The sequence below is a fragment of the Mustela lutreola genome, chromosome 9 (assembly GCF_030435805.1).
Source record: "Mustela lutreola isolate mMusLut2 chromosome 9, mMusLut2.pri, whole genome shotgun sequence".
NCBI lineage: Eukaryota > Metazoa > Chordata > Mammalia > Carnivora > Mustelidae > Mustela > Mustela lutreola.
Genome location: NC_081298.1, coordinates 32,770,206 through 32,842,294, shown reverse-complemented (window position 1 = coordinate 32,842,294; position 72,089 = coordinate 32,770,206).

The window sequence follows — 72,089 nt, the reverse complement described above, 5'->3', positions numbered from 1 at the left end:
GTTAGTGTATAGGAAAGCAACTGATTTCTGTGCATTGATTTTGTATCCTGCCACATTACTGAATTGCTGCATGAGTTTTAAAAATTTGGGAATGGAGTCTTTTGGGTTTTCCTTATAAAGTGTCAAGTCACCTGTGAAGAGAGAGAGTTTGCCTTCTTCTTTGACAACCTGAATACTATATATTTCTTTTTGTTGTCTGATTGCTGTTAAAAATAGAGCTACCCTATGACCCAGCAATTGCAATACTGGGTATTTACCCCAAAGATACAGATGTAGTGAAAAGAAGAGTCACATGCACCCCAATGTTCAGAGCAGCAATGTCCACAATAGCCAAACTGTGGAAGGAGCAGAGATGCCCTTCAACAGATGAATGGATAAGGATTATGTGGTCTATATATATAATGGAATATTTCTCAGCCATCAGAAAGAATGAATACCCACCATTTGCATTGGCATGGATGGAAATGAAGGAGATTATGCTAAGTGAATTATAAGTCAAGCAGAGAAAGACAATTTCACTTATTTGTGGAATATAAGGAATAGCATGGAGGACATTAGGAGAAGGAATGGGAAAATGAAGGGGGACAAAGCAGAGGGGGAGATGAACCACAAGAGATATGGGCTCTGGGAAACCGACTGAGGGTCTTAGGCGGTAGGAGGGGTAGAGGGATGGGTTAACCCAGTGATGGGTATTAAGGAGGGCACGTATCGCATGGAGCACTGGGTGTTATACACAAACAATGAATCATGGAACATTACATCAAAAACTAATGATGTACTATATGGTGACTAACATAACAACAACAACAACAAAAATAAATAAACCTTAAAAAGAAAAAAAAGAAAGAAAACCACTTACTTTTTTATATATTGTGCTCTGAAAGCCCCATACTTATTCTTATGGACTATAGGCTAAAGCACTGCCACCCCACCAAACCCAACTTTCTCAATAAGAAAGATTTCAGCAGAATGCTTTCTCATTGGCAATTAGGTTTCTGTTACCTAGGAATATGTTTGTCAGTTATGAGATAGTAATTTTAAAAAGGAATATTTTAAAAATTTAGGATAAACCTGGATAGTACAATGTCTATACTGATCCTCTGGTTTTCTCTTTAGCAATGTGAATTCTTTTAGCAACTGACTGGCAGAGCACATTCTCTAGAAAACCAAGGTCTTCAGTCTCGCTGTGCTATTGGCCTTGACATTTTAGCTAATATGCTCCACAGCTTATTTTATACTTGAAAAGTTCACCTGATTTTCACCCCAATCTTTCCGATATTTCCTTTATCCCAGTCTCACTGCCTACATTTCCAAAATTTGAGATTTAGAAAAAAAAAACAATAGGTAAAGTTAGGGGATAACCAACTAGATAAATAAAATAAAGGAGCTTATACCTATTTTAGGTGACCAAAAAAAAAAAAAAAAAAAAAAGATGAACACATTTTTTAGAAAGTTAAAAAGTCACTCTTACTCTTCTAGAAAGAGAGACTCCCTTCTCCTATTTTTCACTTCTCCACACAGTTAGAAGGAACTTCTCTTTCCAGGATGCACAAAAGGTAAACTCTTTTCCTTAACCTCTTTTATCAGGATTCTGCTATGAGTTACCAACTCTTCTGTTCAGTACTTCAATGGCTTCCCCTATTTTATAATGTCAGTGTTGCAAAAGCTGAATGCTTAAAAAAAGCAAAAACTTGAATTGGGATTATTACAAACACAAACTACCATCTTCTTTTGAATCCATAGGAAATAATCTGGCATTAATTAAAATAAGCTGGAAATTACTCTTGATATAAATTTATTTTTGCCCTATTTTTCAAATACCTGTATCCAAATCTCTCTATATCTATATATGTATATAACCTATACCTGTATATGTACATATATGTGTGCATACCTATAATATATACATATACGTACACAAAAACAAAACTTATTTTTATGAGGATTTTAGGACAAAATATATGTATGTACGTATGTATTTTTGTTTTTTTTAGAAAAAAGGGAATTTATTTATTAAAGAAAAATCATCTGTGAATTATTTTATTAAGTTAGAATGTTTGACATTAACTCTGGATTTAGACATGCTTCTTTCAAATAATAACTGGACTCTATGCCCAAGGATCAATTAATGCAATATTTGAAGAACTCAAAGCAATTCTCTGGCGAGAGGCAATCACTTCCCAGTTCCACAATTACTTGTTTGTAAATACTGTTAGTTGCTAGAAATATGGTCTTACCCACTGCCACATCATATACGAAGTATGAATACACACGTATATGCATATATAATTCCATTCTAAAATCCTCACAAAACTAAGTTTTTTTCTTTCCAGAAGTTTTCTTTGGATTTGCACATAATTTTCCAATCCAGAATTATGTAAATAAATTATATCATACAAGGCAATATGTTCAAGGAGTTACTACATTAAGTAAGCAAACGTCATTAAAAAAAAAAAAAAAAAAAACCTCTGCAAAAACAAAGTCCCTCATTCAGGTTCCTTTGAAATGTGTTTATTCTTGGGAATTCGTTCACTTTTCAAACCTTCCTACCTTTAAACTGCTTCCAAGCTCAAAGAGCCCTGGAAGGAGCTCATATGCCTGAAGCTATACCACCCTGAGTGGATCTGCTTCAATTTTACTATCCTCAGGTGGGACAAAGGCGAAGGGGGCAGGGTTCACTGTGAGTTGGAAGGAGACCTGCAGCACACCTGCAGTACAGAGGAGTTGGGGAGTGGTGCCAATGACTCAGGTCTGGATCAGGCTTTTAAACTCAAGATCTGAAGGCTGTCGCTCATTTAAAAATAATAACAATAATAATAATAATAAAACAACACAAAAAAGCCTTTGGTATAGTGTCATTCAGGGAAGGAATGTTAATCTTCTTGTCTGGCCTGAATTGATTCTTGGAACATTATAATCAGCCTGCCTAGATTTCACCTTTAAGTTGGCCTGAATGGGATACCTCTGCACTTCCTGTCCCTGCACTTCCTGTCCCGGGTCCCTCCCCAAACCATTAGACCCATTAGCAGCTGTGTTCCATCCCAGAAATAAATGGTTCATCCAATACTGTCCCTTGTCCTCTTGCAAATGAAAGTGTGAGCCATGGTTGGTTTAGTGGGTCACATTCATAACCATCTTGTATTAGTACTTTTCCCTATGTAGGTAGACATATGTGGAGAGGGTAAACCATTTCCCTCAGAATCGTAACATTGTTTAGCTCTTCATGGGAATGTGATCCTTCTGATTTTAATGCATTTTCTGTACATTTACATGACATCATACACTTTGTAAGACAAAACCTACACTCATTCTTTGAAGAGAAGAATTATAAAGCCCACTTTCCATTGAAACCAATAGCATTCTGGTGACAGCAGGCATTATCTCATTTAGAAACATGGCACCAGGAGTCTCTCAATCTCTTTTCAGACCATGACCAATGACCTCTTGTCTTGTTCAGGAAAAATAAAAGCAACCTTCAGGATTCTCTCTACCTCCTAATTTTCCTATAGGAAAGTGATCAAATACCTTGCCTTATATCTCTTAGGAAATATGTCTACAATAAAGAGGGGTTATGGTTATATTAAATACGCATCTTTAGTCAGACTTCTTCAATGTCTGAGAAATGCCAATTAATTTTTTTTTTTAAAGATTTTATTTATTTATTTGACAGAGAGAAATCACAAGTAGATGGAGAAGCAGGCAGAGAGAGAGAGAGAGAGGGAAGCAGGCTCCCTGCTGAGCAGAGAGCCCGATGCGGGACTCGATCCCAGGACCCTGAGATCATGACCTGAGCCGAAGGCAGCGGCTTAACCCACTGAGCCACCCAGGTGCCCCAATTAATTTTTTTAATTAGCATAAAATGTATTATTTGTTTCAGGGATACAGGTCTGTGAATCATCAGTCTTACACAATTCACAGCATACACCACAGCACATATCCTCTCCAATGTCCATCACATAGCCAACTCCTCCCCCCACCCCCCCTCCCCTCCAGCAACCTTCAGTTTGTTTCTTGAGATTAAGAGTCTCTTATGGTTTCTCTCCCTCTCCGGTTTCATCCTGTTTCATTTTCCCTCCCTTATCCCTATGATCCTCTGTCTTGTTTCTCAAATTCCTCATATCAGTGAGATCATATGATAATTGTCTTTCTCTGATCGACTTATTTCTTTTAGCATGATATCCTCTAGTTCCATCCACATTGCTGCAAATGGCAAGATTTTGGGGGTTTTGATGGCTGCATAGTATTCTATTGTATATAATTTTTTTGCTTTAAAATCAATTAAATCTTTCTCTGACTCTTCATCTGGTCCAACGTGTAGAAAATATATCTCAGTCATTAGAGGAGAGCCCTTCCTCTCACCTAGTGTTGCCCAAGAACCCAGGAGGCTTGTGTGCTATCTAGAAAATGGAAGCCAGGATATGTCCCTGTCAGTCCATCATAATCACTAATGAAATCCCTCTTGCTGGGTTTGCCAGATTAAGCAGAACACCTAGCTAATTTTGAATTTCAGATAAATAATGAATAATTTTTAGCATAAATATGTCACAAATATAGTGCTGGCATACTAACACTAAAAAGCAAGTCAATGTTTGCTTGAAATTTAAATTTTATTCAGTGTCCTATACTTTCATGTATTAAACCTTACAAACCTACTTCTTATCTGAGCCTGCAAATCCTACTGATAAACATTGGTTCCAAACTCTGCAAGCTGTTCTGCCCCAAACTCAGGTTTTGCAAATTCTAAGAGACACAACCCAAGCTTGCATTCTATACTCTTGGATACAACACGATAAATTTTTCATTGGTCTTAACTTCTTTACTGGTCATCTCCTATTCATGCTTGTCTGGGAGTCTTCAACTCTTCTATAAAACAGGAGCTTAGAACCCAGGTAGTCCAAAGATAAGTTCTACTTCTAATTTTGTCATACCACCCACCCAGGAAACAAAGAAGTGCTTGACAAGTATAAGAGAGGAAAGGAAAAGTAAAAGAGATTGTATAATACAATTATCTCAATATAGCTTTATGACAAATAGCAATTTAAGGAGATCTAATAAATATGGACATCTTTCCTTTTTGTTTTTTTCTTTGTATTTACAAAGCACATATCATAATTCTATAATAATTACAGCACTTTTGAACAAAGCACTGTGGAGTCTCTATATATTCTAGCTTTATAGGATGGCTCTAAGCACCTACAGGTAGGTTGAAGCTGATGGGAAAACTGGAATTGCCTTGTACTGAGTCAATGTCTTTCCCTCTGTGTAGCCTAGTTTTCTCTCAATTAACCCAAAGGAGTAGAATCAAAGTCCATCTGACTTAAATAATTAAACCAGAACCGTGCAACAAAATCATGGGTGGTGGTCTATCTTAGTTGTGAAGAACTTTTTGATTAGGACTTGGGAAAGCTGGGTGGGACAAGTTGGTGAACTTCCAATCATGTAATCTAGTCATCTAAACCCGAGTAAATCCACCAAGCTTACAGAGATGTAATGGGGTAGTTTAATATAATGGTATCAGGCTAATTTAACAAGTGCTTTAATTATTTACCACTTCCTGATAGGCGGGAAAACTGTTTTCCTACAGAAGAACCATGAATGACCTTCACAAGTGTAAGAAAAAATACTCTGGAATTTCAAAACTTCAGAAGACCCTTATCTGTCCACCTTAGAGAGGAGTGATTCATTCATGGCTTGCTGAGTGCATTTCAATTCTTGAAGGAGAAAGCAGGAAGAAAGCACACAGTCTTCCTGTTTATTGTCCTAGTTTCTGCCAAATACTTAACCTAAGAAATCTTCTTCATGTAAGGCTTGATATGCAGCTGTTTCTAAATCAGGAAACTAGTCTACTTTCTTCTGATGAGTAGGAAAAATACAAGATCACAAGGAAGGACTAGGAATGGGGGAGATATTCTAGGATCTTCAAATTGCTTAGTTAGAAAGCTCAGGTTAAGCAAATGCTGGCCCCTCCCAATCCCTACTTATTTTTTAAATTATGTTTTAAACAATAACTATTTACTCTGCATTCCATCAGAGAAACAAAATATCCCAGGGCCTGTAGAAATACATACAAGGCTCATATAGGTATTTTAAGATGTTGGAATCTGAGGAAACTATGTATTTTTTAATTAGAACGGGTTCAGATGCTTTGACAAGTCTTGAAAGAATAACATATGAGGCATTCCAGGTTTACCCTGCAGTCAAGCTCAGTATTTCCAGCCTTTGAAGTTGCTGATTTATACACATCTGTGATGGGCTCAGCTGGACCCACCACTAACAGACAACTTCAGAGTCACAGGCCCCAGGTCCACTGCATTTAAAAGGTCTGATAGAACAGTATTCTTCATCCCCATATGCATATTAGAATCACAGAGGGAGCTTTCCAAAAATTCCAGTGCCTAGGCTGCATCCCAAATCAATTAAAAATCACAATCTCTAGGGGTGGCACCCAGACACCATTGTTTTTTAAATTTCCCAGATGTGAGGTTAAGAATAAGAATAAATGAATTTTAAAGCGTTGATGAATTAGGATTCACAGTAGGTAGATTTCAAAATGCATTCTGAATGCTTAGCTAGGATGAGGCTTGCAGGGGTTTAAGGGAGTAACTCAAATGAGAGAAGAAAACTCCCACAACCTCAGGGACCCAGCACCAAATAAAGTTCCCAGGTGAGGCTGCCTTTTAAGCTTCTAAGGGAGTTTAAAGCCTTTTATACAAGATGGAGGGGGTATAGGGAAAGAGTGCCTGAAACCCTAAATTTTAATCCCCATTCTCTCACTGACCAGACTAAACAATCCCTTAGAATTCAGTTTTCTCACTTGATTAATAAGAGGGGGAGTTTTCAATCAGTAACTCTCAACCATGATTGCACATTAGTCATTTAGGATTTTTGTTAAGTCCACATGCCCAGGCTAACCCCTGGACCAATTAAATAAGAGAATCTATAGCAGGAACTCCAGCACTGGTATGTTGAATATTCCTTGTGTAGGACTGCCAAACAAAATGGATAATGGTAAGATAATTGTGAATTTCAGATGAAAAGAAATAATTTTAGAATAAGTATGTCCCAAATATTTTATTTATCCCAAATACTTATAGTAAAATATTATTTGTTGCTTACCTGAAATTCAAATTTTAACTGGATATCCTGTATTTTTGTATGCTAAATCTGGTAACCCTATGTTGGGCTGGCAGGAAGGGCTACTAAAGATGGCGAAAGTTCCCACCACAAGACCTGAGCTCGGACAGGACAACAAAGGCCCAAGCAGGAATCTGAGACCCCCGCCCCGGGCTCCCGTGGACCAATGGGATCCCAATGAGCAGGCGGGATATCCAAATAAGGGAAACTTCCAAAAGACCCCTGAGCTTCCTCCGAGACTCCTTAAAAGCCCCCTCCTCCCTGCCTTGGGTGCGACTTCCGCCACTCTGCTTTCCAGAGTGGCGGAACCTCGCCCGAGGGTGCCCACCTCCTCCCGGCGCAACTTTCCTGGCTCCCCTTCTCCTGAGCCCTGAAACTTCGACGGAGAGCGTTTTTAATAAATCTTGCCTTGCACCCACTTTGCCTGGTGTTGTGTTTATCTCGCCAGAAAATACCTTACACCCTACACATGTGATTATAATATGTAGCCAGAACTGCTGGTCTCTCTCCCACTCATAGTATGGGCTCGGCATCAGGAGCACCAGCTTCGCCTAAGAACTTGTCAGAAATATACATACTTGGACCCCACCCCACACTTACTGAATCAGAAACCCTATTTTAACAAAATCCTCAAAAATTCATGTGTTCATTGAAAAGCAATGCTGAGATGATCTACCACAAAATTTTCAAGAGTCTTCCAACCATCCCAGCCAAGTTCAGAAAATCTAGAAGTTGCTGCACAAATCAAAATGTGTCCCCAAGTTGTTAGAAACTGCAGGGACAGTTTGGTTACACTCCCAGCAAGAAAACTAATTGCTAGTTCACCCCAACCCTAAGCTAAAATTCCCCTACTCTTGCTGAGAGCTATGGGTTTGAGTTCATACTACACCTTTGCTCACTACTTGACCTGTCCATGCCTGTTTTCCTCTTTACATAGTCAGAGCTTGGATTTTGACCCAGATACTGCTCTTTTCAGAGCACAGATCTGAGTTGACTTCATCAGCCTGCCAGCAACCCCAAAATGGTGACTCACAGCTGACCTGTCCATGCAAACATACTCCTGCCTGCAGGGCAGGGTCTCCTTACCTTAGCTAGTTTACTGGGCCTTCACTGACACTAAGGACCTCTTGTCTTTCAAATAGGTATACACAGATTCTCTCTCTCTCTCTCTCTCTCTGTCTCTCTGCCTGACTATGGTTGTTGGTGCTATTAAAATAAATTATTTTTTTAACTCTTCCAAATTTAAAACTATAGCATTTCAGAATCTCCATAAGATGCCTTAAGCCTAAACATTATTAGACTCTAACCTATAACTTATCAAACAACATTAGCTACCCACTCTGATCTCAAGGTAAATCCAATTATAAAAATAAACACCAAGTATTCTGCAGTGTTCATACTATGCATCACAAGTGCATTTGTCTGAAACACGTGACTCTAACGTCAATTTTGGTTTTCTCAAATATAGCCACCTCTTGTTCCAATTACCAGGGTTTTGATTAAAGCCTAAGTATACATTATCCCCCAACTAATATGAAATCAAATTTTTATGCTTCCAAATCATTTACATTAAACTCATAAAGGCACTATTTTCCAAGAGATGATTGTTGTACAAAAGAGTACCTTCCTTTATCCTACAAGTTTGTTAGATTAAGGGTAATTAAGACTCCAATCTAAAAAGCAGCTGTTTAACTTGAAAATCAGTACCCTATAAATTCAAAAGCATTCTAAATAAATAAAGATGTTATTCAGGACTCAAAATATTTCTTTAATTAAAACCTTTTCCCCCCCCCCTTGGATTCAGAATCTTGTATCTAGAAATGTCCTTAAAGGTATTTCCTTCTGTAGTTAGAGAAAGGGTATGTGTGTAAGATGACTGAGGGTCTCAGTTCGACTCTAGATCCTCTGGTTCTAAGCACTTCCTCTATGAAGACTCCATCAAAGCATTTAATGGCTAAATGCAATTTTTACTTCACTTGTATTTCCAAATCAGAATAATATGCATACTATTCTTGCTACAGCAACTAAATGCTATAGTATATTTATTAGTACAAAATATGCTAAAGTGACTTCACAATTAAAAGATAAATTACAAGTGCTATTTTACAGCTAGCAATTTTCTCCTTATGATTGGGACCAAGTAGATGACCTAACTTACATTATTTTTCCCTTTCAATTTAGTATAGTTGACAGTGAACTCAGTTCTTCCCTTCAGATCATGCCTTTGGCTGTGGAGTTCCTGACGGATGTCAGCTGGCTCCAACTTGCCCTCCTTGCTTGCTGAGGTGACAAGACCTCTTTGCCCCATGGGGACTAGAGCCATTCAAGCCAACACCCACACAAGGTGGGACTGATTCTCCCTGGACATAAATCTGCCAGATTGTCATCAGCTAGATCATCCCCCAACAAGGGCAGAGCAGTATAAGCAAGCTGAATCATAGATTACTTCACAGCTTATAGCTAATAAAATAACAGACTCAAAGGTTAATGCGATTATTTTCTTGAGCTCAAGACCATACACTGAGACAATTGGTTAAAGAGTGAAAAAAGAAAGTATAGAAAGAAACTTTATATATTCAATAACTGTGTCAAGGTACTCCAAGGTATTTGCTAAGAAAATAGGGATTAGGTTAATATATATGAATATATATTATATATGAATAATATATGAATAATAATATATGAATATATGAAAAATATTCAAAACCAATTTTAAAAAGTAAATTGCACATTTGGAAAACTCATAGCAATATTTATTTCTATGTAGATATTTATTATAAAAATGTGAAGATAATATAAAATGGCCAACTACAGTTCTTCTTGATAGTTTCTTAAAGTGAAAATAGAGACATTCTGAAGTATCATCTGAATTCTTCACCTATATTTCTTGTACTTTCATCTCCTTCCTTCGCTTGATTTTTTTTCTCCCCAGAGATCAATGAGGCCAGTTTACATAGAAACAAGGGTGTCTTGAATGGATATCATAATGTATTAATATTCTGACCATATAAGGAATATTGTAGGGTAGGAAACTCAATTATTTCTCCATGAGAAACCAGACACCAAAGGAAATGAAAACAGAAAATACAGCTGTCATGCCTAGTTACCTTTGACATTAAAAAAGATGGTTTCAGGGGTGCCTGGGTGGCTCAGTCGGTTAAAGCCTCTGCCTTCGGCTCAGGTCATGGTCCAGGGTCCTGGGATTGAGCCCCGCATCGAGCTCTCTGCTCAGCAGGAAGCCTGCTTCCCTCTCTCTCTGCCTGCCTCTCTGCCTGCCTCTGTCTGTGAAATAAATAAATAAAATCTAAAAAAAAAAAAAAGATGATTTCAGAAGTGTATGATCCCAAACTTTTCTCCTATAAAATATAATTGCATTTAACATCCTCTGTACAATCTTGTCCCTAAAGTTGTGTGTGCTTCATTCCAGCAAACTTTAATTAGAAGTCATTCCTTGAAATGCTGAGGACTATTCTAGTTACTATTACTCTTTCTAACTAACAGATTAACTCAAAACTTTGTGACTGAAAACATGCTCATAATTGTGTGGGTCAGGTATTTAGGAAAGCATCTGCTACATAGTTCTAGCTTAAGTCTCACATACAATTACAGTAGATACCACCTGGAGCTGTAGTTTTTATCTTCAAACTTGACTGGGTTAAATGTTCAAGAAGGTTCTCTCCCCTGTCTTGGTTATGATGTTGACTAAGATTCAGCTGAGGCCATTAACTACATATCCATACTACATATGGGCTCGCCAGCATAGCTGTCTTAGGATAGTCAGGGTTCTTATGTGGTTTCCAAAAGCAAGTGTCCCAGTTGTAACACCTTTTATGATGTAGCACTAGAAGTCACACTTCTGCCATATTCTAATTGGTGTTACTTCTGCCATATTCTATTGGATAGCAGGAAGTAAAAATAATGTAAGTTAGGTCATCTACTTGGTTCCAATCATAAGGAGAAAATTGCTAGCTGTAAAATAGCACTTGTAATTTATCTTTTAATTGTGAAGTCACTTTAGCATATTTTATACTAATAAATAAATTATAGCAGTTAGTTGCTGTAGCAAGAATAGTATGCATATTATTATGGAATCAAGGGGAAGAAAATTAGACTTCATCTCTTGATGGGGAAATGGCAAGGTTCTAGAAGAACATGTGGCAGCTGAGATATTATTGTAGCCATCTTTGGAAAATACTATCTGCTACAGATGCTCATGGCAGCAACTAAAATAGAATGGCTTTGAATGGAGATGGATAGACAGACAGACTGACAGAAGATAGATGGATAAAGATACATGAAGATAGATATAGATAGTATTCAGTTATTTGCATAACTATTGAAGATCTGTTTTTAGTGATTCCTCTGGGTTGATCCTTCACTCAAAACATATTCCCCTTCTGATATCCATCCAACAAGAAGAAGAGTTGGCATAAGCAATCAGGTAGAGATTGCTCTACTTACAGGGTCCATTATAACTATTAGCATCCCAGAAAAACTTTAGGAAAGGAAAGAAAGGACAGATTGAGAGCATAGAAGGAAGGAGTGAGGGAGAGGGAAAGAGAAGGAAGGGAAAGGAAGGGAGGGTAAGAAAACACCTAGAGCCTTCTTTCTGCCATTATCTGGTCTCCCTGAAGTGTCCTTCAGTCCTGTCAGGATTATTAGAGCACTAGGACACAACAGCTTAACAGAACAGGCCCTCATGTCTCTCTTTTTAATGACGCGTAGACATACTATTTGTAAGTATAATCACATGTCATATCTCTCCTATTTATTCCTTTTTTCCATTACTATGTTATCAAGTCTGCTATTTCCTGACTCCTTCACCTAGGTTTACCTGCTGAGACTCAACTCAAAATGAAGATCCATAAATAAAGAGAGGGATCAATTCATTTATTTTTATCCATTGCCTCCAATAATCAAATCTTGATCTCTTTCCAATTTTTAAGTCATGAAGCCCCACTTTATGCTGGATTTCTAAAAGGACTGTTAGGAATTAACATATTTCTCTGTAGTTTTTAAAAATTTTTTACTTAAATTCGATTTAATTAACATATACTGTATTCCTGGTTTCAGAGGATGAATTTAGTGATTCATCAGTTGCATAGAACACCCAGTGCTCATTAGTTCAATGTCCTCCTTCATATCCATCACCCAGGTAACCCATCCCCCCCCCCCACCTCCCTCCAGCAGCCTTCAGTTTGTTTTCTATAATTAAGAGTCTCTTATGATTTGCCTCCCTCTCTGTTCTTTGAAATAGAAGAATAAGTACCCAACTCTTGATTCTGGTCTGAGTCATACTGTACCCATGCTCAGAGAAGAGTCGGCTTGAGATTCTCTCTCTCCCTCTGCTCCTAATTCTCTGTTTCTCTCTTGCTAGCTCTATCTAAAATAGATAAATAAATCTTATTTTTTTAAAAAAGAATTAATTCTATCTTAGAAGTCTGAAATAATTTACTAGTCATGTTCTCCTGGCCTGGGCTTTGTTGAAGAATACTTTGCTATATTTCTTATTTTCTAATATATCCATTTACTCAAACTTATTTTTGAACCACAGACCAACTATTTCTATTAAAGTTTAACATTGGGGAAATTGGAGGGGGAGACAAACCATGAGAAACTGTGGATCTGAGAAATAAACAGAGTTTTGGAGGGGTTGGGGTGGGGGGTTAGGTGAGCCTGGTGGTGGGTATTAAGGAGGGCACATATTGCATGGAACACTGGGTGTGGTCCATAAACAATGAATGCTGGAACACTGAAAAGAAATAAAATAAAATAAAATAAAATGGGGGAAAAAATTTAACATTATCCTAAGTAATGATGAGCATATGATACCCTAAGTATGATGAGATTAGAGATAATCAGTGGCTTTTTTTTAAAAAAGATTTTATTTATTCATTTGAAAGAGATAAAGAGATAGCAACAGAAAGCATGAGAAAGGAGGCGATGGATGCACAAATGTGACCTGGGGCTCAATCCCAGGATCCTGGGATCCTGACCTGAGCCAAATGCAAACATGTAACTGACTGAGCCACCCAGTTGCCCCAATTAGTAGCTTTTTAATGCCAAGACTCAACTTTTTTTGGATTTTCTAATACTCCCCACAGGAGCATTTTAAAACATACATATTTATCTGGCATGCATTTTTTTTTTTTTTAATGGGAAGGAAACTGTAAAGTTTAACTAACAAGTTCATTGCAAAAATAGACTTTGCCTTTGGATTGTCCTTGTTTCTAGTGTACATATCAGGAAAATGAGGTAGGCCGAGCTGAGATATGTCTGTTAGCCATGGCTTTGGCAGCCTGGAACCTAAGGACATAGAGTCCTTCTTGATAGGACTGTTGAGCAGACCAACTTTGCTGCAAATGTTTAGACAGAAATGGGCTTTAGAGAAGCCACATCTGAAGACCCACAAGTCTGAGTGTTATATAAGGTACTTGTTTGGTTTTTGGCTTTGATTAATGTCTAAAAGAGAGAAACCCAATTGACTCCTGTTGTTTTAATGTTAATTAATTGCTTGTGGTGTCTGTTCATCAAGTGGGAGTGTGGAAACCTGTTAGTTCACTTACCACAAGGGCTGGGCTTAGCAGATGGGAAAAATATTATTTTGGCATGTTTTTAATGGCAGCACAATTTATTTTTATCTCACTCTCTTTGGTGTGCATGAAAGGAGACTGCCACCTGTGCTTTGTGGAAGAGTGTCAATCATTTGGACAGATTAATTTACAGCATAGTACAGAACCACAAAAGATTGCTAGGCCAGAACTCACCTTTTTGGTGAAGCATTGACACGAACTACAATTTTACTCTATTTTCCAAGGCCTGGAAGACTGCATTTTGGTAATTTTATGCCAAATAGAATATCAGCTTACTTTCTCTTAATCATGGAAAGTAGAAATAAAGATACAGATTTGATTCCATACATCTATATATCTGTATGCTGTATAAATCTGACTCACCTCAGTTATGACATTTCTAATTGCCTTTTCAAATGCTGGAAGCACAAGAGACATCTTGAATGATGTAAAAGCACATTCATATTTTCAGCAATACTTTGACTATAAGAACATCATTTTAAAAAATTGGAAATCAGATCAATATTAGCATTATGATTTATATGCTACTTGCTGCTGGAGACTTGGCATAGAATGCCAATTATGAAAATAGTATGGTGCTAGATTTCTTCCTGAATTATTCCACACACATTATACTTTGCAGAGAGAGGTCTGACTTAAATGTAAATTACCAGGGCTTTTTGTTTGCTCTTTCAAAGGGCTGTTTGTTGTATTACCAGTGCTTTTCTGTTCTCTCATAGTTGAAATAATTAAGATCATTTGCAGTGCCTGGTTTGCTCATTTTGCCTAGTTACTTTGCTGCTATGGTCCGTTATGTCTACAGGGGAGCACCATTATTTAGTCCGGACATCTGGAATCCATCATGTGTAGTGAAAGACAAGATGTATCTTCAATTTTAAGCCAAATTCATGATAAAACTGATGGATGCAACCAATGTGTATAGGTGAGGAAGATTAATAATTGAGAACTGTGATTTCTTGTGATTAGAAGATCACAAGGGAACTTTTGTTTTATTTCATTTTTTACTTTATTCTATTTTACTGTATTTTATTTTATTTATGGCATAAAATCAGAATCTGACTGAGGGCAAAAGTATCCTATTTTGGCCAGAGTCAAAACATTTGAAACGAAGAAAGAACCCACATTTCTTAAATCTATCTGGTCACAAACTTCTCTTTGTTGTAACTCCTTGATTGAGTTCAGCAGGGATGATTTCCTAAAGAGTCCCTGACACTCTGGGGATGAGCTGCAGAGAATACCTGCCAGGGATAAAGGGCAAACCTCCCTCATGCCCACTTCTCTCCTATCTCTTCAAGAAAATGAAGTTTTGTTGGAGTCCAGGGCTCACTCTGGTTTAATCAAAAATGTATATGAAATCCAAAATACACAAACTTCCTTTTAAACAATGCAAATCACCCCCGTATTTATATGCTTTCTCTCTGGTCCTTAATCTTTTTTTCCTTTTTTAATTTTAAGAACATCTGTCCCTACTGCAGCTTCACTCTCATCAGGAAATCCAATTACAAAGACCAAAAGAAAAAAAAAAAAAAAAAAGGATAGCAGGTGAAACAAAACACAGCAGCTCCACCTCTTAATACTGGGGACTCAAATAACTCCCAGATGAACAGCTGGATCCCTCTACAGCTAAAAAGCTAGCTCACCTGGTAGAGAAAGAGGCAGTTTGTGGATCAAAGTAGTAGAGATAACAGAAAGTGAGTGATGAGGATATGAAATACATCAGGGAGCATAAAAATGCAGTTTGGTCAAGAGTTATTTCTAGTTATGAACTGATGGAAGAGACACGGTGTGGGGTGGGGTGGGGGTAGTCAAATTAAAAAAAAAATCCTTTTGGCAAGTTTAAACATTGCCTCTATCCTTTTTCTCTTAATCTGCTACCCAGATATGCACTTAAAATAGGAATGTGGGCCTACTGGGGCATGAAATAGTTGAGAACTATTCAACAATGAGGAGAATGAGAGAAATCTCTTTAGAAGGACCTTTTGGAATTTCAGCCAACTGAACCTGAGTAACCACAGATAATTTAACATGACCCCTAAGCCATTAGGAGTATTTTTATTATGAAGACTTGATTCTGTATTAAGGATGTCCTCCTTCTTAGAAACTGGTAACTGTGGAAGTAGTTTATGAGATACAAGATTTCTTCAGGTTTACAAGAGATTGGGATGGATAAGCATCAGGTGAGGAATGTGAAGCCCATGGGATCTCCTTCTCTCACTTCTCAAAGTCACAGCTGATCTGTGGAAACCACATTTCTTCTTGCTTCCTCATTTCCCTCAGAGACAAATGAAAATCAGGAAAAGTGCTACGATAATTATAAAAATATGAAATACTGAGACAGATGCATGTCTTTTTTTCTGTACCATATCTCATTATTCAATGAACTGAAAATGGTCTCTGAACACTAGGAAATATAAGATTCCTTTAGTTCTGTCTCACTGATTCCCAAAGTTATTCTAAATCATTCCAGAAGAGGACCACTATTTTTTTTTAAGATTTCACTTATTTATTTGACAGACAGAGATCACAAGTAGGCAGAGAGGCAGGCAGAGGGAAGAGGAAGCAGGCTCCCCACTGAGCAGAGAGCCCGAGGCGTGATTCGATCCCAGGACCCTGGGATCGTGACCTGAGCCGAAGGCAGAGGCTTTAACCCACTGAGCCACCCAGGCACCCCAATTGTTTAATACATGATAACCCCATCCCCACCCCCTTTGCTTCTTCCTACCATACACTACTTGTTAAATATCGGCTTTCACAAAAACAATTTCTGGCTCAGGTTCATTCATCCTGAGATGTTAACTGGCCATGACTTTAATTTACAAGTGTGGTAACTTTGCTGCTATTCTCAGGAGCTCTGGCCATGAGCTCTGCCTCATTTGATGGATCTGGTTGCCAATATCTTGACCAAACTCCTGATTTTAAATTTTAATTCTGTGCACTTAGGACAAAACGGAATTGCCAAATAATTGTCTCATATGATTTACTCTATAAGTCATGCAACTCTTTGTCTTGGTTTGTCAAATACAATTAGACACTGGGAAATAGAAGATGAAAGCTCAGAATATGATGGTGTAAGTCTGGAAATCACAGACCGGGAATCAAGGAAGAGAAGAGAAAAGCACATGCTCAGGTGTCCAGGAATTTCCAAGTATAAGGCAGAGTTTTAGGAATGTGAAACATTCAGTTTTTTTTCTTTGCTTAATCTGAGTATGTTTTTTACATACTGCTTTTTCTGGTAATTTCATTAAGCTTGTGTAATTATAGTTTGCTTCAACCCTCGGCTGCATCAGTACCCATTATTATCTATTTGGTTCATTGTAGCAGCATAAATATAACTAAATTACTAGGGTTAAACCATAATAGGAGCTATTGTGGTGATAATTAGAAGAAAATGGAGTCTTTTTTGGTAAAACTTGCAGAAATGCAGCATGGGGAGTGTGCTTATAGGGTACACTTAAAGTCAGGTTGTGGGTTTAAGGTGGAAAGATGATAGAAGAAGGCACACCATTAATCACAATTCTAGAAGACACTCTGTACCAACCCTTTTCTTTTCTCTCTGCAAGGAGATCTGAGGTTGATGATAAGATAGAAACCAGCACAAGGCTTAGAGTTAAGGTACAAACTTCCATGTTGTCCCTAATTGTCATTGAACAACTAAAATGTGTTGGAAGCTATTTAAAAGAAATAAAAGAAACTAGTAGAAAGTATAGTTCCCCACTCAACATTTCCATGTGGGTACTGAGATCATTATATATTAATTCAGTAGAGGAATCACTTGATTCTGTGTCTTTGTCCAATGAACAGAGTCTCTCACAGAACATCTTTAGAATGTACTTTATCTTAGAGAGGAGTTACCCTTACCATCTTCACCCATACCCATGGACTTGGAAAGCAGAAGCAGAGGCCCACTTGAAGCACTTTCAGTTTTTAGCCTTTTTAAGTGTGGTTACTCTAGACTCATTCAAATTGAGGTGTGTGGAAACACTCAGCACAAGGCCTCAAAATCAATAAATACCTACTAATTAATATTTTTCAAGAGAAGCAAAAATTACAAGGATTCTAAATCAATGAAACATCTCACTAAACACCCAACTGAGACTCCTACAGTATGCCCATGTAGCCTTAGTGTTGACCTAGGATCCCTCAGTTTTGTCCCATTCTGTGTTCTCCTGGGAATATGCCACACAGGTAGACATACAGAATGTTCAGGGATACACTTCACCTTTTCCAACTCATGTCTTTTGTTCTTCATTCACGGCTTTGTGGAATTTAAACAAATCGATCATTTTTTACACTCATGTAATGGAAACATCCTATTTGGAAAGCTCTTCAGAGTCGATGGTTATTTCTTCAATAACTAGCCCAGAGCCTGACATAGAGTAGACACCCAAAAATAATTGTTCAAGGGAATGATTATTACTAGGTAAAGCCTAGCGGGTAGAAAAGACCAAATCACATATGAATATTACACTAAGAAATAGAAAAACAATTGGCTTCCAACTGCCATAATGACACAGAAAACTGGGTCCTTATCTGCTGTTTCCTTTGACTCTCTAAAACACAATAGTAACAAGGTTTCTCATATAGCATAAAACAGAAAGGTTTGGGTTGTTTATTAAATATATTATTCATGACTGTCACTTGTCTATCTTTTGATACTGTTGTTTATCTTCAGGGATTTCATAATTATTCAGTTATACCTTATTTGAGCTCTTCCTTTTTTTAAATTTTAAGATTTATTTATTTATTTTAGAGAGGGACTGGGTGCACATGCAAGAGCAAGGAGAGGGGCAGTGGGAGAGGGAGAAAGAGAAACTTCAAGCAGTTTCCCTGCTGAATGTGGAGCCTAATAATGGACTCCATCCCAGGACCCTAAGAACCACCCGGACTGAGCTCAAATCAAGAGTTGACCCTTAACCAACTGAGCAACCCAGGAATCCCAAGCCTTTCTTTTTTTCATAAGCAAATTTAAATTTAAGTCATTTGTATAGCTTTTTAAATAAAATCAGTCCAACTTTAGATTTTCAGATGTAGATAGCTTATATTTAAGTAACTGGATTTTAAAAACAGATTGAAAATATGTGCCAAAATAACTATTATGGCAGATTGAATCACTTTTTAGCAAACATTTATTCTTTCCCCCCATGTTCACATTTTGACTTTCAACCTGGCTGTATAACTTGCTTTAGTCAATGGGATGTTAGCATATGTTCCTTAAGCAGAAGTTTGAAATGTGTTTTTGAATTTGGGCTTGCTCTTTAGCTCTACCATTTTCTGTGATAAGAAGAATGTATTTCAGTAGCCACTGACTTGGACAAAGAGGATGACAAATACCTGGAACAGACCTGTACTCAGCCTGCAGTTCTGAACCAAGTCTAGTCAAACACAGTCTACATTGGCAGATTCCATGCTGGTCTAAAAGATGGGGATTGAATATCAGTGTTTATTAGTGCAAGCTACTGAGTTTTTATGTTTTGTTATGCAGCATTATTGAGAAAACAGTACACTGATACAACTAGTCAAAAACTAATGCCTATTTTACTTTTAGGCACTTATTCCACATGTAGGGACTATAACAGATGAGATTTTATTTAAGCTTTACCACAATCCCATAAATAAGATACTACTCATATCCTATTTTTATACATTTGGAAACTAAGACACTTAGAAATCTGAGACCTTCAAAACAAAACTTGACTCCAATCTGTATGTTTCCAAAGCCGATATTTTATGTTGCTTCATTCATCTAAATGTAGCTGATCATGCTTTCCAAACTCCCTGGTACCTAGTAAGTACTCAATAATTACCAATTCATTTAATTTCGCTTTTCCTTCTTCCGATTCATTTACCAAGTTAAATGAAAATATTTTATCAAAAAGGGTAACTAAGACCTCATATGGAATAGGAAGAGGTATCAGGCACAGTCTCTTCTGACAGGGTGCTCATAATAGGGTAGTAGAGGCAAAATAATGCAGACATAGAAGTTACCATTTTTAACTAATAGACTGACATAGTGATAGAAATAGTGTCTTAAGCCACATGTATTTAAAAACTGAGTTTTTCAGTTAATAACCACCTCAAAGGGTGAGACAAATGAATTATGCTGTATTGATCAAAGTAAGCTTAATCTATTAAGGTTATCCCACCTCTCCTTAAACTGGAGATTAGGAGTTGACTGTAAACATTTTATAGTTAATATACTTACACTGTAACAATGCTATAGGAATAAAGACTCCATCACCTCTCTAAATGCATATTTCAAGTTGAATTATTATTTTGCAGAGAATTATTCATCCTGAAAAGATATTGGCATTTGCTAGTCCTCTGTCAAGAATACCCACCCCTCCCTTGTATGGTCGGTAAATGCTTAATTTTCTTTAATGCTTAAGTACCACCTCATCCCTGAAGCCCTTCTTGAAATTCCCAGATAAGTGGTCTTTCTCCCCTCTAAGCTTTTGTAACTATGGTAGAAATGGCTTTTTTATGTTGCTGTGTTCACATAGTGTCACTGTCCTCCTCCTCCATGTATTTCTTGAAGGCCGATATCTTGGCCTCTCTTGTTAGCAAACCCAGTGGTGGGCATGCAGTAGGTATAGCCAAAATCTTACATGGATGAATGAGCCCAGTTAAATCTTAAGTTTATCTTTAGAGATAGGTGCACCTGAATGATTGAACTGGATGAGCATTCAACTTTTGGTTTTGGTTCTGGTCAGGATCTCAGGGTCATGGGATCTACTCAGCATAGGGTCTGCTTGGGACTGAGAAGACTCTCTCTCTGCTCCTGCCCACAACCTGTCCCCACTCTCATTTTCTCTCAAAAATAAATAAATAAATCTTAAGGGGGGGGTGGAGAAAGAGAAATGGAAGTATTGTCATTTATAAAGAGGGCTGAGAGAACTAACTCTTGATGTCAAAAGGACATGCCTGTTTTACTACTGAATTAGGATGAGTGGCAAGTTAACTGAGAATAAAAAAGAAATAAGTTTAATGAAAAAGAAAAGGAACAAGAATAGTGATAGAGTATCTCTCTTATTTAGTTGGCTATTTCTACTTTTCCTTGAATCGAAGTATTCTACCAGCTAGAATTTTTGTCACAAATATTTTTGTAAAACATTTATCACATACATATCACAAATATTTATCACAAATATTTTAATAAAACATTAAAACAATATTTTATCACATAGCCTTTTTATATGCTTCATTAGGCTATATGAGTAATTACAGAAACGGTAGCATTACATAATCAAGTATAGAAAATGAAATGCATTCACTTAAAAAAAATCATCGCAAAATTTTCCCTCACTCGATTTCATTCAAAGCTGGTATTCTTCCCCTTGCCCAACTGCCCTTTTTTGGGAGAGAAGCTGAAGATAAGAAGGTTGTTACAAGCTTGGACCCTGACAAAAACAGATATAATTCTGACACTAACTTCAACTTTACTATTAACTTTCAACTCTGGGGCGCCTGGGTGGTTCAATGGGTTAAGCCTCTGCCTTCGGCTCAGGTCATGATCTCAGGGTCCTAGGATGGAGCCCCGCAAGGGGCTCAGTGGGGAGCCTGCTTCCTCCTCTCTCTGCCTGCCTCTCTGCCTACTTGTGATCTCTGTCTGTCAAATAAATAAATAAAATCTTCAAAAAAAGAATTCAACTCTGGACCAAACTTTCTTTGTTCTTCCTCTGTTGTACCAGATATGTAAAAATATGTAATGACAAAAACATTCTGAATTCAAACTTAAACATTTATTGACTTTTCATAGTACACAGAATGCTAATTCTATATGCACCCTAATCTAAATTAAATTTGAAATAAGAGTCAGACAAAGACATGCATTGGCCCCCAAAGTCTAGTGAACCTGCTGCAGTACTGGAGTGCAGTTTTGAAAAGGTGAGAGAATTAGAAATTCAGTTCTTGGTTGTTATATGTCAGTGTCTTCATTTTAAAACAAATGTGGCTATTAAGAGTTATCTTAATTGGGACTAACAAAATTTACCTTTAAAAATGGAACATTAAATGAGAAAATGTATGTTTTGGAGATAACAGAGGCATGTGATAAATACTAGTATCCCTCATCTGTCTTTATATCTATCATTTTACCTATGTATCTATCTTACAAATTGTAGATTAATAACCAACCTTAGTTTACTTGACTAAGTATTGACATTCAGTGTACCTTCCTTGGAGAAAATAGAGCAAATGAGTATGGACTTTTGAACTGGACATTTGGAGTTTGAATATGGGCCATGTGACATTTACACTTTTTTGGGTGAAAGTATTTAATCTCACTGGCTTAATTTTCTCATCTATGAGATGAGGATTATAATAGTTATAGATATAGATATAATATTATAATAATTCTTATCTCTTGGGGTTATGTGAAGAATAAATGAGCTAAAACTTATTAAAGTACTTAGAATAGTAACTGTCATTTAGCAAAGAGCCAATAAGTATTAGTTATCATGGTTTCCATAGTCCTCTAAATGATCACTTGGTTTTGACTTTTATCTTATTTCCATACAAAAATGAGAAGAAGAAACCCTAGAGGTGTACACACGTGTATATAAGCAGAACTAGAGTAACATAAAGAAAATCTTATAATGTGCCTAAAATGATGAACAGTTTTTAAATTCTAAATTTTGAAATTCAAAATCAGTTCAAAGTTAGTTAAGACCTTCCAGTCCTTAGGTTTTTAGATAGGATAACCAAAGGATTGTCTACAGTAAATAGTGCTTTTGGAAGATATTATCTGTATACTAACAATAAAGTTGAGAGCATAGATTTGTTTTACATTATTTTCACAAAATATTACTTGTCAATGACCTGAAGCTGAATTTGAACTGGCATTCTTGAAAAGAAAGACTCCCTTTACAAATCCCTTAAGCTCTAATGCAGTCATTTTAATTCACAACAGACTAGAACCTTGTATAATTGTTCTCAGCTCAATTCAATCTTTAACAGCTTTTGATTTACATATTGGGCAGCTGTTTTGAATAAGAAGTTGTCCATCATGGATCCTTTTGTCATCTGTCCAAGGAATGTGTTTATAAATGGTTCCAATTAGAGTAATGAAGGATTCATGTGAGAACAATGATCAATAGCTAACCTTAGGAACAATGTAAGTCAAAGACAGATGTAAACTGTGACAGGGCATAACAGTGTCAAGTTATCTACGGGGAATGTGCACAATTGCTCCTGGAAAATAAATGAAAAATTTCAAGTCTTTGACTATTGGACAGAGTTTGATTCCATGACACAGAAGCATTTAGATTTTGTGTTAAATAAATCATTGACCCACACATGACTGAGACTATGCAGATTAATGTGAACAACAGAGGCCATGGAAAAGGCAGTTGAGAGGGCAGCCAGATCAGGTCTTTACTGGGATTATGGACTGCACCCCCCGTTAGCTTCAGGAACAGATGTCCATTGCTATAAGAATGAGCCACGTTAATAGTGAAGTTTCTGTGCAAACACATTTTAGACTATGTTAGACACATCTGGTCAAGGACTTTGTAATAGCTTTATTTATTTCTTGCCTGAACTGGAACGTCAGAAGCATGTACTCCACATTAAGCCAAGAGTTCCCTTTGTTCCACACGGCTGCCACAGCTGGAACTTTTTGTTGGTTGACACAGCCAGATCTTCTGTAGAGACCATTATATTCCTTGGCGTATTTCAGTGAGTTTGCATCTTTTAATCCATCTCAGCAAGCAGTGGGGAGTTTGTAAGGGCCACGCGCAGGACGTCCTATTAAAACTACACAGGGACACCAGCTGGGAATGTAAAATTGATAGCATCTAGATGGCCTACTACCAAGTTGGCCTTTGTAGGATGTGTTCTCTGCCACAGTCCCATTCATTTAGAACATTTAGGAAAAAAACATCAAAACAGAAGTAGTTTCTCATTCTTATGTATTGAGGTTGCTCATAGATTATTATCTCTGCCAAATTAAAAAACAAAAGAAATTTTGCTATAGACTATAAGATCTGTGTATGATGCACAGTTTCATGAGGGTTACCAAAACAAAACAACAACAAAAAAACATCTGGCCTACAAAAGTTGAAGAAGAGGAGACCAGTTAAAACTAGATTCTGCCTAGATTTTTAATATAATTAAGGCTAGCTGTTTTTCCTCTAAACCACATCAATTGAAAGCCAAATCTCAATGTTCTATAGCCTTGAGGAGTAATAAGTTAAAGAGGGGGTGCTGAAAAACACAAGTAGATATTCCAAAATGTGCACCTAGAATAGTTTCTAAACACATGCTGGATTGATTGTATCTGGCCTGGTTCAGATAAGTTCACTGCCTGCTTCCAGTTTTCAGGAATACACTGTCTTAAATTCCAGTCCTGGAGCTCCCACCCTCACTTTGCCTTTGCCATGTCCTTCCTACTGACTTGAACCCCAATTCAGAGAAGCTTCCCTAGACTCTCCAATTGACAATCCAATAGTACTCACATGGGTTTCTTTTCTTAATGACTCACTTGACCAGTGACTAAGCTCTAATTTCTTGGCTTAGCATTTGTGTAAATTATACTTCTTATAAAAACTGACCTTCAGAACCCTTTCCTGTAAAGCTTCTTTACCCAAAGTGTTTTGGGGGAAAATATCCTTCAAGGTCCACTCTGTCCTCATGAGATTTCTTGAGTGATCGAGAAAGCCCTCAAACATAGATGTTGCTAGATTGTCCTACTATGAAGCAGATACATAAAGAATTATATGTCATTATGGACATGGACATGTGTCTAGCAACTTGTTCCATTTAGATGAAACTATAAAATTCCATTCTAGAAAAGAAGACAGTCACAACATCAAAAGAAGGTGTTCAGTAATTCATAGCAAGAAGTGCTAAAGAGGAACCTAGATGTGACTAATGTGAATATGTATATACCAAAGATCAGAATATACATAATAAATAAGCACCTCTGAAATTTTAACACAGGAAAGTAATGATGAGCTCATAATACGCAACAAGGTAAAGTTGGTAAAGGTAAAAGTAAATTCTGAAAATATAATATCTAGATTTGATCCCAATTCAGCTATAAAAGTTAAGTAAATTTCAAGAGTAAATTCAGAAATCATATATAAGTTTTGGGAACATCAGTTTCTTTAAATGTCAATTAGACTAAGCATCTTGTTTATCAATTGCAACTGTTATGTCATTGTATTCTATTGTTCAGAAGCAAGTTCCTCGAGGGAAGGGGATTCAACCAGTTTGTGAATACCGGGAGAAAGGGATCACTGGAAGCCATCTTAAAGGGGGCTTATTATAGCAGTCTTATGGAAATGACACAGGTTTTGGAGTCAAATTTCCTGATTTCTACTTTTCGGTACACTACGTCTTAGATATTTGACTTTGGATAAACTTATTGTTCTCATTGTGTCTCAGGTTCCTCATTTAAAAACTAGGATAATATTACCTCTTTGTAATAAATCCTACCAAATTAATCTCATTTCTTTTTCTAAGTATAATATTAGCCAGTTTATATATATAGGGGGAATATATAGATATGTGTGTGCGTGCCTGTGTGTGTGTGTGTGTGTGTGTGTGTGTGTGTGTGTGTGTAGGGAGTTAGATAGATGGACAGATACCCAAAAAGAACTTTTATTTCAATAAGGTATTTGGCCAAGAATTCCTTGATACCTTTGAGGACAAGAAGAAAAGTAGAAAATTTGGGATTGGCCAATAGAACAGGACTCACTTGAAAAGAAGTTCTAATACTATTATAAAGGGATATATTCCTATCTCTTCTACATGTAACAAGCTTCTAAACCTCTTAAATAAAAGCATTAAATGATGAGATTATTAAGTTTTTGCACAAAACTATAAGAACTAACTGTTTAGATAACATATGCAAAACTTTACATTACATTAATAGGCATGAGTGATGTGTCCAACTAAATAAGATACTATTTTAAAAATAAAAAGTCTAACTCCCTGTTTATGGTCAGTTAATACATTTAAAAAATATAGAATTGAGCCGGACTTCTGTCACGGTTCATCTTTGTAAAATAGTTTGGTGTTACCACTACTAATGTTTACCTTCATTAGCTTATAATTTACTGTGTTGGGGGGTACCTGGGTGGCACACTGGGTTAATCATCCAACTCTTGGTTTCAGCTTAGGTCATGGTCTCAGGTCACAAGATCGAGTCCCACATTGGGCTCCATGTTTAGCATGGTGTCTGCTTGAGAGTCTCCCTTTCCCACTCCTATCCCATGCACTCACTCTCTCTCTCTCTCTCACATAAATATATAAATCTTGTGAAAAAAAAAAACAAAACTGACTATGCTGGGATCTGATTTAGAGATTCCTGATCCAAAGTGCTTTTCCACCATAGTCACTCCCTTCAGGGAGTGCTTTCTGAGACCTTCAGGGATGTTATTTTGTACCTCTAAGACTTGTGCTATGAATTACAGTAGTCACTAGCAACATATAGTTATTCTAATTTAAATTCAAATTAATTAGAATTGAATTAAATTAAAATTTTAGTTCCTCAAATAGACTAACCAGGTTTTAAGTAATCAATAGAAACATGTGGCTAGTGACTCTCATATTGAATAGTACAGATAACACTGCATCATTGTAGAAAGTTTACTGAAGAAAGTTTACTGAACAGTACTGATGTAGAGATACAGTGGGCCCGGTACTGCCTTAAAGAGGGCATGTTATAAAACTGCTAGGGCATTTTCAGTTTTCAGAACGATTTTCCAGGATAATCTTGGAACTGTTATATTTTCTCATTTATTCATTGTCCTGTATAATATTTAAGTAGACCAAAAAACCCCAAATTGTAATTATGTGAGTATAGAACTAAACTTTGTAAAACAATTAAAAATAATTTTAATTATTTAATTATTCAATTTAATAAGGATTAAATTTATAATAATTTAATTAAATCATAAATTATAATTTATATAATTAATTTATATAATTATTATGTAATAATTATAATTACATTATAATTTAATAATTATTAAATATTATTTATTCATTTAAATGATTATTAAATATTAAATTATTTGATTTAATAATTTTAATAAATACTATATTCCCTAGAATGTACTTACCATGTGAATTCTGGTACTCTATGAATTCAGTTTGTTTCATTTTTAGAAAATCATATCATGGGTCTGGCTAAATGGCTAAGTTAGTTAAGTGTCCAACTCTTGACTTCATCTCAAGTGATGATCTCAGGATCCTGGGATTGAGCCCAGTGTTGAACTCCATGCTCAGCTGGGAGTCTGCTTGAGGATTCTCTCCCTCTGCCCATCCCCTTGCTCATGCTCTCTGTCACCCTAAAAATAAATAAATCTTAAAAATAAAACCATAAGTGACTCTTAATCTCACAAAACAAACTGAGGGTTGCTGGGGGGAGGGGGGTTGGGAGAAGGGGGTGGGATTATGGACATTGGGGAGGGTATGTGCTTTGGTGAGTGCTGTGAAGTGTGTAAACCTGGTGATTCACAGACCTGTACCCCTGGGGATAAAAATATATGTTTATAAAAAATAAAAAATTATATATAAAAAAAATAAAAAATAAATAAAATCACATCATGAACAGAAATGCCAATATGTATTTGAATAGCCAATAAAAGTACACCCTGGGTTCTCTTTCTTGAATACAACCAAAACCCTTGGAAGAATACATAGGTCAGATATTTGAGGACTCTGAAAGATAAGTAATATCAGGTAGATTTACCAAGAAGGTCATAATTTAAAGTACCATCAAGCTGAAAGATTAATTTGTCATTTTTTTCTTTCTAGTCTTCTCACTGTTTAACCATATAAGCACAAAATAAACTCAAAAATAGAAGGAATGAAATAATAATTAAAGAGTACTAAAATTATTGAAATTATAAAACAAACCAATGAGAAAAAAAGAAAAAAAAAATAAAAGAAATCCAAAGTTAGCCTTTTGAAAACACAGATAAAATGGATGCATTTCTGGGAAGAATGGTAAGAGAAACAATATAAATCACAAATGAATTAGTATTAAAATGAAAGTTATCATTATAGATACCCAGAAACTTAAAAAGAAAATGGGAATATTTCCATTAATCTGGACCAAACCACATCTCTCATCTCACCTTGTACAAAAATAATGGATATGGTAAAAAAAAAAAAAAAAAGATAACGGGAATATTATGAACAATTCTATACACATAAATAAGAAAACTTATATGAAATGAGCCAACTCCTCAAAAACCACAATTGTTCACAACTCAGTTAAGATGAAATAGATAACATAAATAGTCTTACAACTACAAAAGCTCTTTATTTAATCCATATTTTATGCACTAATAAGGAAGTCTCTAGGCCCAATGGTGTTACTGGTGAATTCTATAAAAATTTTTAAAATAATACAAATTCTAGATAGCCTCTTCTAGAAATAGAAAATGAGGACACACTCCTTAACCCATTTTATAAAGCCACATTACTCTAATACCAAAATCAGACAAAGACAATTCAAAAAGTATACACCTTCCCTAGATAAACGCCTATTTTAGGACACTCATTTCTCAACAGGATTTGAGAGACTCTATCTGAAGGAAGAGGGAACTATAGCAAAAGTACTATGCTCCAGAAAATGAAGAAAGTGGTGCTTTTAAAATTGGTTGGAAGTAGTTGCTCCCAAGAAAGAGATACCTCCATCAAAAATAATACCAGTCTTTATTTTTCTTCAGAATTTGGGCCATAGAACAAGTAGTTCAGCATGAAGTTCACAGCTACCTATAGTAAACTAGAATCTGAACATGAAAGGTTAAGTCAATATGTCACTCTTTTTCAGGAGAAATTTTATCAGTCAAGATGAGGAGTTCCTGCCTGGGCATAAAGACAACAGGAAAGGATCCAGAAGCCAGATTGGACCCAAGGTTCTATAAACAGCAATGAAACCACTAATATGTTAATTTTACTCTAGGTTATGTAAAGAAGAGTATGCCAAGAAAGACTGGAAGTAATCTTTTAACTTCTCGCCACAGTGATCAGATTCTTATTGGTATATTAAGGCTAATTTTTCTTCTTGCATCTAGAAAGGATTTAGGGGATTCGTTTTATGTATTAGGCATTATACAATGATCAAAGTTTTCCAAATAGATATTTCTGGGAAACTGACTAGCAAAATAAATTGGTGTAGCCAATCAAGAAGAAGAAGTGGTTTTTTGAGTCAATGGAGGATTATAAACCCACTTTTCTCCAGCTTAGAAGAGAAAAAGAATGTGCTTAAAAGAAACAAATAGTGACAGTTTAATGTAGGAAAAAAATGACAATGAAAACTCTGAGGGAGGCAGAGGATATGAATTTTCTCCTAATAGATATTTAATTAGGAGAGAATGAAATGATTCTGAGTATTTCTTCTAGATCTAGATTTCTAATGGGAGATGGAAAGTAAACATTTTTGATCTCTGCATCTGAAATGTTTCACTGTTCTTTATTACTCTTTATTCCTTAATTAAATCCTTATGTAGTACCACTCTGGCAGGTCTTTTAGTCTCACCCACCCATCCTTTCCTTTCTCTCCTATGGTAGAATGAGTACTTAATGGTTCCAATTTCTCACTACTCCTTGTAGTCTCTTCCCCTCCACACCCTGACTTGCCCATGAATCACTTTACTTCCTAGCTCTTCTCCTTGAAGTTTATTTCCCCCACGCCTTGATTCTGAATGTAGCCCTGTGATTTGTTTAGTCCAATAGGATGTTAGCAGGTGTGATGTTTGCAGAGAATTGCAAAACAGCATGTGCATTTCTGCTTCTTCACTTGCCCTTCTACCACTGTCATGAGAACACGCCTGAGCTAGCCTACTAGAGGATGAGAGATATGGAGCAGAACTGAATCATTCATTACACTCCAGCCAAGTCCACACTAGATCAGTGAATAGTCAGCCAACACCCAGTCATATGAACCAATGCAGCCAAGATCAACAGTGCCACCTAACCAACCTGCAAATAGATAGGTGCCTCTTTGGAAGGAAACTTTGTTAATTTAGTGTTAGTCCCTTCTGCCTTCCTCACTGATGCAAGATCTTATTTACTGGATGGCTTGTGTTGTGTCAATGTAGAGCATTTATCTGGTCAATTGAAGTCCTCTCTCCTCTATTGCCATTTTCTATAATAGTTTATCATACCCACCTTTGTCATTACCTATTCATGATGCTTTTTGCCAAGATGGCCTCAGCTTCAAGAAATCGTGCAAATTTCTCTACCTTCTCTTTTTCCACAAGGTATGGATTCCTTGGGTCTGCTATCATGCATCTTCTGGCATGGGGAACATTTACATCTTTTCCCACACCTCTGAGAGATCAGGAGACCAGAGTGTGAGACTGAAAACAACTTCATTGCATACTAGCTATACCTGTCTTGCTTCCATTTCTACTTTATGGATCATTCTGGCAGAGAAGACATTTGTACGGTACTTCCTATTGATGTAATCTCAGGATTACAAGCCTATGCTTGACTTGGGAACAAGCCTCTTCTGCCTTTGGAAGGCCCCCACTTCTGTCCAGATATTCTGTTCATTACTCCATGATCCAGCAGTCAGTCAAGCAGATTTTCTAACTCCATCTTAAGAACTCACCCATGTTTAAGTTCTCCTCTTTCTGAAATTCCTTCTCACTCTAACCAAATGAACTTTTATTTGCTAGGCAGGGGCAGCACAAGCTTTTTATCAGTTGTCCCATACAATATTGTTTAGGGCATAAACTCTGTGCTAATTTTCCTTAAGGACTTGTTTTTGGAGTTACAAAATATCTGTCCTTTGCTAACCAATAGCCTATATTTTTAAGATTATTTCCCATTTTTTTAAAAGATCATTCTGAAAAAAAGGAAAAAAAAAGGTGATCATTCCGAAATTCAAAGGAGGAATTTGACTTTTTCCTCCCATTGCATCATCACTTAGCGGAAGCCCTCTTAGGTACGGAATGCTTCTGGTGAAGTATTAAGGTAAGGAGGAAAAGGAGAATTACACAAAAAGAAAATATGGATAATAATGCTTGGCTAATATCTAACAACTGTATCCCAACACTATAAATAAAATACAATAATTGAGATGAGGTGGTGCAGAGGGCTTATACAATAAGAATAAAGAAAGATTAAAGACAGAATCCTAGAGAACATGAACATTATAGGGACAGGAAAAGGAGATGAAATTGTGAAAAAGCAAAGAAAAAAGAAACAGAGAAGATGAAAAAAAAAAAAAAGCCAGAAGGGTTTGGTGGCATACAAATCAGAAAAAGGAGAGAATTTCAAGAGTGAAGGAATGAACCACTGTGGTAAGAGGGAATACAATGTTGTATAATGAGAAAGAATTTGTCTTTGAAATCAAGTATATCTAAGTTGACATACTGACTCATACTCAACAAGTTTCTCAACCCCTTTAAACCTTACTTTTCTTATCTATAAGGTATGCATAAAATATTATCTGATACTTAATGGTTGAGTTGTGAAATAATGAGATAATGTACATAATGTTGCCCAGTGATGAACTACACAGTGAACAATAATTTCAATATCATGGCTATACTATAACAAATCAATTGGAAATATTTTTGTATGCTAAGGAATACTTTTAATAATTGGAAAAAGAGCCAGGTGACATGGGCTCTTGTTTTGAGAAAGACACATTTTTAGAAATTTTATTCCACTTATTTCCCTATTTAATTTTTCAACTACATCTTTATTTAATTTTTTGTTTCTTATCTGGACAATGTGTTTTGTGTTTCTATGTCCGAGATGATGCAAAAAACCAGAATTTTAACTAAGAACCACCAGAAATTAAAAACAAGAAATACCAAAGACAAAGGAAATGTGAACTCCATTAAGGGAATCCGTCATACAAATCTGACTCTTAAAATCTACAAATAACACAGTAATTGTAAATGTTATATTCCACAAAAAATTCACCATTTCTCCTCCTCTCTGAGATAGTCTGACAATGAGTTTGACTTCTGGGAAAAGGATATTTAAATAACATAAAAAGAACCTGTGTATAATTTTCACTGTCAGAAGCAAATCTTCTGAATTTGAGAATTCTTCAAGAATTCAAGAATTCTTGAATTTGAGAATAATATTAATGGTTGACAAACACCACAACCAAGGCAACATGCTAAATGAACTACAAAGTGGGTGAAGTGAGTTCCATTTCAAGAAAATTATTAAACATGTGCTGAAGAAGTTTTCACTCAATCTGTAAACTACAGCTACTCTTAATTCCAGTTAGCATCTCCCATTCAGAGACAACCATCAATATCCAGACTGTAAACTCAGGACTGAAGGGAGATAAAAACCAGTGCCCAGAAAAGGTATGCATGTAGTCAAAGAGGTCCCGCTATGATGTTTGTGAAAATTAAAAGTCCAAAGAGCAATGCCTATGTCAAATATGATATAGTATTAGCCAGCAATCTGGGAGGAAAGAGATTGTTACAGTCCTTATAACAGGTTGGTTTGCTGGCCATGCATATGACTTAAAATATTAATTAATTGTCCTTCAAATTATTTTTTGTTTTGCTTGTTTTACACTAGTACCTTGGCTGGGTGGGAATTTCAGTAGAGTGTTGACTCAGTCCTTTATCTGTGGGATCTGAATCTTGGATTACACAATTTTCCATTGATTAGGAGTATTTTCAAAGAAAGTACACAATTTTCCATTGATTAGGAGTATTTGCTACCAGAAAAGCCTCTGGGCTCCAAACATAGTCCTTGCCTATGTTGTATAATATCAACCTTAATCCTACCTTGTAATAAATTCAACCACTCTACCCAGAATACTAGTTCCCTTTTCTGCTTGTTGGCTCATTGACATGAGGAGTCTAGAATGCCCATACAAAGAGAATAATGTCCATTCATCAGAACCATCCCTGATGCCAGGAAGATTTCCCATCATGGGAACTGGGACCTCCAAAGCTCCCAAGTCCAAAGTAGAAGGAGCCAGGAGGCAAGCATTTTTTTTTTTTATGTGGATCTTATCTTCAATAGAGAAGTCATTTCCATCTCAATCACTTGATTCTTAGATCTTTGCACCCTGGCTATAAGGAGTATGCACTATATGACAGCCACTACCATTTTTGAGGGCCATTCCTGAGTAGAATTGAAAGCAATAACTCTCTACTTCTGGTTGGTGCCAGCATGTCATGCAAAACTATCCAGAAACAAAGCTTGAGCTTTTTCCTCATCTGCCACCTGGTAATAATGAGCTTATCTTGAGTTCATATTTGTGGAATGAGGGAGAGGCAGCACAGCAAAAGGAGAGGTAAAATGTAACTATCTTCATGCCATTTTGTGCCTTCCAAGCCTGCTCAGTCATGGTCTCACAAATATGATTCCTCTTTTATAATGGAATGCTGCTGTGCACATCCAATTTTATGGTTCAGTGGATCAGATAATGCTCAGTGCATGACAGGTAATTCAGACTGCATAATCACTTGATGTTCTATAATCAAGTATTCAGTCTATTAGGGCCCAGTAGCAAGCCAGAAGTTGCTTTTCAAATAGAGAATATCTGTTGCCTGAAGATAAAATGGCCTTACTCTCAAACCCTAGCAATCTACTGTATGATTCTCCTGTTGAGACTTGCCAGCGATTTCATAAAAATCTCTTCTGGCCACAAATGTGCCAGCACTATTGGGTCTGGTGGGTCATAAGGCCCAAGCAGCATGACAACTTAGATAACAACCAGAATCTGAGCTGCTATAGAAATCTTTTAATTCCAGACCTTACTCAAAAGGACAGCCTTAAGGATAACCTACAATATGGTTCCAATGAGCCTCATGCCTAAATATAGTACATACTGCCTCTCTATATAAAAGCTCCATTAAGCATTATGCCTCTTCATTGGTAGTTTACAGTGTAAGTGTAATAACTTATCTCTCACTTTCCAAAAGATGTTTGAAAGATCACAAAGTCCTGAGATTTTGAGGGTTTACTTTCTACTTTTGGCCATGCACATGTCTTGCTTACTAAGGCATCCAAGATACTTATTACTTCCAGCTCACTAGGTTGAATTAGCATGATGTCATCAATATAATGGACAAGTGTGATATTCTTTGAGTTATGAAGATGACCAGGGTCCTTCTGGACTACAGAAGCTTAATTCACAGAATGTGTGTTAAATTAATGACCTTTTGCTATCATGGTTCTGGAAATGTTAGGACCACCTTTGAACAATGACTTCTTTTGCTGTCACAGTCAACCCTTAGTTAGCTAATCTGACTGTGAATGTCATTTCTCAATGTTCAACCCAAGGCATTAAATCCTAAATTCTGGTGAGTATTCTCATGTCAATAATTTTTCTTACTCCAAGGTTGTATTTCTCTTTCTTTGTCTAAGACCCTTAGATTTCATTGTTATATATGATACTCCACACCTTGGGCAATACAGATTGGTGAAATTTTTTTCCCTTTTTTTTTCTTTAAATTTAAATTCAATTAGCCAAGATATAAATATATCATTACTTTCAGATGCAGGGTTCAATAATTTATAACACCCAGTGCTCATCACATCGTGTGCTCTCTTTAATGCGCATCACCCAATTACTCCATCCTTCCTTTAAAGGATGGTGAAATCTTAAAATACCTTTGGCATATAGACTTCTTTCCTTCCAGATCAGGTCTTATGTTCTTTCTGTCTGAGCTATGTTAACATCTAAATCTCTTTATAGGACTGAAGGCAATGAGGAATGGTATAGTTGTGTCCTGAAAAGAAGTGACATGAGCTTGTGAGACAACTGCCCCTGATGTGCAAGTCCTGTAGTCAATGTAAGGCTGTTAAGCAGAGGATGGATGGATTCCTCAGTGGAGATGAAAGGGCTTCCTCAGCCAGAAAGAGGTTTCAACTGAAAATTGAGGGAATCAAAGTTCTCAGGGTATGTGTATTTTCCCAACTGGTTCTTGTCCTCATGTCTCAGAGTGCAGTCTTTCTTCTCTGGAGAATTTACTTTAGTGTAAGGTATATACTACCTTGAATACTACTCCTCAGTAACCCTTAAAATGAGACCCCAAGCTAGGTCCTCAGACATATTTGCCCTGTAACCTCAGGAAATGAGGGACTCCTTCATAATTGGTATCAAGGCTTTTTGATTGTCCACTCACATGCTCAATTGGGTATTCAAAGATTTCTATTTCTTTTTCTACTGAGTGTGCTAAGACCACAAGAAGAATCTACCTGAACCACAACTTTATCATCACTACTGTTGCCATTGTGACCAAGTGTTATAGTCACTTGAACTTATAATACTTTGCCTTCACGTGTGTATATTCCATTTGACGACCAGCAATCATTTGAGCAATTGTGATGCCAATGAACCCAGTGGATTTCCACAGTCTTATTTCCTTTTGCCTGCATATCAGTGCACTCTTCAAATATAGGATCTGTTTTCTGGGAGCATTCTTCATTCTAATTGCTATATCCAGAAGGAAACAGATGGTACACTCAAATTGGGTAATAGAGAATTTAATAAAGGGACCACATACAGAGATGTGGGTAGGATGTAAAAACACCCTAAGAAATAGGGCAGTACCTCCAAACTAGTAACATTGGAATTGTTAGTACTGCAAATCCTGAAGGGACAAAAGGAAGGATGCATAGCTATCAGAACTGGAGAGGGCTGCCTGATAGGAGGTGTAGTCTTCAGACAAGAAATGCAGCCAAACAACCTGTGAGAACTATACAGGAATAAATATCTTTTCTTCTTCCCTGGAGTCTTCTGCAGGACTCACCAATGGTCAAATTCAATAGGAATCTAAAGAGTAGAGAGTCCACTGATACTATCCATATGGGTCAGATGCCAGAGCACTGAGCATGAGGGAGAAGATTAGGAAAAATATATGGGCCAGCAAAGAAGATTTGTAAAGCAAATGAATGAGATTAAACAAAATGGCAGGGCAATCATGCACATAGGCTACAGAAATAGGAGGAGGAAGAAAGTAAAGGGAGGAAGAGAGGGGAGAAGGGAGGAAAAGCTGGATACTCAACTCGGGAAGTCAATTACCCTTGGAAATCAATAAATTTCTCCTTCAAAAAAATGAAAGAAAACATAAAATATATAGAGATAAATTGATAATACAACTGAATTAATCAAAAGGGAAAGATTAGGAGAAAAGGAAGCCAAGTGAGGGCAAAAATTTGAGATAATCACAGAGGAAATCTGTAACAAATTTTAAACATATATGTAATACAAAGAATAAAGAGGAAGAAAAACAAAGATGAATGCAATTCTAAAAAGATGATGAAAGTAGGAAACAGAAAACAGATCCAATACATGGATGCTTAATGCATTTGAAATAAATTGACAGAAAACTATTTTTAAATGATAATTATTTCTTAATTAAGAAAAAAGTTGTTTTTACTCTAACATCAAGAACAAGACAAGATGTCCACTCTCACCAATTTTATTCAACATAATACTGCAAGTTCTAACTGCAACAATCAGAAAAGACAAAGAAGCAAAAGGCATCCAAGTAGGTAAGAAAGAAATAAAACGGTCACTATTTGCAGATGACATGATACTATATATAGAAAACCCTAAAGACCCCACCAAAAAAGTATCAGAACTGATCAATTAATTCAGTAAAATTAAAGGATATAAAACTAGTATACATAAATTTGTTGCATTTCTATATAGTATTAACAAAGTAGCAGAAAGAGAGGTTAAGAAAACAATCCCAGTTACAATTGCACCAAATATAACCAAGAATCTAGGAAAAAATTTAACCTAAGAGGTGAAAAATCTATATTATCATAACACTGATGAAAGAAATTGAAGAGGACACAAAGAAATGGAAAGACATTCCATGCTCATGGACTGAAAGAATGTCATTAAAAAGATCACATTACCCAAAACAATTTACAGATTCAATGTGGTCCCTATCAAAATACAATAGCATTTTTCACAGAACTAGAACAAATAATACTAAAATTTGTATGAAACCACAAAAGATCCCAAATAGTCAAAGCAATTGGGAAGAACAACAAACATGGAGGTATCACAATCCCAGGTTTCAAGACATACAACAAAAGTTATGGTGATCAAAACAGTATAGTACTAACACAAAACAAACACAGAGATCAGTGGAACAGGATAGAGAGTCCAGAGATAAACCCATGCCTATTTGGTCAATTAATCTATGACAATGAAAACATAAATATGTAATGGGGAAAAGACAGTCTTTTCAAAACATGGTACTGAGAAAACTGTACAGCTACACACACAAAAATTAAACTGGACCCTTTCTTACACCATACATATAAATGAACTCAAAATGGACTAAAGACCTAAATGTGAGACCCATAACCATAAAAGAAAAAACAGGCAGTAATCTCTTAGACATTGGCCTTAGGAATGTATTCATGGATGTTTCTCCTCAGATAAGGGAAACAAAAGCAAAAATAAACTACTGAGACCATACAAGATGATAAAGCATTTACACAGCAAAGAAAATCATTAATAAAACAAAAAGACAAGCTACTGAATAGGAGAAGATATTTTCAAAGAATGTATCCAATAAGGGATTCATATCCAAAATATATAAAGAACTGATACAACTCAATTCCCCCAAAAAACAAACAATCCAATTTTATTTTTTAAAATGGGCAGAGAATATAAATAGACATTTCTCTAAAGAAGACACACAATTGGCCAACATACACATGAGAAGATGCTCAATATTACTAATCACCAGGGAAATGCAAATCAAAACTACAGTGAGACATCACCTCACTCCAATCAGAATGGCTAGTAACAAAAAGATAAGAAATCACAAATGTTGGTGAGGATATGGAGAAAAAGGAACCAGTGTGCATTGTTGAAGGGAATGTAAATTGGTGCAAGCACTGTGGAAAACAGTATGGAAGCTCCTCAAAAAATTAAAAATAGAATTACCATATGATCCAGTAATCACACTATGGGAATTTACCCAAAGGTGGGAAAAACCCACTAATTCAGAAATACATATGCATCTCTATGTTTACTGCAGCATTATTTATAATGGCCAATGTAAGGAACAACCCAAATGTCCATCAATATATGAATGAATAAAGAAGATGTAGGATAGAAGAAAGACAGACAGACAATGGAATATTATTAAGCCATAAAGAGAAATGAGATTCTGCCATTTGCTGTAACTTGGATGGACCTAGATGGTATTCTGCTAAATAAAATAAGTCAGAAAGAAAGATAAATACCATATGATTTTCTTATATGTGGAATCTAAAAAACAAAACAAATGAACAAACAAAATAACAGACTTAAATACAGAGAACTGGTAGTTGCCAGAGGGGAAATGGGAAGGGGTATGGACAAAATAGATAAAGGGGATTAAGAGGTACAAACTTCCAGTTACAAAATAAAGAGATGAAAAATAGATCATAGGAAATGTGGTCAGTAATACTGTAATAACATAGTATGATGACAAATGGTGATCACACCTGCCACTGTGAGCACTGAGTATACATAGAATAGTTGAATCAATATGTTGACTTCTACACCTGAAAACAATGTACCATTTTATGTCAGCCATACTTCACAATTTTAAAAAGTAAGCAAGGATTCTATGGATACTTAACATACTAGTATAAATAAGTATTTTTTTGGAGACTCATGCATGGTGGTATATTAAAGAGAATTTTATTTAAAAAAGAAAGAAGTAAATGTGTAATTTGAAGGAGTATATTGTTTTCTGGGAGGGAGAGATGCATAATGAGCAATTCTGCAAAGTACCCCGATGAAATTCCTAATGTCAAGAAAACAGAAATAACCCAAAGTCATTTTAACAGAAAAAGCAATCTTGTGCAGATGGGATAAATTGGGTGACTTCAGATTTCTTAGCAGCAACATCAGAATTCAGAGGTCAGTGGCATATTGTTAGAGTTCTGAGACAAAAATGGATGTTGTACAAAAATTTACATTCCAGAAAGGTATTCTCAAACATGAAAGGGCACCAGGAATCTGCATGAGATTTTTGTTTGTTTGTTTGTTTGTTTGTTTTTAAACAAACTGCCCAATAAAAGAATTCAGCTAACCATGATGTAAGCAAAAGGAATGCACAAGAAATGGTAAATGTTCAAATACACATAATCAGTGGTAAGTATGAATTCCATTAGATATAGATTTCTGGGCAAAAATGATGAGAAGTTTCATTGTAGAAAGGAGTATAAACATCATTGCCCTTGAAGTCAAGCTTCATAATGTAAACTACAGTTATGGCTCAGGGCAAGAATCTAGAAGCCAATTTAAAAATCATAATCTTTCATAGGTACTATCTCAGTTTTAAGTTAATAAATGAAGAATAATAGCTTATGTAGGCTATTTACAGTTATAAAATTTATAATCACATAAAAATAATACAAAATAGGGGTGCCTGGGTGGTTTGATTGGTTAAGCATCTGCATTCAGTTCAGCTCATGATCCCAGAGTCCTGGCATCGAGGCCTACATCTGGCTCCCAGCTCAGCAGACAGTTTGCTTCTCCCTCTGCCCTGCCCCCAGCCAACCTCCACTCAAGCTTGTTCTCTCTCTCAAATAAATAAATAAAATCTTTTAAAAAGAGTACAAAATAAATGCATCCAAATTTCCAAATGTGAATGTTTGGCAGGGGGAAGAGGAAGGATAGACCAGGCAACAGAGTAAGAAAACAGAGGAGAAGTAAAGAACATCACATAAAACAAAACAATACAATTAAAACAATCATTTCTGCCTATAAATTCACCATTGATAAAAATGACTCCAATTAAGCCAACAAAAAACCAACTATATACTGAATATAACACTTATTTAAAAAGGAACTACGAATGGGGAAATTTTTGTGAAAGGCAAAAATATGTAGAAAAGTGAAAAAAAAGGAATAGAAAACAAAACAAAGCTACAGTCCCCACATTAATATTACATAAGTGGAATTAAAGCTAAAAGTTATTAAATAGGACCAACTGAGACATAATGTAACATAAGAGATAAAATCCATAGTGACAAAATGTCCTTCATGATATTTTTTTAATGCACCCAAATACATAAAGCAAAATCTAAAAAATGCAGGGTAAAAGAGCAGAAACAAAAATTATAGGAGACTTGATTTTGCCTCTGTCAACTCAAGTGAAAATAAATATAGAAAAGAAGAAATCATAGGTATATTTTGAATAATGGATAAGGCTGATCTACTAGATACAGATCAAATTTTGTTCTTTGATCATACAGAGTACACATTCTTCTTAAAGGACCTGTTGATTAGTTAGTGGAGTATACCAGATATTAGATCACAAAATTTTATATACACATAATTTATGAACTTTTACAATATATATTTTAAACTTTTAAAATATATATTGGACTGTTCCTAGGAAGACGTTGCTGCGGCAGAGGTCGAAGAGGTTGCTGCCCGTGTTCTCCTCAAGGATTTTGATGGATTCCTTTCGCACATTGAGGTCCTTCATCCATTTTGAGTCGATTTTTGTGTGTGGTGTAAGGAAATGGTCCAATTTCATTTTTCTGCATGTGGCTGTCCAATTTTCCCAGCACCATTTATTGAAGAGGCTGTCTTTTTTCCATTGGACATTCTTTCCTGCTTTGTCGAAGATTAGTTGACCATAGATTTGAGGGTCAATTTCTGGGCTCTCTATTCTGTTCCATTGATCTATGTGTCTGTTTTTGTGCCAGTACCATGCTGTCTTGATGATGACAGCTTTGTAATAGAGCTTGAAATCCGGAATTGTGATGCCACCAACGTTGGCTTTCTTTTTCAAAAGGCAAGGGAAGCAAAGGAAAAAATGAACTATTGGGATTTCATCAAGATCAAAAGCTTTTGCACAGCAAAGGAAACAGTTAACAAAATCAAAAGACAACTGACAGAATGGGAGAAGATATTTGCAAACGACATATCAGATAAAGGACTAGTGTCCAGAATCTATAAAGAACTTAGCAAACTCAACACCCAAAGAACAAATAATCCAATCAAGAAATGGGCAGAGGACATGAACAGACATTTCTGCAAAGAAGACATCCAGATGGCCAACAGACACATGAAAAAGTGCTCCATATCACTCGGCATCAGGGAAATACAAATCAAAACCACAATGAGATATCACCTCACACCAGTCAGAATGGCTAAAATCAACAAGTCAGGAAATGACAGATGCTGGTGAGGATGCGGAGAAAGGGGAACCCTCCTACACTGTTGGTGGGAATGCAAGCTGGTGCAACCACTCTGGAAAACAGCATGGAGGTTCCTCAAAATGTTGAAAATAGAACTGCCCTATGACCCAGCAATTGCACTATTGGGTATTTACCCTAAAGATACAAATGTAGTGATCCAAAGGGGCACATGCACCCGAATGTTTATAGCAGCAATGTCTACAATAGCCAAACTATGGAAAGAACCTAGATGTCCATCAACAGATGAATGGATCAAGAAGATGTGGTATATATACACAATGGAATACTATGCAGCCATCAAAAGAAATGAAATCTTGCCATTTGCGACAACATGGATGGAACTAGAGCGTATCATGCTTAGCGAAATAAGTCAAGCAGAGAAAGACAACTATCATATGATCTCCCTGATATGAGGAAGTGGTGATGCAACATGGAGGCTTAAGTGGGTAGGAGAAGAATAAATGAAACAAGATGGGATTGGGAGGGAGACAAACCATAAGTGACTCTTAATCTCACAAAACAAACTGAGGGTTGCTGGGGGGAGGGGGTTAGGGAGAAGGGGGTGGGATTATGGACATTGGGGAGGGTATGTGCTTTGGTGAGTGCTGTGAAGTGTGTAAACCTGGTGATTCACAGACCTGTACCCCTGGGGATAAAAATATATGTTTATAAAAAATAAAAAATTAAAAAAAATATATATATATATATTGGAATATATATATATATATATATATATATATATATATATATATATCTTTAGAGGGGGAAAGGGCAGATGGAGAGGTAGAGAGAGAATCTTAAGCAGGTTCCACAATCGGCATGGAGCCCCACATAAGGGTCGATCTCACAATACTGAGTAGAAATCAAGGGTTGGACACTTAATCAACTAAGCCACCTAGATGACTCCATTACAATATATTTTTTTAAGTAGATATATTATAGTCCATATTCTGTGACCATAAATAATACAATATAAAATAGAAGGCACAGATGATTCAAGGTTAGAAAAATCTATATATGGGGTACCCGGGTGGCTCAGAAGATTAAGTGTTCAACTCCTGATCTCGGTTCAGGTCTCCATCTGATGGTTGTGAGTTCAATCCCCCTGTTGGGCTCCACACTGGGCATGGAGTCTACTAAAAAAAAAAAAAAAGAGAAAATCTATTTATGTAAACTAATATACAATCACATTTTGTCATCCCACTTATGCCAAAAAGATAACTGCCAAAGTTATATAATCATATCTAGTTCATAAAACAGAATAAACTAATAAAATAAAATAGATTACAACTATGACAAATCCTTTACACATATATACTCAAAGTGAGTACATTGTAAAATGATGAAATATTAGACGTAGCCCTATAAGTCGTAAGACTGTATCCCATTAACACAGTTGTTATTTATTTATTTATTTATTAGTTATTAGTTATTATTTTTACCAAACTAGCAATGCATATAAGAAAGGACTTAAAAAATGCAGGAGATATATATTTAAGACAGGAGGACTAAAACCTGTTTCATTCTCAGATTATGGGATTATTGGCCTAGGAAACATATAATTAATGAAAAATTATAGAAAATAAGAATTATAAATGTAGTTGAAATAATTAATAGAGATAAATACATGGTTTCTTTTGATAAAACAAACAGCTAAAGAAACATTAACAAAAGGAAGATACCATTTAAAAGAGGAAAAAGAAAAATTAAAAAAAGTCTAGCTGGGAATAAATCTTAGATACCTCAAGAATCTATTAGAGTAAAGCTTTAAAATTCTCCCAGTCTATATTTTTTCTTGTGTGTTCACTGGAATCTGAACAGCTAATGACTTAATAGAGATTCTTTAAATGCTGGCAACCAATAATTTTCCAGACTTTGCTGAAGGTTTCTGTCTGTGTGTCAGGGGTATTCAAAAACTCTGCCTTAGCCTTCACTTCCTGCTTATGCTGAGCCTCAAGGTCAGTCAGAGGTTAGCATTTAGCATGTTCACAGTACTAGGCATCTGCACATTCCTACATATGTGAGTAATATGAGACTCTCAGGAACAAATCTGAGCTTTTCAAGATCCCTTAAGGGCATCCCATTCCCCCAATTTTCCTTTTAAGCTTTTTAGTTTTTTGCTTATTGTTTGTCCCAACCTTTACTACTGCAGGCAACTGTGATGTTGTACGACTGCCTTTGATTGTTGCAACAAATTCCTCTAAGAAAAAGGCAGCTAGTACAAAGCAAACTCCTAGTCAGGTGAAACAAGACATCTGCACAAATAGTATATGACAGTGAACCACTAGACAGGTCAAATAATGATCTTCCTTGAGAAATAGGATTTTGAAGAAACTCTAAATTCATTTTGTCACCACCAGCAGTTGCCAGGCTGCTAGTTTTCAGGATGAGTCCAAGCAATTGGTTTTTACATATTCTGAGGAGCTGGGGTGGGAATAAGGCATTTTAAGATGCCATAAAACTCACTGTTCTTACCATGGTTCAGCTATTTTTCCTAAGTAAATGTTTCAGAAATTGTTGCAATCCTTTGGTTAATTTCCACAGTTGTGAAAAACTTAACCCTGACAATTTTTGCCAGTGTTTGCATTGCTTTTATGGAGAACAGGATTTTCAGAGGTTTTTTACTCTGCCATTTTTGCTGATGCACCTCAGATTATATACTGTGGACCAAAAGTCTGCATTCATGGATTTATCAAAATGATCATAAATAGCCACCTCAGAAATGAATGATATCAAACTTTTGCAAGGTTGGCCAAATAGCTTGAACTAACTAATTACAAATATCACATGGATATATGTATAAAGTCTCCTGAATATTGTGTGTAATCCTTCAATGAGAACAAATAGCCTGGAGATCAGAAGATAACCCAGCTAATTGGTCAGTTAACTACTGCCTCTGAGAAAGTGACCTAAATCTTAGTGACTTAAGACAACAACAAACTTTAAGTTACTGTGGGTAATAAGTTTGTGGGTAATAAGAATTCATAAAGGATTTTGGTTTTGAATTGTGGTTGCAGTAAGATGATGGCTGTAGCTACAACATCCAGTGTTGGGGGACTGAAGCAACAACCAGCTAGCTAAGCATCTCTTTCTCTTCATTTAATCTCATGTCCTTACCATATGCTCTTTATGTAATGAATATTTTAGGCTTCCTCACAACATGGCAGCTTCATGGCAGTCAATGGTTTAAATGGCCTCTGAAGTGTTTAATGAGTATTCTAGCAAGTAAGATAGAGGCAGCACTGTTTTTTATCCCTTAGCCTCAAAAATTATACAGTATCATACTTACCAAAGTTTATTGATTACAAATAAGGTATAACCCCACCCAGTTTCATATGGAAAGAATTAGATTCTATTTCATGATAGAGGAATAGTAAGGTCTTAGAAGAGCACATGTGAATGGGGATAATGTTGCAGCCACCTGTGGAAAATACAATCAGGCACCCAGTTAGAAGCCTCATTAACAAACGTTAGGAATACTGGGACTTGATGAACTCAATATGTCACTCAATGAGTGACATATTGTCACTCATATGACATATTGTCACTCATATGTCACTCAATAAGGAACTAATAAGTGCCTTTGTTCCTCCATAATAAATCAATAGTCCATGAAATCCATAAACCCATTCACAGTTAGCTGTGCCTTCAAAAACTGACCTTCAGTTATACTTCAGTGTAGTTGGATTTCAGTCAATTATTTGCCACTGAGATGAGATGGATCTGCCAAACCAGTTTTACTTTTGACTCATCACTAAGTATATTCTGCCCCATTACTCTCTTAGCTTCTATTAATACAAGGCTGCAAGTTGAAACATTGCTTCCAAGTCAATTGCTCAATTTAAAAGGCACAAAATTATTTTAATAAGACATGATGAGGATGATGAAATGCTTCATATATCATTCCTCTTTATAGACACCATGATTCTGACAAGTTTCATTCCTCATTTGGTATTGAAATACTGCCATCTTCATTAAACTTGTTGTCAGGTATATTTGCTGAGCACCAATTTGCTATATATTTCCTGTCTACAAATTGCCTGTGGAATCAGGCATTTGTAGCTGAGACTGAGATTCCAAATGCAGGTCGAATCAGGTCTCATTTACCATAATTGCTACCATTTCTAACAAGGCAGTATATACTGTCTGGAAACTATAGCAATTTTGTAAATTTCACCTCTTAAAATTCTGTTACTTACTTTTTATTCTGAAATATAATACTACACTACAAAAGTGAATAAACATAAGTGTACAAGGGTACAAGTATAGATACTTGCCAGCAATCCTGCCAGCAATCCTGAAACCATGGTCCCTGTTGATCTCTTCTCTATTACACAAGCTTTTCCTCATCTCCTTATAGAACTACTATCCTACTTTTTATGATAATCATTTCCATGGATTTTTTCCATGGATTTAAAAATAAATTTTAAATCAGTTTGGTATATAATACTAAAATATTAATTTTACCTATTTTTAACTTTAATTGGAATGGTATTGGTATTATATATAATATAATATATAATATATTATATATTATATATTAAATTATATATAATTTATTATTATATATTATATATATATTATATTTTCTTCACTCACAGTTATGCTTGTAAAATGTACTCAAGTTGTTTATTGGGTCTGATTTTTTTTTTTTTTAAGATTTTATTTATTTATTTGACAGAGAAATTACAAGTAAGCAGAGAGGCAGGCAGAGAGAGGAGGAAGCAGGCTCCCTGCTGAGCAGAGAGCCCGATGCGGGACTCGATCCCAGGACCCTGAGATCATGACCTGAGCCGAAGGCAGCGGCTTAACCCACTGAGCCACCCAGGCGCCCGGGTCTGATTTTAAAGTACTTAAAATAGTTACTAGCACATAATTGGCGAGAAATAGATGCTAATTTTCATATCTCCCTATTTTCAAGGTTTGCAACTCCTTAAACAAAACCAAATCTTTTAATGTGTGGACCCAAGAGGATTTATTACATTATTTTAACAATCCAAAGATTTAGATTTCAATTTTTTGGGGATTTTTATTCTAAGCAAAATCCACTTTTCCCCAAATCCTCTTTTATAAAGGCATCTGTAGCATCTAAACTATCTTTTCAAATTGTGTGTAGTTTTTCTAACTTATACAATGCCAAATAGATCAATAGAATTTCTTAGATAAAAATATGGAGTTACCGTAAAAAAAAAAAAAAAAAAAAAGAAAAGAAAAACAACAACAACAAATGCTGAGTCTATAATGACACAGATTCCATAGGCATCATTTAGATATCATAGTATCACCCACTGTGGGGCAGGTACTATTCATTTTATATCTGTTACCTCATCTAGGTCACAGTCCCATTATTACTTATTCTCATTTTATAGATGTATTTAAAAAAACAAAGCGAGAGGAAACAATTTGCCCAAAGTCAAACTGCTAGGGACGGAGCTGGGATTTGAACCCTGTTACTCTGTCCCCAGGTCCCATCCTTTTAACAAAGATGTTAAACCTCCTCTGTTAGACATACACTTTCACTTCAGTGAGATTATTTTTCCAGTGGGATTTATCATTGAATTTAGTTTTGTCTGAGCTCTTTTGTTTCCAATCAATCATCTCCATTGTTTTGTGTAAGTCAATTAGGGTGGAGACAGCAAAAGATCTTTGCCATGGGATCGAAGATATTGATAACCTGGTTGGAAAAATAAGGATCACATTAATAACTCACATCCATAGTGCTTGTATATCTCTTGACTTTCCTATGGCCCATTTCATGTCAGCAGAATCATCTTCATGGAACTAACACATGGACCTTCAAAATGACCCAAACTGCTGCACAATGTTACCTGAGAAACTCCATGGGGCCTTCTGGCAATATTCCTTATGCGCATTCACTGTTTTGCTTCTTGTCTCCTTATTTTTCCCAGGATCATATTTCCTCTGTATCCCATTGGTCCTTTCTACCACTAAAGCTTGTTTCTATTACTCAATGGCTGACATCCAGTTTCCAACATTAGCCAGGCCCTATTCTTAATCTGCTCATACTTAAATTTGGTGTCCTTGGGCAAGTCACCAATCCCTTTCATTCTTATTTTTACTGTCTCTAAAATGAGGCATTTGAATAAAGTGACCTCCAAGATATTTGCCAGCATCAAAATACTATGCTTCCTTTCCAAGTACTTGCAGTATAGCCTCCTGGGTCTCATTATAAAGTATCACTATGATCAAATAAGAAGAGATTTATTTTTCATAGTTGACATGAAGAGGACTAGATATGTTTGTGCCACTTTATGTTGGGTGAAGCCATAAATATTTGAATATTAGAGAGGGGACCCCATTAATGATGAATTGCTTATCTAATTTAGTTATTTGTATAACTATTCTCTTCACAGTTGCTGGCAAGGAAGCTACATGCTACCCTTCACTAGCTATAATTTTCTTTTATAACCCCTGTTTAAAGAGATTAAGTAGTTATTCTGGGCTTAGTGTGAATAAGCTATTCTAATAACACAAAATAAATTTCGATTATCATCTGCATTCTTGCTATTGATAATAATACACTGAAAAATATATTATTCTGTTAGACTTGTTATTCCCAGAATTTTATCAAGGATCAAGTATCACTTAGGAGGAGTCTTCGGAAATATAATTTCCAGATATGTATATCACCACACTTAATTTTAATTTGTTATTTTGCAAATGAAGCAATAGGGAAATACATTTCAGAAAATTACAGATGTGGGGCACCTGGGTGGCTCAGTGGGTTAAGCCTCTACCTTCAGCTCAGGTCATGACCCCAGGGTCTGGGATCAAGCCCTGCATCAGGCTCTCTGCTCAGCAGGGAGCCTGCTTCCTCCTCTCTCTCTCTCTCTGCCTGCCTCTCTGCCTTCTTAGGATCTCTGTCTGTCAAATAAATAAATAAAATCTTAAAAAAAAAAAAAGAATATTACAGATGTAAAAAAATAAAGCAATTTAATTTCGCCAGCTATAATTACAGTTTAACATTATTAACTTGCTAAATAGAAATTGAGATCTAAATAGCACAGTTTAATTAGTTGTCTTCTAAAGAATTAATGAAGTTGATTTATTTTTCCAAATAATAATTTCAATAGAGTGTCAGAAATCTGGGGAGTTTATCATCACTTCCCTGAATTTATTTGTATCTTGTGGTGAAAAGTGTTTATCATCCCTCTTCAGAATAAATTTGTATCTTATGGGGAAATCAATACTTGTATATTGTTTAGAGAAAAAATTTAAAGGGTTACTTAATACTGGTCTTCAGCCATGTGATAGGTAAGAAGATACAGGGAAAATTTCCTGATGTAATGAACAATTTCATAATGATATAAACAGATATGGATATTTTATACAATAAACAAACTGATTTGTTTAATAAATCTAGCAAAGATTTAGAGAGAAGAAATTAATTTTTTAATTACTTCAAATCTGCAAGTCTAAGAATTAATATTGTGTTACAATGCTGCATTTTTTAACTGCTCTAAGAATGCTAGTTTATGTCCAAGAACATTTTACTGTCACTCTGTCATAGAAACCAACCAAAAGTCAGTATTTTGTTGGCTTCAAGTTTAAGTTTAGTTTTTCAATTTCTAGTCATCTTCTAAATCCAGAACCCCAGAGTGTGAGCCCGATGTATTTCTTCAGTTCTATCTGCCTCAAGGATCTCTAATGGATGTGGCATTTTTCCGTTCACTATTATTTCATGCAAAAATGCAGAAAGATCAATTAAGAGTTCTTCTGCTTTGAGAAACCAGGGGACAGCAAAACAGGGCATCCTTTTCATGAACTGCTAACTGTAGACAGACTTTTAGGAGGGTAATTTAAAGTTAATGGGAGCTAGCCTTTGATGCAGTTAAGACTTCAAAGACATGCCAGGTTTTTATTTGTTAAGGGGAAGGGGGAGTTACAATAAGAAGAGGGATCACATTAAAGCTTACAAAATCTCCCTAAAGGGCTTGGATTAACACAGGGGTGTGGTGTTGGGGGGATCCCTCTTCGTTCCTTCCTCCCTACCCTTCATCCCTCCTTCCCCCCTCCCTCCTGACTGAATTAACAATAACTGACCATCAACAGTGACACCACTCCAATGTGACAAGTTTAAAAACTAAAAAATTCACCCACTTAGGAAAGGTTAGGTTATTCTTGACAATTTTTTTTTAAAGATTTATTTATTTGAGAAAGAGAGGACAAGCAGGGAGAGGGGCAGAGGGAGAGGGAGAGAATCCCAAGTAGACTCCCCTCTGATCACAGGGACCCACATGGGGCTCAGTCTCCCAACCCATGAAATCACGATCCAAGCCAAATCCAAGAGTTGGAGGCTCAACTGACAGCCACCTAGGACCCCCCAACGCCCCCCTTCCCGTCCAGGTAATTTTGTTTTCATCTTTAATTTTCATGAAGGAGGAATTAGTTCTTGATTTGGATAATTCCTTATTGTTGGGAAAATTGAAGTGCCACATATTATATTTGAACTAATTAAGAACATTAAATCACTTTTCAACAGAGGACAGGAAGAAGGAAGAAATTCTAATTAGGTGTGAGCAGCTTCCGCTAATGAAGAGAGCTCAGCTGCGTTTCTGCTTGTGCCTCATGCTAGGAACAGTGGGTAGCTGCTATACGGATACGGGAACAATCAGGGCTGGCCAAACACAGTCAGGGAGTTCTCAAGCACTTTAACAAGTTATAACTCTAGAAAACAGTGGGTCTAATATCCTTCCAAGCAGTTTTTATGGGTGGTTTTTTTTGTTTGTTTTTTGTTTTGTTTTGTTTGTTTGTTTGCTTTTTAATCTCTGATTCTGCTCATGGAGACTAATACCTGAGCAATCTAGAATAGTGCTGAAACAACCAATGCCAGGATAACCAGTTTCTAGAGATATTAACTATTTTGCTCTGTTGACTGAAGGCCATGTATTTGTTTGTGTAAATTATGTAAGCATGCATTTGCCAGTGAGATCAGCAGTTTTTCTCTCCAAACTCCTGTCCCAGTTCACCTCCTGAAGAGCAGCTAATTCCCTTTAAATATAAACTTCACCAATTGAATCAAAAACTTGCTCCCATTCATTTTAAAATACTCTCCTTCACAATCTACCATTAGCATTCCATTGCCAAAAACCAGAAATTATTATAGTTTAAGTTAAAATTTTATTTTTTGGATATAAATATCTATTTTCCACTGAGGCCACTGTGATTCTAGGAAGGCATCTTTTATATTAGAAATGTATGTTGGAGACCAAGTCCCCTTGTTAGCTTCAAATAATTTTTGTACAAGGAATCCCAAATTAAGAACTATCCTAATTTATATGGTTCTATATACTCTTTCTAACTGTACTAACTATATTCTCTTCAACTTAGTTTAACCTTAATTCAAATTTTAGAAGTTCTGTTATGGAAATTAGATGTATAATTCTCAGCAACCTTAGCTTCAGAGCTTTTCTTACAGGTCTTCGACAGAAATTAGAATGTAGGGCACCTGGGTGGCTAGGTTGGTTAAGTGTCTGCCTTTGGCTAAGGTCATAATCCCAGAATCCTGGGATCAAGATTCACATCAGGCTCCCTGCTCAGCAGGGATTCTTATTCTCCCTCTACCTCTCCCCACTGCTCATGCTTTCTCTCTCATGCATAAATAAATAAAATAGACAATAAATAAATATACCATGGAATATTACAGAGCCACTAGAAAGGATGAATACCCAACATTTGCATCAACATGGATGGAAGTGGAGGGGATTATGCTGAGTGAAATAAGTCAAGCAGAGAAAGACAATTATCATATAGTTTCACTTACTTGTGGAACATAAGTAATAGCATGGAGGACTTTAAGAGAAGGAAGAGAAAAATGAATGGGAAGAAATCAGAGAGGGAGACAAACCATGAGAGACTATGGACTCTGGGAAACAAATTGAGGGTTTCACAGGGTAGGGGAGTGGGGGGATGGGTATGCCCAGTGATGGGTATTAAGGAGGGCATGGATTGTATGGGGTACTGGGTGTTATATGCAAACAATGAATCATGGAACGCTACATCAAAAACTAATGATGGGAGGGTATGTGCTTTGGTGAGTGCTGTGAAGTGTGTAAACCTGGTGAATCACAGACCTGTACCCCTGGGGATAAAAATATATGTTTATATAAAAAAAACTGAAAAATTTAATTCATGTAAAAATAAAAATAACAGTAACCCCCCCCCCAAAAAAAACTAATGATGTATTGTATGGTGACTAACATAATAAAATTAAAAATAATAAGAAAGAAAAGAAAGGAAGAAAGAAAGAAAAGAAGAAAGAAAGAAAAGAAAATCTTAAAAAAAAAAGAAAAGAAAAGAAAAAAGAATTAGAATGTAAGCTCCAAGAGAGCTGGTATTATATCTGTTTTATTAACGGCTTCATCTCCAGCACTAAAACAATGTCTAGCACATAAACTGCCAAACTTAAATAATCAGAAACTAAATGGTATTTCTTCATTTCTTCATATAAGCATAATTAACAACTAGATAACACAAAATGTTGGTAAACCAGAACTTTGTTTTTTTATTTATTTTATATTTGTTGAGTGTTCCAACTGAGGATGCATCTGTGAAGGATGGAGACTCTTAGTTCCCATGGAGATTACAGACTCCCAAGGGACAGACATATGAATCCAAATACCCTATAGACAGAACTGTGATGGAGTGTGATGACTGCCTACTGAAATTTGTTTTCTTGGAGAATATACCACTGATTGATGTCACATTCTGTGAACTGAAGGCACACACTTTAAGTTATATGATAACTTGTTGTGCCTTCAGTTCACAGAATGTGACATCAATCAGTGGTATATTCTCCAAGAAAACAAATTAAACCTTAAAAAAACGCAGCCATCTTAGTCTTATTTGTAAATTTAGAGTTGTTTTTCTTAACATTCATAAACAAGGATCTATCACACATTTTAAATTTATATTTTAAAAATTGTATTAGAATAAAACATATGAATCCAAATCACCTGAAACTAATATAGCATTGTATATTGACTATATTTCAATAAATTAAAAAAAATTTGTATATATATATATCCAGAATCCAACTACATCTAACGGCCTCTACTATTAATACTATGTTCCAAACTATTATACTTCACTTGGATTATTGCAGTTATCTCTTAACTGGCCTGTAGGCTTCTACTCTCCCCCAAGTTCCTCACTACAACCTATCTCAATATGCACCTAGAAAGATACTGTTTAAGTCATACCATGTCATTCATTTATACAGCACTCTCCAAAGACTGCCTACAGCAGTCAGTAAAATTCAAAGTCCTTGTAGTGACCTTTAAAGCTATTCCTTCAATGAAACAGGAGTGTTCCTTCCTTAATATGTTGAACTTATATTTCACAATGGAAAGAAATGTTTGTGTTACCCAGTGTTGGTCCCATATCATTAGTCACATGTTGTCCAGTAAGGTAGCCACTAAACACACGTGGCTATTGAGTATTTGAAACATGGTTACTTTGAGTTAAGATGTTCCATGAGTATAAAATGAACACTAGATGTCAAAGACCCGAGTGAAAAGGAATATAAAATATCACATATATGTTGAAATGATACTAATTTGGATACACAGAGTTACATAAATATATTATTAAGCTGCCTAGTTTCTCTTTTGCTCTTTATGTAGCTACTGAAGGTTTGAAATGACATATGCAACTTGGATTCTATTTCTGTCAGAAAGGACTTATCTGGAACAAAGCCTTGGCACATGGAAGGTGATCAATTCCTACTTAATAAAAGAAAATGATAGGAACAGATAAGCTTACAAAGCAATCAGTAGAGTTGACCTGTTTTATTTGTAAGTCATCTACCTTTTGCCTCAGGTTATTAATCTGTAAGTGAAAATAATAATAATAATTGTTATTACAACTATATTATTATTTCAAAAAAGTGACAAAATTATTAAAGTGAGATAGCCTTTTAACATGTTTGTACAGTAACTGGTACAGAGTTTATACTCAATCTTCTTTAGCTATTACTGTTATTATTATTTGGTAGATGACAGAATACTGCTAATTCCCCCAATTTCTTGTCCTAATACAAATAAATTAACTTGTTTTTCTGTCCACTTTTGAAGGGTTATGGTTTTAATAGAACTTGAAGTTCAAAAAAGATTTTCACAGAAATTCTTAGTGGTCTTTTATCTTCTTATAGCTTGTCCACATTGTTGAGCCATACTAGGATCCCCCTAGTAATGAAATGCTCCAGCACCTAAGGAGACAAACTCACGTTATGAGATAAGGGATATGAGACCCTGGACTCCTAAAGTAGGTATTGAAGTTCCACGTCAACAATTTTAGTTTACTTACATTGCCTACAGAAGTTCACCTAAACTTTTCTAGTTTGGGTGGGGAAGAGGATAACAGAACTTCTAGAGTTGACCTTTGAGACTAGATAACAGCTTTATTACCAAGGAGAAGAAAGAGAAATAAGAAACGTCACGTAAGGGCATCGAGCGTATCTGTAGCATTTTAATGTTCCGTTGAGTGATGGGTATCTGAGTATTTACTAGACTGTGACCTATTCATTGTGTGGGTGTGAAATGTTTCAATGAATAAAGAATGGTTACCTGAAGTGAATGAATATGGGTGGATATTCTGTATGTAAAGGTCTAATCAATTATTAATTGCTACATCATTAAATCCTTTTTTAAGGATCCAAGGAATACCAAATCCCAAGTAGGAAGTAAGAGAGGCAACAGGGGTCAATGATATCCTCTGTTTCCACAGCCTGAATTGTACACATAGATGATTGAGATATTCAAAGAATGTGCTTAATTTTTAACTTGGCCTGAAGAGGAGCTATTTGCTCCTTATGTAAAATAGTATCCCAGGGCTGAGTTCGGAGGTCCCGGGCTCTCCTCTTCTGCCATATTCGGCCACTGCTGTGCTTATGGTGACCACCTACACTCCTTTCCAACAAGGCTCTTGTTCCTAGGATAAATTAAATTATTATGGAACGTGTTTCAAAACCGAGAGTAAAGCATTACTTCTGAACAACCAGGAATTTCTCAGAAACCAAGTCTTTAATTTGAAAAGAGCTGGTCAAAAAACAAATTGTCAAGCCATTCCTTCATACACACAATTCCACTTCTGCTCCATTAGAATCCCACAATTTTAGCAACAGGAAACAGAGTGTTGCCACTCTCTCAATCTATGGCAGTACATCAACTGGAGAAGAAAAAGCTTGTTTTTGAAAAGCAGCTTTTATTCATTCACATAATCTGAAATGCCCCCTGGCCATGATCACTATCATCTTTGATGTGGCTTCCGCATATTGTCTGCGCATCCCTGTGCTTTCCAAAAGAATAGGGATGCCTAAATGAAAGCAGTATGGTGAGGCTTGAAAGAAATGCTTAACCATTGAACACAATGTCTTAAAACAGAAGCTCTGTGGATTTCCCCCTGTTGATACAAAATGATAGTTCTCAAGACCTCACAGAAACATCTTCTCAGATTCACTGCGTTAAGTCCTTCAGGGAAGCACATCGCTCTTGCTCATTCTGGCACAACTTGGCAGAGTTCCACTGACATCTCAAGGAAATTCAACTCAGGCAATGGCTTTGCAAATGCATTCAAGGTCAGAGAAAATATTTCCTAGCTTTACTGTTGATCTCTTGGCTTACTGCTGAAAGGACAGGAATCACGAACTTCATTTGATGGTGAAAAGTCCTTTGTTTGTGGGCTGTTCGGGAAAGAGTCCCTCTGTTCTTCTTCAAGCCTTATTATATTCTTAGGGCTTGGTTTGAAAGGAAGAAGAGAAAGGAAACCTAATAGTCGTTCTCTCTTTTTCTCTTTCCATCTTTCTTTCTCTCCGTCTCAAACACAGAAACATGCAACACATGCACAGATACATTTGCAGAAAGCTGTATATTAAAAACAATCAAGCAAATAAATCTTTTTAATTATCTTCCAAAAATATCAGACAGGTTAAAACAGTGAAAAACTCTCGTGATTTTTTCCATCAATCTATCAGTGCACACAGATATAATTTTTGTTTATTGTGCAGTGTTAATTTATTAAGATAATCCATTTGGACTACTTGTGAATTTTCTCCTTTACTCTATTTATTCCCATTCCCATTCACTCCCCACTTCTGCAACCTTTAGCTTCTTGATATTTCCCACTATAGAATTTTTCTCACTACTTCTACTGGAGGTTAAGACCAACCAGAGTTAAAATTGAAGCAAACCAGTTCTAGGCTTCTCTGTTCTCTTTCTGCCACCTCATTCCACTGTGCTACACAGAAGCTCAATGACTTCAAACCCCTTTATTCTGAACTAGACTCTCATCCAACTTCCCTGAAAGTGAAATTACTTATCCCTTCAATTTAAACATAACTTTTTTTTAAGTGAAATTAATCAGTTACATGTTATAAGAAAAACAACTTTAATCTCTCTTACTAAAAAAATCTGCTTTCCTGATTGTTTAAAGATTATCCACAGTTATAAAAGATGAAGGAATAAACAGTGCATGATAAAATAGTACAGGGACACTTGATTTAATCCTCTCCACCTCGTAAGTGATAGTTTGCTCTGTTACTCATGGTAATGCCAACAGCTGTAACAGTAAATGGAACATGTATAATGGCTGGCGGCCAATGACAGAAACTTATTTCTACTTCCCAATCAGCTCATCCTGAAGGTAGACAGCTCTATTCCAAATGGCAGTTGAGGCATTCAAGCTCCTTTCATATTGTTCTTCCAACATCTTCAACTCAAGCCAAGGAAAAAAGAGAGAATATGCAAAAGCCAAACATGAAAGATTTTTATAAAATAGTCTTTACACAAATGAGGATGATATCTCATTAGCTTGAACTCCATTGCATGATCACTCTTAAGAGTAAGGGATGCTGGAAATGTGTTCTCGCTTAGGCTTAGCAATGAAGGCAAGATAGGTACCGAAGATCAGTTAGCTAGTCTCTGCCAAAATTACTTTCTGTTTAGAAAAATTCCTTTAGCTACTCTTTATGAGTTGGTTTGCCAGGAACAAATTCTCTGAGCATTCCTTAATCTGAGAATGTCTTAATTTCCCCTTCATTCCTGAAGGGTATTTTCACTGGATACAGACTTTTTTTTTTTTTTTTTTTTTTTTTTTTTAATAATTGATAGGTCTTTTCTTTCAGCACTTAGAAAAATGTGCCACTTTCTTCTGGTCTTCATGATTATCAAATGAAAAAAAAATGCTGTCATTGTAGGTAGTGTTCCCCTACAAATAATGTGTTGTTACTCTCTGACTACTTTCAAGATATTTTCTTTGTCTTTAGTTCACAAAAATTTTCATTATGATGTATCATACCATAGATTTCTTAGGCTTTTCCCTACTGGGATTCATTCAGCCTCTTGAATCTGTAGGTTTACAACTTTTGCCAAATTTGGGATGTTTTCAGACATGATTTCTTCAAATACTGTATCAATTGCATTTTTTTTCTTTCCTTCTGCAACTCTAATAATGTGAACATTAACGTTTTTGTTGTCAAAAAAACCTCTGAGACTGTTCATCCTTTGGTAGAGTGTTTTCTCTTTGTTGTTCAGTTTGGGTAAATTCCATTCTCTGTCACCTCCCCTCTATGGTTAGGCTCATCCAGTGAGTTTTTTATTTCAATTATTTTATTTTTCAGTCTTAATCTGGTTCCATTCATTATTTTTAGTTCTTTGCTGATATTTTTCTAATTTTTCATTTGTTTCAAGAGAACTTGTAATTACTCGCTGAAGCATTTCTATGATGGCTGCTTTAAAATTCTTGTAGGAGAATTACAACCTTTAAGTCATCTCTGTTGATTGATTTATTTCATTGCAGTTATGAGGTTCCTGGTGCTTGGTATTATGAGTGGTTTTTTTACTGTGTCCTGGACATTTTGGATAGTACTTTGTGAGACTCTGGATCCTATTTGATCTTCTTTCTTAGCAGAAAGTTAGTTCACCTGTTGATGGGGTGAGCTTGGAGTGGGACCTGAGAAATTAAGCTTCTAACAAGTTTCCACATGATGATGATCATGCAGGTCTAGTGACTGTACTGTAAGAACCAGAGAATTAGACTGAAAGGATGTTGCAGTCTCATACTGAAGACTTTTACTTCCTACTAGGCCCTAGAGAACCATGCCAGCAAAAGTATGGCACTAATTCAAACTTCTGTTTTGATTCTTGGTGGAGGTGCTAGTGACTTTTACTCCCCTCATGGGTCTAGCTGAAACCTGGGAAAAGAGGGCTGACACACTGACTTGCTGCTGGAAGGTGAGAGCAAAAACTTAGCCACCTGCTGGGAAGTTCTGGTAACAGAGGACAGGAGAGGAGGAAGTGAAGTATAGGCTATCCCCATCTCTTACTACTCTATTATGTCTTATTGGTGCCACGTATAAAAAATTCACCATTTTTGGACATGGTCATCCCAACATATGGCTTCCAGAATCACTGAAGCATGGAGAAAGAACAACGGAGGACATGGTTCTCTCAAGCCTTCAGTTGAGACCTCCCTAGAGGTCTACTAAATTCTGGCAGATCTCTCCAGGCTCCAGTCCTGTTTCTCTTTTGTCTCTCCTTCTACCATCTGCTAAACCTTCACTGATGTGCCTTATGGCAAAGAAAAGGATTAAATTTTAACAGTTGACACAAATATAAAAATCTTAATGGCATAACATAATAACAGGGAATAATCCAGTGATTTAAGTTAGTTATCCAGTGTGACACTTAATTTTATGTGTCAATTTGGCTAGGCTATGATGTCCAGATATTTGGTCAAACATCAGTCTAGTGGTTGCTGTGAAAATATATTTTTTAGATGTGGGATTAACATTTAAATTACTAGACTCTGAGTAAAGGAGATTTCCCCCCTGCAATGTGGGTGAACCTCGCCATCAGTTGAAGACTTTAAGAGAAAAGATTGAGGTCCTTCGGAGAAAGGAGAAATTTAGTCTTCTCTTTCTCTCTGCCTCTGTCTCTATACACACACACACACACACACACACACACACACACACACACACCATATTGCTTCTATTTCTAAAAGAACCCTGACAGAGAGATAAGTAGTAATAAATTTCATTGATTTGATATGTTATATTCACTAGGCAGGGATTTAGTTTCCCTATTTAAATTTCAAAATTATTGTATAAGAAAAGTATTACTATTTCCACTTTTAAAATGAGGAAATTGATTTTAAAAGAAATAACTTACTCATAAGACACTAGTATTTGATATGAATTCAAATGTGCTGACTCCAAAATCTTTGAACAACCACTACACAAAACTTAACTAGCATTCAAATCTTCTTGATAACATGGATGGCTCTGTTGGTTAAGTGTCTGCCTTTGGCTCAGGTACTGGGATCAAGCCCAATCTCAGTTCCTTGCTCACTGGGGAGTCTGCTTCTCCCTTTCCTTCTGGCCTTCCCCCAGCTTGTGCTCTCTTTCTCTTTCTCAAATAAATAAATAAAACATTTTAAAAAAACAACACTAGAGTCATATTATCTTTTTCTATCAGTCTTTGATGCCTAAGTCATGAACAGGGAGCACCTTTAACTCCAGGCTTGTGCCATGTAATGAAAATGGATGAACAACATATGGTCTCTGTCCTAGAGACTAAGTCTACAGGAAAATTCTTCCTATTCACTTTTTTTTTCATCTTCTTAACTATAAATTGGAGTAGCAAGAGATACTTGAGACTTCTTCACTATTGATGAAAAAAAAAGTAAAAGGAGGTTGTTTTCTATACCATTACTTTTTTTCTACAATCATTTTTGGAGTTCACTACACATGGTGCTTAGCATTGTCAATAAATTAGCAAGTTCTTGAGAGTTTATTCCTTGTCCTTTGCTGTTTCTGTAGCCAGGAAGTTATAGTTCTGTAAGATACACTAATTTGTGGTGGCATTTACAGACTTTTAGGGATGCATAATGAACACATATAAAGCAATTAGTGGCATAACCCAGAACATATTTAAATGACAAATTGCTCGGAAAAGTGAATGTACAAATGGACTGGAATACCTATGAAAGATATCATGCCACAATGAAAGCCATTAGGATTAGAAAAGTAAAGACGATCCATGAGATCCATGCGATGCATTATCTTAGGTCAGTGGTTCTGAAACTTTAGCAGTCAACAGAATCACCTGGAGGGAAGTCTTGTTAAAACACAGATTGCTACGTCCCATTCTCAGAGCTTCTGATTCAGTAGGTCTTGAGTGAAGCCTGAGAATCTGCATATTCCAGATGCAAGTACTACTGGTGTGAGGACCACCCTTTAGTAACCACTGATCTATCTGGGTCATTCACACTAACTGCATAGGTCTGTTAGCAACTCATACATTTCACAGATCAACTTTAACACCTGTTGATGGCTTTGAGGTCTTCTGATTTTTCTTTCACCTTCTTGAATGTCATTACTTTGCCTGCAATAAATATACCCTAACAACAATCTCTAGGCTATACTACTTCAAAGTAAAATATGGTGGTGGAGCAGAAAACCAACTGCCTGGATGAAACCAACATTATAAGTTCTGTTTGAAAATAGTTCAATCTTTGATACTTTCATATACAAATCCAACATCAAAGTGAACTCCCAGGTTCTGTCAGATTTCTTCTTTCTAGTAAGAGATGAAACGTTTGTCTGCTGTCATTCTCTTAATGTGGTAATTAGACAGTGTGATAATACAGTTTTCCTGGTGTTTATAATCCTTGATCATATATTGTAATCATAAATATAGGCCACAGACTCAATGACTTAATTATAACCTTGATGGTAGACTGATAGAGAAAAACCTTGCACTATCCTCGGGGTAGGAAAAAGAGTCTTTTGAACGTATTTTAGAATCAATCTACGGGAAACATTAAAAAAAATTAAAATATGTATTGAAGTGCTAACACTCAATTCAACATGATCTGAATATATCTGAACATATTCACCTTCATGTGAGTATGCTCTCTCAATTCATCTTCATCACATCAAATTCTTCAACTTCTTTCAAAGCCAAGACCATGTTTGCTCAATCCATTGCCCTGTTTCTCCTCTACTTGAGACCCACTTATTTATTAAACACATCCTAAATAAACCAGGTTCTGTACTGGATGGTAAAAGTACAAAGTGAGTAGAACACAAGAAAATGCGCTGTGGTAAGGAGGAGAGACTTGTAAAGATATAAATGCAATAAAGAACTGGAGGGGCTATCATAGAATCTAATGGCCACATCTTGACTAAAAAATAAAAAAAAAAAAAGGAATCTCATATTTTTGTATCATTCTCTAAAACATCATGTTAGTGTATCTTGTCTTCCTCTGCCAATGTAATAATTTCCATATATTCCTTTTTTTTAAAATTTTATTTATTTGGCAGACAGAGATTGCAAAGAGGCAGAGAGGCAGGCAGAGAGAGGAGGAAGCAGCTCCCTGCTGAGCAGAGAGCCCGATGTGGGGCTTGATCCCAGAACCCTGAGATCATGACCTGAGCCGAAGGCAGAGGCTTAACCCACTGAGCCACCCAAGTGCCCCTCCATATATTCTTAATAAGGCCCCCCTCAAGTGTGTGATAGTTATTGATTTATACACTTAACATTAAACGTGTACTAAGTGAAGACTATATATATATATATATATATATATATATATATATATATATTTATTTATGAGAGATAGAATGCTCACATGCACACAAGCAGGGGGAAGGTTGAAGGGAGAAAATCTTCAAGCAGACTCCCTGCTGAGCAGGGAGTCTGATGGAGGGGTTCAATCCCACAACCCAGAGATTATGACCTTAGCCAAAACCAAGAGTCAGATAGATGTTCCACTGACTGAGCCACCCAGGTGCCGCAAGGCTAAATATTCTTAAAATACATCTCACTGTACTGAGATCATAGAAAAAATGCACCAAGTGGTTAAATAACCCAAACATTCCAATGGATTGAGGAGTTCAAGATATAGACACTCTGAAAAAAATAATGTATATCCGTTTTGAAACATGGAAATAATGAAAACTAGATGTGGGAGACAGAAAGATCATGGCCAGATATTTCTCTAGAACCACCTCTTTATCACCACCACCACGACCACCACCACCAAAACAAAAACAACCCCAAAACTGTAATGGATTTGCTAGTGTTTTAGTGAGGAGCGAGTAATAGTTTATAAGATCCAAAGGTCAGTGATGCAATTCTTTCTTTTTCTACTAATTATTCTTCAGTGTTAAGAACTCCTGTGATAGAAGAATACTCAGATATTGTTAAGTACCATAATGACATTTGCAGGCTCATCTCCTTTCTCTAGGATGTGTCAACAATAGAAAGGCCAGTATCTATCTAATAGAGAGCAGTGGTTGGAACAGTTCTATCCTTCTTGGCCTAAGCTATCTTCTACTTTCTGTAACGAATCCATGTCTAAACCGTAATAGATCAAAGAAGCATTCAATTCATAGGAACCCCAGATTTCTCTCCTATACAAGTCTGCCATTCTAAAACATGAGTGTAGTGATACCTTTAAAATTTTAGACTCTTGTTCTTATGAATATTCTTACTCTTGGACAAATATATATCTAGCTGATAATTTGATGAGTTAATAGATAATTTTGAGGGTCTTATTTTGCAATGACCATTCCCGTCACAGTTTTGAAAGCTGTGTAGTTAATTCCTACCTTATTCTGAAATAGGAAATCAATTCCCTAGAGAAAATTATAAATTCAGAGGAAAGAAATCCTCGGAGCAATCACATGTTCTCAAAAACCTCTACAGCAATGCTTATGATTTCATCAGAATCTCTCAGCCACTCATTGGGCACCCATCATCTTAGTAGGAATAAATTAAGGGGCACCCATTGGCTAAGGCAATTAAATATCTGCCTCTTGGTTTCAGCTCAGGTCATGATCTCATGGATCATGAGACAGAACCCTGCACTGGGCTCAGTTCTCAGCACAGAGGCTGCTTGAAGAGTCTCTCCCTCTGCCCCCTGCCCCTGCATGCTCTGTCTAAAATAAATGAATAAATCTTTTTTAAAAAAGAAGGAAAAAATAAAAGTAAATTATTAGATAAAAGCCATAGATTTTATGGTTTAATGTTAGTGATTTTACTTTGTTTCAAATGCATACGGTTTAGTTGCATTTGCATATACATTGGGCTGCATGTTAGCATGAATATAGAGTAGAATTAGTCAGCAGAACAATGTTATTGAAACCTACGTTTCCTAACTGCATTTTTACCTTAAGTCACCATGAAGATAGGAGGAACTACTGAGACAGCAAGAAGGAATGGTGGAGAGGAAGTAGAGTAATTATAAAAAGTTGATTTTAATCATTCAGATAGCCACATAGGACCATTGAGCATAAAGGCAAACAACTACATACATTTCAAAAGTCCCTAAGTCCACAAGTTCCCCCCTTGCCTGTTTTGTTCTGTCCTGCTTCCTGAGCCTAGACCAGCACTAGCTTGCTCACTCCCCTGAACAGTACCCAAACAACATCACTGCTTTATTTCATTTGCTAATTCATACGACTGATCCTTTCGATATATAAGAGATACAGGAGAAAGCCAAGCTGAGTCAGTTTTACTATTTATAATATTCTTACTTTATGTTCCTAGGTTGTAGTCTTGAAGATAGCTTAATCAATATTTAAGATCCCTAATATATGTCAGACCGTATATGCACATATAATTACTAATACTTACAAATAATTAAACAGTCCTATAAAAAAGAATATAATCCTCACCTTACATATACACTATAACCAGTCAATGGCTGAATTAGATTTGAGATGATGTCCCTTTCCATACATACACTTCCAAACTAAGAAATGGATTTAGTCAGATTTCACCATTGATAAACAAAGTCCTCCATAACTTTGCTGTAGAGAGCCTTCTTTTCTTCAAAAATCTTATTTTTTCATGAATCTATGATTCAGAGAGGCAAAGCCCTTGTGTGCTTCTGCTGTTCAGAATAAAACTACCAGAAAAATTAACCACAACACTGCATCATTATGAAGATCACAAGAGCAAGAGGGTGATCTTATGAACCCTTCCTGAAGGTGTGATTTGAGTGTCTCATGATAAAATATGACACTGCTCCACCTGGTTCATGCTACTTTTTGTCTTTTCAAAACTTCAGAAGATTTAGAAGTCAAAGTAAAACGAAGTGCATAACAGAAAATAAGAACATTACAGGAGGAAGGACAATTACTTAGGATTCACCAGGCCTTATTCAAATCTAGGTTCTTGGGAATGACAATTCATAGATTGCACAGATTGGTGAACATGGAATGGTATAAGAAATCTTGAAGACATCAAAAGAACCTTAACTCCTGGAGTGTAACATTTGACCTAAACATTTCCTTCATTTTCAGTCTCTGTGGGTCACAAAAATCCTTTTCCTTTTCTTCTTCAAGATCACATGCTCTCATCTGGATTATGATTTGGAATTATGTAAAATAAAAATAGCCATGTACATTCCATGTATGACTTTAATGAAAGAATGAAGCAAAAACATGAAAGTATATAGCCTCAGAGATTTGTATGTAATCTTCATTGACACGATTTTTGTTTTCTTTCTCAATAAATAGATTTGGATTGATAATGCTAAAGATAGAAACATTAATTTCATAAAATAATTTTATGGGCACAAAACATGGTTTGGAATGCCTGATGAATCACTTTAATAGCTTGTTCTCATGAAAGAAGCTAATTACTTCTTATCCGCCTCCTCTTGTGATGTTCCTTGCCAAGAATTTCCGCAGGATTTCAGGATTTATAAAGAGACCCCATCCTACCCCTCCAGTCTCATTTGGTATTTCACCAGCATCTTTTGCTCAGGGCAAACTGGACCAGTTGAGTTTCCTTCGATGTGCTACATTCTCTATTATCCCAATGTTTTGTACTGCTGGTTTTATTATCTGTGTTCCTGATCGTTTCCACTCAGTCTTCCCTACTCACTTTCTGTTGTCTTTGGGTTTGTCATCTGACCTTTCTGTCCCCAACCCTCTACCTGTGCCCCTTATTTTTTCCTTCTTTCTGCCCCAATTACTCACAATGATTCTGTCCACTCCACAGGACAGTAAACTTCTTACATACAAAGATCACGTTGTGTCTGCTTCATACTCCTGATGCTTAAAACATGCTCAGCACATAGTAAATCCTCAGAGAAACCTGCTGGATGAGTAGAGAATTTGCAAATAATTGAAGGTTCTGCACTTCTATACTGTGCTTTATTAATAAAGTCAGGCTTCTGACCTATCATGAATAGAATTTGGGCACTGCTTTATTTTGCCAAGAGTATTTACTGATTTTAAGGGCTAATAATAAAAAAATAAAAATTTTCTCAATTTTCTTTAAAGTTAAGAAAGGAAAGAATTTATCATGAATAAATTTTACTTAAATTTCATAATTACTTTAAAAATAAATAAATAGAGCATAAAGTGTTCTGTCCAAGGGTATAGAGGGAATTTAGCACAAATAGTGAAATGCCTTCCTTCCCAAATTCTGTCACAAGCAGGTCTCATACAAGCCCTGTTCCCTGTTTCCATATGTGTCTCAGGGAGAGTTTCACTATCTCAATATCCAGTCCTTAGTCTTAGGTTGGAAGAGCTCCACGGGGTGTTATTAGTCAGCCAGTAAAAGTTAGATCGACTTTCTAAGCCTGAATCATGTGGAGATTTTGCTTAGGCTGCCAAGCTCAAGCATGGCTTCTCTTGCTACAAGAGTTTTACTATTGTGTAGCCACGACCACTGAGTCATTTCCACCCCCTGCTATGGGCACTGCTTCAAACAGGACCTCATCTCACCCCCTTCTAATGGAGAGGAGCCACAAGATCTGCTAAATGAAAGGCTGCTGAGCCGTGAATGTTCCTACCAATTAGCCCTCTCCTCTCAATACTACACTTTAAAGGGAGTAATGCCCTAAGTTTTTTGTCCTGTTCATGTAACAGGTTCTAATTTATGCCCTCTCTGGATCCTTATCCTATAAAAACATTTAAACTCAGGTTAAAAAGAACATGTCTCTATAGAACGAAGAGTAGGAAAGAGTGCTATATTTGAAGGAGGAAGGTAGCTGATTGTCAAAAGTAAATCCATTTCCAACTACTTATGTTTGATCACTTCTTATTCCTATCTTGCTTCTTATCCCCTAGAGGGGATAAGGACCTCTCCAGGAATCTCTTACTTGAGAGATATAGTCTAATTTCCTTGGGTGCCACAGTCAATCAGGTAATTTATTTATTTTTGCTAGAAATTAACTAGCTACAAATAAGTACATTTCAATCACATAATACACAATTATTTAAAATTCTAAGTTTTAGGCCCAGATTATTGCTGTTATAACCCACATCTCTGTTAGTCTTCTAACACCTTAACACTAGATAATAATTATTTGAGCTCCCAATTCATGTCCTCTGGGAATTCACAGCCCCCTATCCTCAAGATTACTGTGATTTTCTAAAGGGCCTTACATTTTGGTGGCGGGAGGTGGGTGTTGAATAAGGGAAACACTTTTAGTTTAAACATCAGCCTCTCTGTTATCTGAATCATTTAACAACCTTTTTTTTTTTTTAAAGTGAACACAAGCATATAATGATCCTAGGTCTTTCATGGGATCTATCCTCATGATATAGCCAACAATCACGTGCCAGGTCTTACCTAGATAGCATATTGTCTGCGCTCTCTATTTATCTCTCAATGTAAGGAGGTAATTCTGCTCTCTAAATGACTAATCATATCAAAAAGAGAAGTGTCAGAAAAATGCTGAGAGGGAAAGGTAGAGGTCTCTAGGACCTGGTTACCAATGATAGCCTTCTATTTATAGCCTGTCTTTAACTTGTTTAATTACCTCCTCATCATCTAATAAATGGATTCTATTGAAATAAGAGAGCAAATTTATCCACCTGGATCTTATTTGTAGTTAAGTTGTATGAAAAATAAAACCTTCTTCAAACCACAAGACTTTGTTCGTTGGGGATAATTGATATTGTTTAAAGGTACTAACTGGGGCCAGGACCAAAATTTAAAAAGAAAAGAAAAGAGAAGGGAAGGAAAGGAAAGAAAAAAGAAAGAAAGGAAGGAAGGAAGGAAGGAAGCAGGCAGGCAAAAAAGAAAGGAGGGAGGGAAGAAAGAAAGAAAGAAAGGTAGGTTGTAATATTCATACCTGCTGGGAAAGTTAAAGCATGTAAGTTTTTCAGGTAGTAATAACTTAGCTAATGGTTACTTTTAATAACATAACTTCCCCCCAAAGTGTAATCTTAATGTATAAAGAAGGTAATAGAGGAGTTAATATTTTGGAAACACATTTGAGACCAAATTGCCTTGTACATCTGACATCTCTCTTGTTCTCTGTAGTAGCTTTACATGTTCTAAAGGAAGTATGAAGCTCCATGAAATTCAGCTGTGAAGCACCAGACCAAACTAAGGAGAACAGCAGAAACAAACAGTTCTGTAAGACAAGAGTCACTGAAAGGGACAACCATCCATCATTAGGACATTTTCTCTTGTTTCATATATACTTCACACTTGGAATGTTTATGTAGATTTAAGAATTACTGAAGAGAAATAAACTGTAATTGTCATGGCTGTTCTCCTCCCTATGTGGCATTCCTTGCTCTTCATCATAGAATTCCAAGTGGCTTTTTTAGTACTCTCTTTGGCGATCTGCGTCACCTCATGCCTTTACTGAGAATGAATAAGCTCCATGCTTTGACTCCAAATGAAGAATTCATCTATAGACACACCATTTCCTTTCAAGCGTCAGGTCCTACACACCTCCTTTGGAGGAAGACCCTATCAAATGGATGCAGCAAGACCATGTGCCCCATCTCTTAACCCATGGCAAATTTCCAGAATAACTAGTCTCTTTCATGGTTTTCTATGACAAAACCAAAGGTTTCTATCCCCAACCCAACTGACTTTTCCCACTCTTTTTTTTTTTTTTTTTTTTTTTGGTGGCTTTTTTTTTAATTGTTATGTTAGTCACCATAGAATACATCATTAGTTTTCGATGTATTTTTCCATGATTCATTGTTTGCATAACACCCAGTGACTTTTCCCATTCTTACTTAAATTTAAAACTCAGCCTTCCTTCTGTGAGCATCTGGGTTTCACCTCACTGTAACTTCCAGTTCCCAATTCAGGAGGATTCCTTATTAATTTCTGTATATCAAGACTCCGAGTCCTTGACTGAAACCAAGCCTGCAAGGCAATGGTACTGGCTTAACCCAATCCTGGTTCTAATCACAGATTATCCCAACACCAGCAATGTAGCTATGCTAGGACATCCCAGATCCATGAGCTTAGGGAAAGCTAATTCAACCTGTCTTTGAAATAGTTAATTATCTCTTAACCTAAGGATATTAGAAGATGTGATTCACAACAGGTTACAGTACTGTGGTGATACTGCACAGTCAAAATAAAATTACAAAAACAAAGGTGAGATGAATTTGACTTGACAGTAAAATTTCTATTCATCTCCCTTTTGAGGTCTTGGAAATTCATTTCTTGTAAACACCTGACACTCTTCCAGACTTTTACAGCAATAAGGATATTCATAGAACTTTAGTTTCAAAGGAGAGAGATAAGTGTTGAATAGTATCACATTGCAAGGTTTATGGATGAATTTCCTATACCTCAGGCCTCTGGCTCTAAGATAGAGTTTGTACTTTTGAAGAATTCCAGTCCCAACATAAAATCATAGTCACAGTCTTAGTGCAATTAGATGCAATTCTTTTTCAGTTTGCTCTATAAGCCCCATACCAGGCCATGAGCTTAAATGATATGCTAACTCCTTGAGTGGTGAGCTAGATAATTTCCCAGGCAGCCAATTATCTAAGCTAGGGACAGTTGGCCAAATGTCTTCTATTCACAGGAAAGTCCTCCAGTTCATGGACCTCAGGTCAGGTATCTTAAACATCAACTTTCTGTTCATAGTACTCCATTTGGATACCTGTGGCAGGGTCATGGGCACATGGACACTAATTGTGACAACATGAAGATAAAGATATACAACTAGGTTTTCAAGTCAGCTATCAGTGTACCTGTTTTTTGTTTTTTTTTTTAAGATTTTATTTATTTATTTGACAGACAGAGATCACAAGTAGGCAGAGAGGCAGGCAGAGAGATAGAGAGGAGGAAGCAGGCTCTCCGCGGAGCGGACAGCCCAATGCAGGGCTCGATCCCAGGACGCTGGGATCATGACCTGAACCAAAGGCAGAGGCTTTAACCCACTGAGCCACCCAGGCGCCCCTCAGTGTACCTGTTTTGTTAAAGTCTGTAATCAATAGGATATAGAAGCAGGGCCTAAATACCCAAGCCATGGGTGGTTGATATATATATCTCAAGATAAGAGAAGGAATGAAGTCTGGACTGAACTTTTTCCTTGTAGGGGTGGAGGAATCCTTCCTCATTGAAGTGTAGGCTTGGGAAAGGCCTTGAACTAAAAGCATAACTGGGGTGGTTATGACCAACCCCCTATGCTCATCAGGTCATTGACCAAAACAGACCACCCAGCTTAGGTCTTGGATCAGCTCATGGCAAAGAGGTATCTAAACATTTTTGAAACTGCTTTCCAAACACAGTCCCAAGTGTCTAGAGTTGAAATTGAAATCTTTCATGACTGACCCCCATCCTCTATGAGAGGAAGCAGATAGATAAACAGGCATACTTCCCTCTTGTGGAGTATCTTAAATTCTCATAGCTCTCCTGGAGGCTCAGGAACATGAGAAGTCTCTGGAGTTGATTGACTTTATATGTACACAACTCTTTCTTTAACCAATTCATCAAGCAAGAAGCCAAAATGCATGTACTCAGTGACACTCAAGAACCACAAAGTAGCCATAAAAATATATGCTGGAAAAACAGAAGCATATATATTTGTTGCATGAACAAACAGGGTAGGCTGGTGTCCCTGGCAGCTGTTTGACTTTCTGAAGGCAGAACTGGAAGGTCAGAGCACCTATGCCTTTGCTTCCAAAAAAGTGGCAAAGCCAAAGTCTTAATCAAGGAGGGGATGGTGAGTCAAGGGTCCAGAGGAATGCACACAGGAAAATGAAAAAGAAAGTTTAATGTAATTTGCAGTTTGCAAAGACCATTTCGGACACATTTTAGAAATGAAACATTTGTGCTGAAGAGACCCACTTGGGTATTTATGGCTATTTTTAAGGAACCCCACTAAGCTGAATAAATATTTGATCAATTCTGTCCAAACCATGTGATATTGTCAGCATTTGACTTTTTCAGTCAATCAGTTATGGGGAACTTCATATGGTACAATCCTAGAACTTGAGTCAGGTCCTTCTTTGTTGCTTAATGAGTTGTTCTAGGGACAGACATCACAGAAGGGATGCATGTAATTTGTCCATACGAGAAATATCATAGTAGGAATAATTTTCTATTGTTAAAAAATTGTCACCATATCTCTATGAATACCAACTTCCATTTAACAAGTGAGGAAACACCAAAGCAGTAGGCTTGGGTGAGCATGGGGTAGACTTCAGTCAACACTTCTACTGTTGTTTCCGTTAGGAAGAGGCACTCTGCTTGTACTTCTGACCTAAGACACATTATTGCTGCCTGAACCAGGACCAGTTTAAAGGCAACATCTCCTCTTATCCCATGCTAGCTTATAGCTGAAGGCATCATGTGTTCTTCTGAGATAAATAGTTTTCACTGCCAAAGATATTTCTGCAGACTATATATGCTCTCTTCCCACTGTTTTCAGTCAAGCCAATGGGATCATCCTCTTGCCTGAGTGATCACCCTGAATTCTATGCTGCAAATAAGGAAAGTCATTATTGCATTACTATGGTTGGCCTCATACTATTTTACACTTTTTTTTCTCATAGAAGTGATCGCTGTTAAAAGAAGAAGAAGAAGAAGAAGAAGAAGGAGGAGGAGGAGGAGGAGGAGGAGGAGGAGGAGGAGGAGGAGAAGAAGAAGAAGAAGTGGTGAACACTGTTACCTTGGGATATACATTTACACAGCAAAGGTGGGCAAGGAAGTGACTCAGATAACTTGGAACGTGTTTAAATTGAATGTTCAAGGTCAAAGAATTCGGCTAATAGAGCTAGAACCATGCCCAGATTCCTGAATTTTTCATCAGGCTCTTTCCATTCCACCAGCCTCCACAGACACACTTCAATGAAGTGTACATCTTATATCACATTCTACTTCAGGTCAAATCTCCCAGAGGTGCTGATATGCAACCAAACCCAGGGACTGATTTTTTTACATCATATTTTTTGTTTTTGTTTTTGTTGTTTTTTAAGATTTTATTTATTTGACAGAGAGAGAGATCACAAGTAGGAAGAGAGGCAGGCAGAGAGAGAGGGGGAAGCAGGCTCCCCACTGAGCAGAGAGCCTGATGCGGGGCTCGATCCCAGGACCCTGAGATCATGACCTGAGCTGTAGGCAGAGGCTTAATTCACTGAGCCAGCCAGGCATCCCAGTCTACATCATGTTTTAACATCATGTTTTAATAATGACTTTGGGGCCAAACTGAGCAATTCCAACTTTCCTGCCCTTCTTTCCTATTATGCCTTTTTCCTTTCCTTTCCCTTTTTTTTGGGGGGGGGGGAGCAGGAGCACTTGAGCCTGTGCAAGGATTTCAAGAACACTTGAGGTATTTCTACATAGGTAGCACATTTCACCAATAAATCTGTTCCATACCCCATCCTTATGTTCATATCTCATTGTCCCAATGTTTTTAGAAACCAGAGACTTCTTATATTCCATTTCCTAATGGTGTTTTAATTTTTTTTTCATTATTCCTGATCAGTGTGCTAGAGCAGGCTTGCACAGGCTCACAAGAGTTGTGTGCATGCTTTCCCAACTTGAGCAAAAGCTAGGTATTAGTCACAGTAGAAGCATTTACACAAAAGAAACTGGCAAATGCTTCAAATCAACAGTTTTTTTAAAGCTATTTTTTCCATGTTCTTAATAGCAGCTTTATCAAGATATAATTTGCAGAGAGCCAACTGTTAACCGTTCATTTACCGACATACTCCTCTTTCTGCTCCAGAAAAAAGCAAGCCTCTTTGTTCCAACTTTGCTTACCTTTGCTGAAAGCTTAGGATGAGGCTCTACCTTACAATAACCTCCAGCAATATCATTATTTTTGTAACTGATCTACTCTTTCAGCTTAGACATTCTTCTATCCCCTAAATAAGAGAAAAATGTACTGGGGCCATCTTTTCCAAGCTCATACCTGTTAATACCTCAAGGGAAACTGCTTGCCAGGGGTTTTCCTGCATTTACATTTGCATTTTCCTTACTACTGTGAGAACTGAGGCTATTGTAGACCTTCCAGTGTCAGCCAATCCACAGATAAATGAAGCCACTTGAGTAAGCCCTGGTAAAACCAGTAGAAGGATCACTCCAGAGCCTACTTAACCTTGATAAAGTAATACACCCTTGTTTAAATGCGCCAAGCTTTTAGGTGATTTGTCACATTTCTGTGGGTAATAGATACAGCTTCTCTCTACTCAGTGAATTTACAACTGAATTCTGAACAACTCTCTGGCTGCTTTCTTTGGTTTTGAGCATCTCACATTTTTGAGGGACTCATTTTTGCGAAGAATCAGTCATACAAAAAGGGAAGAGATTAAAAAAAAAAAAAAAAAAAAACCCAAACCAAAAACCATGACAGTGCCCACAACATGTAATGAAGTCTAATGTGTAAGAAATAACCAAGTGATTGGGGTAGCCTTAAAACACAAATATTAACAACTGCACCTGGCCACCAGTCCCCAAAGTGAATTCTGAAAAAATTCCCAAAGACTAGATCAACTCCCAGAGATCAGACTAGAAGTACATTTGCTTCTTTCTTGCTGTGGAGTCACCACCGTTGTTAATACAAGGTCTCTCTCTCTGCATATTTTGTCCTCCTCCTGAGAGCTTTAAAATGCACAGGGGCTGCCATATTCCTTCAAAGAAGAGTTATTTCATAACATTCTATAAAACTTAACCTGAAAAGACATAGAACCCAGAACAGGAGACTCAAATGGTAGAAGCAGAAGGCACCTCCTGGAACCACTAAAAAAGGCTAATAACGATGGCAAGTGTCTCTCAGATGCTTGTTTGTTTATATGTTGTTTCATACATAGAATATGCACAGAATAGCAAGATTGTGCACACTTGATAGACCATTCCAAAAGAGGCCACTTTAACAGCAATGATTCCCTCAGTTAGCCACCTACCCCTGAATTTCCACTTGGGTGGGTACACCTCAAGCTTTGGCATCAGGCCTTCTCAACCAAGTATTTTCAGTGTG